The sequence below is a fragment of the Macaca mulatta genome, chromosome 19 (genome assembly GCF_049350105.2).
Source record: "Macaca mulatta isolate MMU2019108-1 chromosome 19, T2T-MMU8v2.0, whole genome shotgun sequence".
Lineage (NCBI taxonomy): Eukaryota > Metazoa > Chordata > Mammalia > Primates > Cercopithecidae > Macaca > Macaca mulatta.
The window spans coordinates 1,582,959-1,643,984 of record NC_133424.1 but is presented as its reverse complement, the minus strand read 5'-3'; the positions used below and the strand labels follow the sequence as shown (position 1 = coordinate 1,643,984).

The window sequence follows — 61,026 nt, the reverse complement described above, 5'->3', positions numbered from 1 at the left end:
GCCCGGCTAGTTTTTTGTATTTTTAGTGGAGACGGAGTTTCACCATGTTAGCCAGGATAGTCTCAATCTCCTGACATCGTGATCCACCCGCCTCGGCCTCCCAAAGTGCTGGGATTACAGGCTTGAGCCACCGCGCCCGGCCTAAAAACAGTTTCAAAATGTGGAATTAGGGCTGGGCGCGGTGGCTCAAGCCTGTAATCTCAGCACTTTGGGAGGCCGAGGCAGGCGGATCATGAGGTCGGGAGATCGAGACCATCCTGGCTAACACGGTGAAACCCCATCTCTACTAAAAATACAAAAAAATTAGCCGGGTGTGGTGGCAGGTTCCTGTAATCCCGGCTACTCGGGAGGCTGAGGCAGGAGAATTGCTTGAACCCAGGAGGCGGAGGTTGCAGTGAGCCGAGATCACTGCACTCCAGCCTGGGCGACAGAGCGAGATTCTGTCCAAAAAAAAAAAAAGTGGAATTAGTTGCCAACCCTCTTAAAAAGGGAGCATTCGTCTAAAAGTTGGGATTTCCGCCCGGGGTTTGTAGCTGTCCTGGGCCGTGTGTCCTGGAGCAGCAAGAGGCAGGGGCCGGATGCTGGATGCGGGGTGCGGTCCCTGGAGGCGGTGCGACCCCTGGCCCGCGGCTCCCGGCAGAGGGCACGGCCCGGGCAGGAGGCTGGCGCCAGAGCGTAGGCGCCGCAGCTCCGCTGGCCGCCAGGTGGCAGGCGCGAGCCACCGACCCGGGGCCCAGGCCACAGGCAGGGCAGCCCCGGGGACCCGCCTGGTTGGCAGGAGGGGCCGTTTGAGCCGGGAGCCAACGACCCCCAGAGAACCGTGTGCCGGGCAGGCCCGTGCGAAGGCCCTGGGGCAGGACCACGGAGCGGGGCCGGTTCGTGCAGGGCCTTGTGAGCGAGGCCTGGATTTCATTTTATCCTGGAAGGGAGGGAGGGAGTCCAATCCCAGGACCTGCTGTGCCTCCAGAGTTTCCTCCAACCTCATTTTATTTTCTGCATTTATTTTGCGATAGAGTCTTGCTCTGTGGCCCAGGCTGGAGTGCAGAGGCGCGATCTCGGCTCACTGCTACCTCCGCCTCCCGGGTTCAAGTGATTCTCCTGCCTCAGCCTCCCTAGCTGGGATTACAGGCGCCTGCCACCACGCCTGGCTAAGTTTTGTATTTTTTAGTAGAGATGGGGTTTCACCATGTTGGCCAGGCTGGTCTCAAACTCCTGGCCTCAGATGATCCGCCCGCCTCTGCCTGCCAAAGTGTGGGATTACAGGCGTGAACTACTGTGGCCGGCCTCCAACATTATTTAAAAATTGGCGGGGCGCGGTGGCTCATGCCTGCAATCCCAGCACTTTGGGAGGCCGAGGTGGGTGGATCACGAGATCAAGATCACCCTGGCTAACAAGGTGAAACCCGCTACTAAAAATACGAAAATTATCTGGGTGTGGCGGCACATGCCTGTAATCCCAGATACTTGGGAGGCTGAGGTAGGAGAATCATGCAATCATGGTTCACTGTAGGCTCAAATTCCTGGGCTCAAGCCATCCTCCCACCTCAGCTTCCCGAGTAGCTGGAACCATAGGCACCGCACTCAACTAATTTTGTGCTTTTGTTTTTCTGCAGAGACAGGGTCTTGCTTTGTTGCCCAGGCTGGTCTTAAACTCCCGGGCTCAAATGATCCTCCCACCTTGGCCTCCCAAAGGGTTGGGATTACAGGCATGAGCCACTGTGCCTGGCCCTGTTTTAATTTTTACTTTATTTATTTTTATTTTTTGTAGACAAGCGGGAGAGGTGGGTCTCACTCTGTTGCCCAAATTGGTCTTTTTTTTTTGAGATGGAGTTTTACTCTGTTGCCCAGGCTGGAGTTCAGTGGCTCGATCTCAGCTCACTTCAACCTCTGCCTCCCAGGTTCAAGTGATTTTCCTGCCTCAGCCTCCTGAGTAGCTGGCATTGCAGGCATTCACCACCACACCCAGCTAATTTTTGTATTTTTATTAAGGACGGGGTTTCACCATGTTGGCCAGGCTGGTCTCAAACGCCTGATCTCAGGTGATTCACCTGCTTCTGTCTCCCAAAGTGCTGGGATTACAGGCGGGAGCCACTGCGCCCGGCTTTCTTTTCATTTTTCACTTTTCTTTTTCTTTTCTTTTTTTGAAATGGAGTCTTGCTCTTGTTGCCCAGGCTGGAGTGCAATGGTGCGATCTCAGCTCACTGCAACCTCCACCTTCCGGTTTCCAGCGATTCTCCTGCCTCAGCCTCCCGAGTAGCTGGGACTACAGGCATGAGCCACCACGTCTGGCTAATTTTTTTGTATTTTTAGTAGAGACGGGGTTTCACTATGTTGGCCAGGCTGGTCTCAAACTCCTGACCTTGTGATCCGCCCGCCTCAGCCTCCCAAAGCGTTGGGATTACAGGCGTGAGCCACCGCACCTGGCTCATTTTTAGTTTTTCTTACAGTCTGGCCCTGTCGCCCAGGTTGGAGTGCAGCGGCACCATCATAGTTCACTGCAGCCTCAACCTCCAGGGCTCAAGCCATCCTCCCACCTCAGCCTCCCGAGTAGCTGGGACCACAGGTGCGCACCACGACGCCTGACTAATGTTTTAATTTTTTGTAGATAGGGGCCACGTTGCCCAGGCGTGTCTTGAACTTCTGGGATGGAGCCATCCTCCTTCCTCAACCTCCCAAGGGGCTGGGATTACAGGCATGAGCCACCGCCCGGCCTGGCCTGGAAGTTTTAAATTCCTGGGTTCCAGGACACCCAGCAGGCCGGGCAGGTGTGGGCTGCTGCCACAGGCAGGAGAGGGCACGGGCAGCAGGAGGCCGATGGACTGCAGTCTCCACCTTCTCACAGGCCTCCTGCTGCAGCCCAGCCCGGGCCAGGCCTTCCTCCCCTCCTCCCCTCCCTGGGGACGTGGCCAGGCCAGGCTGCAGTGTGAGGTCAGAGGTCACCCCGCCCCCAGCCTGGTTCCTGGAATGAGGACAGACCAATTGTGCTGGAGCAGAGGGACAGAAGCCACACTTCGGGGGCGTCTTCAGACCACCCGCTGGCCCCGGATCGGATCTCATTGGTGCCAGCTGGAGGTTGGGGGGTGGGTAGCCAGGGAGGGGAAACTGAGGTACAGAGGCAGGAACGTTCCCCTCGGGGTGTGAGGCCCTCATTCTCCATCCCCTGCACATTTGTGGAGCACTGCCAGTTTGCAGGCACTGATGAACCCAGCCAGACCCCAGTCGGTTCGGCTGCCCCGTGCCGGCCCCACAGACCCATCCAGCAGTTCCAGCCGGCAGCCCCATCATTACCTGTGCCAGTGGGACAGCAGCAGCTGGCTCCAGTAGCCCTCTGCTTTTGGAAGCCTCTCGGGCACCGCCTCTCCAGGCTGGGCTCTTAGCCAGCTCCAAAAATCTGCTATCAGTGGACGGTTTGAGTTTCACCTCCGGGAGCCTCCCGCCCTCCTAGCAAGCACCTAGCAGGCAGCCCAGGGAGGCGGCTGGGCTCTGAGAGGCTAGGGGGTGGCTGGGCCCTTCCTGGGCTGGGGAGGAGGTGGGGTGCTGAGTCCCTGGCTGGGGAGAAGGTGGGGGCCTGGGGAGGAGGTGGGGTGCTGAGTCCCTGGCTGGGGAGAAGGTGGGGGCCTGGGGAGGAGGTTGGGGGCTGAGTCCCTCCCTGGCTGGGGAGGGGTGGGGGCTGAGTCCCTCCCTTCCAGGCTGGGGAACTGAGAGGCGCACCCCCTCTGACTCCCGCCTCTGAGGCCCTCAGCTGCGGGTGAACAAGCAGAGCCTGACGATCCAGTTTGCGGGGGGCGGGGGAGCTTTTCCAGAGTTCTCCCCTCCTCTCCCTGGGGGCCGGGGGCTCCTCCAGGCAGCGAGTGGGCCTCCATCCCCAGGACCCAGGGTTTAGCAGACTCATTTCTGGCTGGAGTGGAAAACGCCATTTTCCCTTCTGGGGCCAGGGTCTAACGTGGGTTTCCGGGAACCAACCGGCTGGGACAGGTGCAGGGAGTTGTTGGTCCCTCGCCTCCAACACGGCCCTGGGGAGGGACGTGTCCCGGCCAGCCTCGGCCAGGATGGTGCACGGGGGGCCGGGCAGCTGAGTCTGGGCCTGTCCACCTCCGGCCACGCTGACCCACCTCCAGTCACGTTCCCTGGGCATGGGCAATGGGAGGGTGGACAGTGGGGTGGGCGGCCCAGGAAACCCTTTCCTGGGAAAATGTTGCAATACCACTTTCTTTGGGTTTGTGGCCAAAGAAGGAGAGGCCTTTTACTTTTTAATTTTTAATTAATTAGTTAATGTTTTTAGAGACGGAGTCTCGCTCTGTTGCCCAGGCTGGAGTGCAGTGGCACGATCTCGGCTCACTGCAACCTCCGCCTCCCGGGTTTAAGCAATTGTCCTGCCTCAGCCTCCTGAGTAGCTGGGATTACAGGCATCACCACCACACCCGGCTAATTTTTGTATTTTTAGTAGAGGTGGGGTTTCACCATACTGGCCAGGCTGGTCTCGATCTCCTGACCTTGTGATCTGCCAGGCTTGGTGTCCCAAAGTGCTGGGATTACAGGCATGAGCCACTGCGCCCGGCCTAATTAATGTTTTTAGAGATGGAGTCTTGCTCTGTCGCCCGGGCTGGAGTGCAGTGGGTCGATCTCAGCTCACTGCAAGCTCCGCCTCCCAGGTTCTAGCAATTCTCCTGCCTCACCCTCCCAAGAAGCTGGGACTACCGGTGCCCGCCACCACGCCTGGCCAATTTTTTGTATTTTGGTAGAGACGGGGTTTCACCATGTTGCCCAGACTGGTCTCGAACTCCTGAGCTCAGGCAATCCACCCACCTTGGCCTCCCAAAGTACTAGGATTACAGGCACGAGCCACTGCACCCGGCCTTTTATTATTATTATTATTATTATTTTTTTTTTTTTTGAGACTGAGTCTGGCTCTGTCGCCCAGGCTGGAGTGCAGTGGCCGGATCTCAGCTCACTGCAAGCTCCGCCTCCCGGGTTCCCGCCATTCTCCTGCCTCAGCCTCCGGAGTACCTGGGACCACAGGCGCCCGCCACCTCGCCCGGCTAGTTTTTTGTATTTTTTAGTAGAGACGCGGTTTCACCGTGTTAGCCAGGATGGTCTCGATCTCCTGACCTTGTGATCCGCCCGTCTCAGCCTCCCAAAGTGCTGGGATTACAGGCTTGAGCCACCGTGCCCGGCTTATTATTATTTTTAAGAGACGGGGTCCTGGTTGGTCGTGTGAGGCCAAGGTGGGTGGATCATTTGAGGTCAGGAGTTCGAGACCAGCGTGGCCAACATGGTGAAAACCTGTTGCTACTAAAAGCACAAATATTAGCCAGGCATGGTGGCGTGTGCTGGGTGCCTGTAATCCCAGTCACCTGGGAGGCTAAATTGGGAGAATCACTTGAACCCAGGAGGCAGAGGTTGCAGTGAGCCAAGACTGCGCCACTGCACTCCAACCTGGGTGACACAGAGACCCTGACTCAAAAAAAAAAAAAAAAAAAAAAGGGAGAGGCTGGACACCGTGGCTCACGCCTGTAATCCCAGCACTTTGGGAGGCCGAGGCAGGCAAATCATGAGGTCAGGAAATTGAGACCACCCTGGCCAACATGGTGAAACCCCATCTCTACTAAAAATACAAAAATTAGCCGGGTGTGGTGTCGTGTGCCTATACTCCCAGTTACTCGGGAGGCTGAGGCAGGAGAATGACATGAACCCAGGAGACGGAGGTTGGAGTGAGCTGAGATCGCACCACTGCACTCCAACCTGGGAGATAGAGCAAGACTCCGACAAAAAAAAAAAAAAAAAAAAAAAAACAGGGGCCGGGTGCAGTGGCTCACGCCTGTAATCCCAGCACTTTGGGAGGCCGAGGCGGGAGGATCACGAGGTCAGGAGATCGAGACCATCCTGACTAACACGGTGAAACCCCGTCTCTACTAAAAATACAAAAAATTAGCCGGGCGTGGTGGCGGGCGCCTGTAGTCCCAGCTACTCGGGAGGTCGAGGCAGGAGAATGGCGGGAACCCGGGAGGCGGAGCTTGCAGTGAGCCGAGATCGCGTCACTGCACTCCAGCCTGGGAGACGGCGAGACTCCGTCTCAGAAAAAGAGAGAGAGAGAGAGAGGGTCTTGCTGTTGCCCAGGCTGGAGTACAATGGCATGATCACTGTTCACAGCAGCCACAATGCCCAGGTTTTATTTTTTTTTAATTTCTTGTAGGAATGGGGTCTCCCTATGTTGCCCAGGCTGGTCTCAAACTCCTGGGCTCCGTCCATCCTCCCGCTCCAGCCTCTGAGTGCTGGGATTACGGGTGTGAACCTCCAGCCCCAGCTGAGTCCCTTACTATGTGCTCGGTTTGGGGGCTGCAGACTGGCTGTCCAGGGACCAAATCTGGCCCTTGGTCTTGTTTCCTAGGACCCGCATGGTGCTGCAAGGGAAAAGGTGAAAATGTGGCCGGCACTGGAAAAGTTCCCTCCCCCAGCCACCAGGACGCCCCTGAACCCAGGAGGCCTTAGCTCCAGGCGGCTTCACCAGTGGGCTGATTCCTGGGGTCGTCTAGGAGGTAAAGGAGGGCAAACCGCAGTGGGGATCTCGGGAACGGGGTGTCCCGCTAGACCCAAAGGCCTCCATCTGGGCTGCGCAGAGCGCGGAGGACGCAGAGCGCGGAGGACGCAGAGGGCGGAGGACGCAGAGGGCGGAGGACGCAGAGCGCGGAGGACGCAGAGCGCGGAGGACGGGGGAGTCCTGTGCCTCCCGCCCAAGGAGCCACACCCTCCTGTTACGGGCGGGGGGGACTGTGTGTCGGCTGCAGAGGATGGAAAGGAGTTTGTCAGAGCAAAGGGGGAGGGGGCTGTTCCTGGCGGTGGAACAGCTGTGTGAAGGCCCTGAGGCTGGATGGGGCCACCTGCCCTGGGGGCTCCGGTCAGATAACGCCAGGGGCACCCGCATGCAGAGCCCTGTTGGGGGGAAGAGGCCTCCAGGAGGTGAGGGGTCAGGCTCACAGGCAGGTGGCTGGGGGTGCGCACACTGGCCCTGCCACACCTGTCATCCCAAATCCCTAAAACGGGATTGGTGTTGGGTTCTCAGTGAGGCACAGAGGTGCCCAGAGCGGCCTCCAGAGCTCCCCTCAGCCCTGTGGACCTTGGGGCCGGACCGTTCTTTGGGGTGGGGCTGTCCTGGGCACTCAGGATGCTGAGCAGCGTCCCTGGACTCCACCCACTCCATGTGAGGAGCTCCCCCAAGTTGTGACAACCACAGATGTCCCCCGACATGGGCCAGGGTCCCCTGGGGGTGAAACCGCCCTGGTTAAGATCTCCTGGGTCAAGGGATTCCACAGACCCCCTAGACTCTGCGTCCCATGAGCCTCTGCCCTGCTGGGGTCCCAGGAGGCTGCACACACTGAAATCCACGCCCTGAGTGGGGAGGCAGAGAGGAGGTCAGTCCCAGGAACTGGGGTCCCTTAGTTTACACCGTCTGCCTCATCGGGAGTTGATCCTGGTGTCTGCTGTGGGCAGGAAGAGAACTGTTTTTTCCCCACCTTAAATAATTAAGGCAGAGTTTCCCAACCCCTATTCTGTGGACGCTGAGGTGCCAGATTGTTCTCTGGAGTGGGGCCATCCTGGGCACTGCAGGCCGCTGAGCAGTGTCCCCGGCCTCCACCCCCTCCATACCCGGAGCACCCCCACAGCTGTGACCACCACAGGTGGCCTCAGACATGGGCCAGGGTCCCCCTGGGGGCACAGACCCTGGCTGAGGACCCCTGCTCTTTTTTTTTTTTTTTTGGACAGTTTCCCTCTTGTCACCCAGGCTGGAGTGCAGTGGTGCGATCTTGGCTCACTGCAACCTCTGCCTCTCAGGGTCAGGCGATTCTCCTGCCTCAGCCTCCCGAGTAGCTGGGACTACAGGCGTGAGCCACGACGCCTGGCTAATGTTGTATTTTTAGTAGAGATGGGGTTTCTCCATGTTCGTCAGGCTGGTCTCAAACTTCCAACCTCGGGCAATTGGCCCGCCTCAGCCTCCCAAAGTGCTGGGATTATAGGCATGAGCCACCGCACCCAGCCTTTTTTATTTTCTTCTTCTTCTTTTTTAAGACAGAGTCTTGCTCTTGTTGCCTAGGCTGGAGTGCAATGGCACAATCTTGGCTCACTGCAACCTCCGCCTTCCGGGTTCAAGCAATTCTCCTGCCTCAGCCTCCCGAGTAGCTGGGATTACAGGCGGGCACCATCATACCTGGCTAATTTTTGTATTTTTAGTGGAGACGGGGTTTCTCCATGTTGGTCAGGCTGGTCTCAAACTCCCGACCTCAGGGAATCAGCCCACCTTGGCCTCCCAAAGTGCTGGGATAACGGGCCTGAGCCACCGCCCCCGGCCAGACCCCTGCTTTTGTATCTGTCTTCTGCCGCCCGGCACCAGACCTAGAGCGATGCCGGGCAGAGGGGGGTAGAGCACCCCCTTCCACTCACCCCTGGCTGTGGTGGGCAGGGGTGGAGGGTGGAACTGGAGGCTGGGGAGACGCCAAAAGAAAACAACACCACACGACACAGTGTTTTCTGTTAAAAGTCAGAAGTGTTTTGTCTTGTTTTAATATCTCATCAGCTTTACAGGGTTACAATCGTCTTAAATATTTCTGAAGTTTAAATACAATCTGCATAATAATGTTATTATAAAATGTAAACTTTCAGTGTTCTTTTAAATTTCAAAATCACACATTTTTTTTTTTTTTGGTCTTTTTGTCTTTTTTTTTTTTTTTTTTTTCCTTTTAATACCTGAATGTTCTGCAAAAACTGAAATTGTTACAGGCCACCCTGCTGCGGCCAGGGCGACACAGGCTGGGCCCAGCCAGAGGTAGAGAGTAGTTTTATGGGTTTGTTTTTTTTTTTTTTTAAAGTTTATTTATTTATTTATTTTTTCTCCTATTACCTGAGTTTCAGGCGTGGTCCCCACGCCATCTGACAAACCCCAGAGAAACTGAAATTTCACATATCATGAATGAATGAAAGGCTGAGTTTACGTTACGTTTGCCAAGAAAAAAAATACAAAAGCACAGTTAGGGAATAAAGGGACAAAGTGAGTTAAAAAATGATAAAAGGAAGGAAATTCGACTGTACAGATGCGTGACTCTTAACAATGACCTGGCTGCCCCCGGTGCCCCGTGCCCACCCTCCCGCCTGTCCCCCCAACATCTCAGAGCAGGGGGAGCCCCCCTTGGCCTTGAGTGCGGGGTGCCCACTCAGTACGCAGCTAGGCCCTACGGTCCCAAGTGAACTCGAACCCGTCTAGGGTCCTTGTGGCTGAGGGGGCTGCCCGGCCCCCTCCCGGTCTGCATAAGGGGGTTGCTGAGCTGCACCCCAGAAAGCCACCCCGACTTTAAACCCCCACCGACAGGCGGTGGCGGGAGATGGGCACGGCTGGGGTTGAACAGGGCTACCTGAGGCAGGGAGGACCCTCTGGAGCCCACGGCTTCCTGCCCAGTATCCAGAACCGGGTCCCCACAGACTCCCTGCAACGGCCTCCCATTTCCACGGCCAGCACGGCCACGGCCTTCAGTGCCTTCCTTCTCCTGGGCCGGGACCCAGCCTCGCGCCCGCTCCCCACCCGCCCCCCACTTGTCCCTACAATCATTGGAGTTAACAGCAGGCCCAAGTTCCCTGAGTTAGAATCCAGTTCCACCCACCGCTGGGAGGCCGGATTGCCCACACAGACACGACACACAGGATTCCCGACACACACACGCAGCCCGAGAGACGCGGCCCTGCGCAGCCCCTCCCCAGCCTCCGAGGCGGGCAGGTGCACGGGCCACCAGATGCAGCCGGCAGCCAGCCTCAGTGGCTGCTGCAGACCTTGGTGCACGGGAGGTGGGGGAGAGGCACCCCAGGGGCTCAGATTTTGGCATCAAAAGTCAGACCTGAGGTAGACAGAGATAGGCAGCAGGTGCTTCTCCCAGCGCGGGGCCCAGGCGTGGGACGGGGGTCCCGGGGAGGAGCCCTGGAGGCCGGGGGGCACAGAGTTCAGGTGGTCCTGCAAATGGGGCCCGATTGTGTCTGGAGGCGAAAAGACACCCCCTTCCCAGGGTGATTGTGCTGCTACGGTGCCGGCCCCAGGAAGGGGCAGGGAGAACCTAGATACCCACCACCCCCTCCTGGAAAGGGGGTGTGTGTCCACGGCCCTGAGATCCGAGAAGGAAGTGCGGACCCCTCCCCAAAGACACAGGGAAGTGACAACCCCCTCCCACAGCCCGATGGGAAAGTGAACCCAGACTCAGGGGCTCAGAAGCCCCCCAGCCCCCTCCCCCGGGGGTCTCCAAGGCAATGGCGGAAGGGTGGTTAGGAGCAGGGGGAGTTGGGGAGTCCCCTTCGTCACTGACCCCCCATGCCGGTGGCCTAACAGGGCTCCCAGGGCCCAATTAGAGACCCAGGCTTACCCTGGGAATAGCTGAGTTAATCCCCATCCCAAGATGATAGCCCCGCCCATCACCACCCAACACCACGCGGGTCCAGCAAGGTCCCCAGACCCTGCCGCGGATTTCAGACCCAGCCTTTCTGCTCCAGCAGCTCCAGTCAAAATAACCTCTCAGCTGCGGTGACCCCACTTTCTTCTAGCCTGGGGGAGGGGCACTGACCCACAGGTTGGTGGGGGCAGCCTCCCTTCTCGGCTTCGATTTAGGTGCCCACAACTCGGGGAGCTTGCGGACCCGGCACAAAAGGCGTCGGGAGAAGAGGAAGGGACAGAGCGAGGAGAATGTTGGGATGTGGGGGGGTGTTCAGGACACCGGGGCCCCGAAATCCTCACCCTGAGCGAGGTCCGGCTTCACCCCCACTCCCCAGTATTGATAGTCCCCAAAAGCAGCCCTTTCGGGCAAGAGAAGAATCTGGATGAGACAGTGAGAGCCACATTCATCCCTGAGACAGGAGCCTGGGGACTGCGACAAGAACCACCCCTGCCCCCCAGGCCCTTTTTCCAGCACTTGCTACTTTTTAGATAAGATTTCCAGGCCGGGCAGGCGCGGCGGCTCACGCCTGTAATCCCAGCACTTTTGGGAGGCCGAGGCAGGAGGATCACCCCGAGGTCAGGAGTTTGAGACCAGCCTGACCAACACGGTGAAACCCCGTCTCTACTAAAAATACAAAAATTAACCGGGCGTGCTGGCGAGTGCCTGTAGTAGTCCCAGCTACTTGGGAGGCCGAGGCTGGAGAATTGCTTGAACCTGGGAGGTGCAGGTTGCAGTGAGCCGAGATCGTGCCATTGCACTCACTCCAGCCTGGGCGACAACAGCAAAATTCCGTCTCAAAAAAAAAAAAAAAAAAAGATTTCCAGGCCCCTGACTCAAGAACCCAGCAGGCAAGCATGGCACAAGCAAAAGCAAAGTGGAATATCACAGTCAGCAGATCACTGTCACCGGGCCCCTGGCCCGAGACCCCAGCATGCACCCCCTGCCCCAGCCTGGCTCCCAGCACCTGAGTTCACTGGCTTCGTGGCTCTAGCCCCAGGGATCCGATGTGCTGGACTCACAGCTGCCCAACGCACCCCCAGAACCGGACAAAGGGACCCAAATTGGTCATGGGAAAAATAAAAAGGTGAAGTTTTTTTTTTTTTTGCTTTTTTTTTCTTGCTTTTTCAAGATCAGTTTCCCTGAAGGAACACAAATATATAGCTATATAGATATATAGATATCCTTTTCCTAAGGTTTGATCCCCCCAAGAATAAAATAGAATATTTACACAACAAAACCCCTGAAACCTCTTAAAAACCCTACGGAGAAAAAAAAAACAAACATTTCCCAAAGCAACAAGAAAAAAAAAAAAAATTCAGTGATCTTAGTTCAGGGGTCTCACTGGACACGAGAAGCTGGGAGTGGTGAGTGTGTGGTGAATAGAAACTAAAAGAGAACTAAAGCAGGCAAAAATGAAAACACACAGTGCAGGGATGTTTGAGGTAAATGGGATTGGCCCACGCTGCAGTGGGGCCGAACCAAACACCAGAGCCTTCGGTCCATCAGGGCTGCCGGAATGCCCTGAGAAATGTCTGCCTCTTTCTGTTTTTCTGATGGATTTCCTTTGCTGTTCTCACAATTCATCTCTCTGAATGTCCAAAACCTGAGAAATTCAAGTGTTCCTTGGTTTTCCCCTGTTTTATTAAATTTTCTTTATATATATACGTATATATATATATATTTTTTTTCTCTTCTTTTTGGCGTCAGCTGTGGCTCCTTTCTGGGTATCTTCCCTCCCCACCCGTATCTTCCGCCATCCTGGCCCCTGCATGGCCCACCTGGACCCCCTGCCCAGGCTGGCGGGCTCCGGGGTGGGTGGCGGGTGGGGAGTGATGCGGTTAAGGCAACGAGTTATTTGAGGTAGATGTGGAGGGTCCAGACAGCCCTGCTGGCCCGGCCTGGCCACCGCTGGTTCCGGTGTTTCCTCCCCGGCCGCCTGCGTTGCTGCTGCCGCTGCCACCACCACCTTTGTTGGAAGCAGAGGGTGGCGTGGGGGCCGGCGGCTGAGCAAACAGAACTCCTAAGACAAGAACAGAAGACATACGCCATGCAGAGTTTAAGAAGACGCGAGGCGGGCCACAAGGGAGACCCAACGGGGTACTCCAGGACATAAACTTCTCTCACTCTGTCCCCCAGGCTGGAGTGCAGTGGTGCCATCAGAGCTCACTGCAGCCTCAACCTCATGGGCTCAAGTGATCCTCCCAGCTCAGCCTCCCAAGTAGCTGAGACCACAGGGGCATGCTACCACATCTGGCTGATTTTTTATTTTGTTTTATTTATTTATTTTTTGAGATGGACTCTCACTGTGTCTCCCAGGCTGGAGTGCAGTGGCGCGATCTCGGCTCACTGCAAGCTCCACCTCCCGGGTTCACGCCATTCTCCTGCCTCAGCCTCCCGAGTAGCTGGGACTACAGGCGCCCGCCTCCGCGCCCGGCTAATTTTTTGTATTTTTAGTAGAGACGGGGTTTCACCGTGTTGGCCAGGATGGTCTCGATCTCCTGACCTCGTGATCCATCCACCTCGGCCTCCCAAAGTGCTGGGATTACGGGCGTGAGCCACCACGCCCGGCCTTGTTGTTGTTTTTGAGATAGTGTCTCGCTCTGTCGCCCAGACTGCACTGCAGTGTTGTGATCTCGGCTCACTGCAGCCTCCACCTCCTGGGTTCAAGCAGTTTTCCTGTCTCACCCTCCTGAGTAGCCGGGACTGACAACAGGCGCCCACCACCACACCGGCTAACTTTTGTATTTTTAGTACAGACGGAGTTTCACCATGTTGGCCAGGCTGGTCTCCAACTCCTGACCTCAGGTGATCCACCCACCTCGGCCTCCCACAGTGCTGGGATTACAGGCGTGAGCCACCGTGGCTGGCAATTTTTCATTTTTTGTAGAGATGGGCTCTCACTCAGTATGTTGCCCAGGCTGCTCTCAAGTTCCTGGCCTCAAGCAATTCTCCTACCTCTGACTCCCAAAGTGCTGGGATTCCCCACTGTGTCTGCTCACTTGTATATCACACACATGCATAATCCACACATACACATCAGCATGTACACAGCTCATGCAGGGAGAACCCTGATGCCCATGGTTTGTTGACATGGGGTTGCGGGACCCCTAGCACACAGATGGCCTTCTCCCCTGTAAGAATCAATATGAATGTACACGTTTTGCATCTAATTTCAGGAGGGCATGGACCCCTCAAACATCCATCTGTGGACCTGTGAGGACACCATTGACCTCAGCTCAGCCTCTGCTCTGACCACAGTCAGGGCTCCTGCAACCAGGCTGCTCTGTGTCAGCAGTGCCACCTGGTGGCCGCTATGAGCCATGGGCCTGACTCCACTTTAAGAAAAACTCTTCATTTACTTATGTTCTTTTGTCGAAATGGGGTCTCCTGTGTTGCCCAGGCTGGCCTCAAGCAAACCTCTGTCCTCAGCCTCCCAGTGTTGGGATTACAGGCCTGAGCCACTGCCCCTGGTCTGACTCCACCTTTTAAATTCTTCTTTTTTTCTTTCTCTGAGACAAAGTCCCGCTCCGTCGTGCAGGCTGGAGTGCACTGGCGTGATCTCGGCTCACTACAAACTTCGCCTCATGGGTTCAAGCAATTCTCCTGCCTCAGTCTCCCAAGCAGCTGGGATTATAGGTGCACACCAGCACACCTGGATAATTTTTGTATTTTTAGGGGAGATGGGGTTTCACCATGTTGGCCAGGCTAGTCTTGAACTCCTGACCTCGTGATCCACCCACCTCGGCCTCCCAAAGTTCTGGGATTACAGGCATGAGCTACTGTGCCCAGCAACTTTTAAATTCATTTTATTAAAAAAAAAAAAAAAAAAAAAAAAAAAAAAAAAATATATATATATATATATATATATATATGGTCCGGGCATGGTGATTCACGCCTGTAATTCCAGCACTTTGGGAGGCCGAGGCGGGCAGATCATCTGAGGTCAAGAGTCTGAGACCAGCCTGGCCAACATGGTGAAACCTCATCTCGGTGAAACCTCATCATTATTAAAAATACAAAAAAAAAAAAAAAATTAGCTGGGCATGGTGGCACACGCCTGTAGTCCTAGCTACTCAAGGAGGCTGAGGCAGAATAATCGCTTGAACCCAGGAGGCACAGGTTGCAGTGAGTCAAGATCGCACTACCGCACTCCAGCCTGGGTGACAGACGGAAGACTCCATCTCAAAAAAAAAAAAAAAAAGAGAGAGACAAGATCTCTCTTCCACCCATGCTGGAGCACAATGGCGTGATCTCAGCTCACTGCAACCTCCACTTCCTGGGCTCAAGTGATCCTCCCCCTCAGCCTCCAGAGTAGCTGGGATTATGGCTGCATGCCACCACGCCCGGCTAATTTTTGTATTTTTAGGAGAGATGGGGTCTCACTATGTTGCCCAGGCTGGTCTCAAACTCTTGGGCTCAAGTGATCCTCCTGTGTTAGCCTCCGAAAGTGCTGGGACTATAGATAGCCGTGAGCCACTGCACCCAGCCTAGATTAAATTTTTTTGTTACTTCATTTACCCTGATGTGATTATTAGGCATTGGATGCCAGTATCAAGACATCTCGGCCGGGCGCGGTGGCTCAAGCCTGTAATCCCAGCACTTTGGGAGGCCGAGACGGGCGGATCACGAGGTCAGGAGATCGAGACCATCCTGGCTAATGCGGTGAAACCCCGTATCTACTAAAAAAAATACAAAAAACTAGCCGGGCGAGGTGGCGGGCGCCTGTAGTCCCAGCTACTCAGGAGGCTGAGGCAGGAGAATGGCATGAATCCGAACGGCGGAGCTTGCAGTGAGCTGAGATCTGGCCACTGCACTCCAGCCTGGGCGACAGAGCGAGACTCCGTCTCAAAAAAAAAAAAAAAAGACATCTCATAAAACCCATGAATATATATACCTGCTATGTACTCACAAAAATTAAAAATTAAAAAAAATAATAAATTCATTAAATTTTTTTTCAAGAGACAGGGTCTCGGTCTGTGGCCCAGGCTGGAGTGCAGCGGCATCATCACAGCTCACTGCAGCCTCAACGTCTCTAACCCCTGGGCTTACATATTCTTTGCTCCTCAGCCTCCGAAAATGCTGGGATTGGCCGGGTGTGGTGGCTCGCGCCTGTAATCCCAGCACTTTGGGAGGCCAAGGCAGGAAGACTGCGTGAGCCCAGGAGTTCAAGACCAGTCTGAGCAACAAAGCGATTTAAAATGTAAAGAGCAACAACAAATTTAAAAATTAACCAGGTTTGCTGGTGCATGTCTGTGCAAGACTTCGTCTCATAAAAATAAATAAATAAACTAGGAATGTGATCCATCCGGCGTCACACTGAATATGTATCTGTGGATGACCCCCTCTGGGCTGAGCACGGCGCCAGGTGAACGACGGTATCCTCTCCATCAGCCTTGACTGTTTATCCCGCAAAGCCCCTGGTCGTGCCCTGCTTGCCCGCACAGCTGGTTCGAGCAGGTGGGACCAGGAGCAACCCAGGGCCCTGAGTTCACGGTGGGAGAGGAAAGGTCCAGGCAGCGCGTGGCCTCAGGGGTCCTACCTGTGTACATGATGCCATTGATCTCCACGGACATGCTGATGCTGTTGCTGCCGTTGGTGCCTGTCAGGTTCACAGCGGAGTCCTGGCGGCTCTCGGAGGCTGTGGGAAGAAGAACAAATGCATTTTTTTTTTCTTTTTTTTTCAGACGGAGTCTTGCTCTGTCGTCCAGGCTGGAGTGCAGTGGCATGATCTCGGCTCACTGCAACCTCTACCTCCAGGGTTCAAGTGATTCTCCTGCCTCAGCCTCCCGAGTAGCTGGGACTACAGGCACCCACCACCACACCCGACTAATTTTTTTTAGTATTTTTAGTAGAGATGGGGTTTCACTATGTTAGCCAGGATGGTCTCGATCTCCTGACCTCATGATCCATGCACCTCGGCCTCCCAAAGTGTAGGGATTACAGGCGTGAGCCACCATGCTCGGCCAAAACTGCCATTTCTGATCATAAAGACACCTGTGGCATGTTCTGTTTTCTGTCTGTCTTGCCAACTAGATTTTAGCTTCACAAGGTGTAGACAGTGTCTCTCACACTCATGCTATCACCAGTGCACACAGTAGGTGCTCAGTATTTATTTGTTCAATAAGTGTATTTGTCCATACTCTGCTTTTTTGTTGTTGTTGTTGTTGTTGTTGTTGTTGTTGTTTTGAGATGGAGTCTCACTCTGTTGCCCAGGTTGGAGTATAGTGGCCGGATCTCAGCTCACCGCAAGCTCCACCTCCCAGGTTTACGCCATTCTCCTGCCTCAGCCTCCCGAGTAGCTGGGACTACAGGCACCCACCACCTCGCATGGCTAGTTTTTTGTATTTTTTAGTAGAGACGGGGTTTCACCGTGTTAGCCAGGATGGTCTCAATCTCCTGACCTCATGATCCACCCGTCTCGGCCTCCCAAAGTGCTGGGATTACAGGCTTGAGCCACCGTGCCTGGCCTGCTTTGTTTTTTTAACCTTGTTTTTGAGACCAGGTCTTGCTCTGTCACCCAGGCTGGAGTGCAGTGGTGCAATCATGGCTCACTGCAGCCTCGACCTCCTGGGCTCAAGTGATCCTCCCACCTCAGCCTCCTGAGTAGCTGGGGCTACAGGAGCGTGCTACCACGCCCAGCTAATTTTTGTAGAGATGGTGTCTCACTGGGTTACTCAGGCTGATCTCAAATTTCTGGGCTCAAGCAGTCCTCCCATTTCAGCCTCCCAAAATGCTGTGATTATAGGCGTGAGCCACTGTGTCCAACCAGTTTTTTTTTTTTTTTTTTGAGACGGAGTTTTGCTCTTGTTTGCAGTGGCGTTATCTCGGCTCACTGCAACCTCCACCTCACGGTTCAAGTGATGCTCCTGCCTCAGCCTCCCAAGTAGCTGGGACTACAGGTGTGCGCTGCCATACCTGGCTAATTTTTTGTATTTTTAATAGAGACGGGGTTTCTCCATGTTGCCCAGGCTGCTGTTGAACTCCTGACCTCAGGTAATCCACCCGCCTCGGCCTCCCAAAGTGTTAAAATTACAGGAGTGAGCCACCGTGCCCAGTCCCCTCCAGGCTGGAATACAATGGTATGATATCTCGGCTCACTGCAACGTCCGCCGCCTGGGTTCAAGCGATTCTCCTGCCTGAGCCTCCTGAGTAGCTCAGATTACAGGCACCCACCACCACTCAGCTAACTTTTGTATTTTTAGTAGATATGGGGTTTCACCATGTTGGCCAGGCTGGTCTCAAACTCTTGACCTCAAGTGATCCACCCACCTTGGCCTCCCAAAGTGCTGGGACTACAGGTGCGAGCCACTGCACCCGGCCTCTTTTTTTTTTCTTACTGATTTGTTGGCACTCTTTACATATGTAGGCTCCCAGGCCCTCACTGTGTGACACAACCAGGAAGCATAGCGGGTCTGGACACCAGGGCAGTACCTTGGCTGTTGATCCGAATGCTCATGGGTAGCTGGGCCGCCATGGCCAGGAAGTTCTGCTGGAGTGCCCGCTGCATCAGCCGTTGCTGCTCATCAGCCACCAGGGCCATCTTCTTCTCAGGAGGCTCCGCAGACTCCAGCTTCTCCCGCAGCTGTTCCAGGGCGGCTGCCTGTGCGGCCACAGCTGCTTGGGCGGCTGCTGCTTGCACAGCTGCTGCCTGGGCTGCCACCACAGGGTGGCCTGCCAGGGAGACAGGCAGGCGGCCAGGGACCGTGATGGGGATGGTTGAGTCCTCCTCTAGGTAGGAAAGAAGGGGAATTTGTGGCCAGGAGGGGCTGGGCACTGCCTTACTCGAGGCAGGAACATGCACCTTCTTTTTTTTTTTTTCTTTGAGACAGATTCTTGCTCTGTTGCTTAGGCTGGAGAGCAGTGGAGTGATTTCAGCTCACTGCAACCTCCGCCTCCCAGGCTCAGGTGATTCTCCTGCCTCAGTCTCCCGAGTAGCTGGGATGACAGGCGCCCACCACACTCAGCTAATTTTTTTTTTTTTTTTTTGAGACGGAGTCTCACTCTGTCGCCGAGGCTGGAATGCAGTGACGTGACCTCGACTCAGTGCAACCTCTGCCACCTGGGTTCAAGTGATTCTCCTGTCTCAGCCTCCCAAGTAGCTGGGACTACAGGCAAACGCCACCACACCTGGCTAATTTCTGTATTTTTAGTAGAGACGGGGTTTCACCATATTGGTCAGGCTGGTCTCAAACTCCTGACCTCAAGCGATCTGCCTGCCTCAGCCTCTCAAAGTGCTGGGATTATAGGCTTGAACCATCGTGCCTGGCCTAAACAAATTTTTTTTTAGATTGGGTCTCACTACTGTTGCCCAGGCTGTAGTGCAGTGGTGTAATCTCAGTTCACTGCAGCCTCGACCTCCTGGGTTCAACCGATCTGACCACCTCAGCCTCCTGGGTAGCTGGGACCACAGGTGAACGCTGCCACGCCCAGCTAATTTTTTTTTTTTTTGAGATGGGTTCTCACTATGTTGCCCAGATGAGAAATGGGAACTCAGACAGGCAAACTCAGGCCACGCTGCTGCATGTGCTGTTGGTACCTCTGTGTTATGGAGGGTACAAAGGCTCAGTGGGAGGGAAAACTGATCAACTGATGATGCCTGCCTCAGTGTAGACTGGAAAAACAGTGATCAATTAGTAATATCTGCCTTGGCCACAGGACTGGAAACACAGATTGATTAGCAATGTCTGCCTGCCATCTGTGTGGGATTAGAAAAGCGGTGATGGATTGGTAATGTCTGCCATGGGCAGAATACTGTAGATTGGAAGCCCTTTTCCATGCCAACTATAGGGTTTTTCATCCTGGTTACCCAGAGAGGGGAAGAGGTATCCCCCAAGGTCAGCCAGCCAGGCTGAAGCTCAGTTGGGAACACGCCCCAGGCCCCATGCAGGCCCTTACCTTTCTTGATCTTAGGGGCGGGGGTGATGGAGCTGCCGTTGGTGCTTGCGGCCAGGCCCAGGGAGGACACGGGCAGCTTGGGTGAGGAGAGCATGCCGTGCGCCCCACCTGGCGAGTAGGCAAAGAGGGAGCCCCCAAAGCTTTGGCGCCGGCCCTCCCGTCGGTTGCTGTCTATGGCTGCCTGGAGCTCATTGGGGTTACTGAGGCCCCGCTTCTCACACTCGTAGGGGTACAGGTACTTCATGTATCTGTGGGTGGGACGAGGGAAGAGGATGGCACCCAGATCACCCCTGTGGCTCCCTTTGACCTTCAGTACAAAGTAAACCCCACTGTGGCACCACCATCCCTGGCTCCTCCCTTGGACTTGCTCAGCAGCCCCCAGAGCCACTGGGCCTTTGCCACGCTGTTCCCTCCATCTCAATGCTGTTCCTCGCAATGGCCCCTGATTGCATAACCCCAGAGCCTGTGTGGTCCTCGCACCCCTACCTGATGCTCTCAGGCCCTGGATGCATAGCGTGGCCCTGTACCCTTTGCGGCTGCCCACCACGCCCTCCCTCTTCTGCAGGGAGCCACTTGCACTGGCTGCTGAGTGCCCTGGCCCGACCTGGGCACAGCTGCCCGCCACTCACTGGGTCCGCAGGGTGAAGGCCGCACTGGTGATGGACGTGGGCAGGTTGAGGCCCTTGGTGATCTCGCGCCATAGCTTCTTGTTGATGACCTCCACGAGGCCGCCCTTCTCCGTCACCAGCACGTACAGCATGAACAGGTCAAGGACCTGTTTGGCCATGATGGGGATACGGTTCACAGGCGTCCCTGGGGGCAGGGGCGAGAGGGAGGTTGGGGGCCACCTGGGCACTGCAGGGAGCCGAGTGTCCCGGCCTCCACCCTCTCCATGCCAGGAGCATTCCCTGGCCCAGGCTGTGACAACCACAGATGTCTCCAGACGTTACCCAGGGTCCTCTGTGGGTGCAGGGTCATCCAGGTTGGGAACTGCTGCTCAAGAGGGCACCGAGGGGGCAGCTCTGCCTCAGTTTACCCACCAGTAACCTGGGCTTAGGGACAGCGCAGCCCTCGGGAGGAGGGTTACTGAGAGGAGGGACGTACGGGAGACGCCTGGATCTTTGTTATTCCTTCTCCACGCCACCCACCACGGCAGCTGCCAAAACAACTCTGCCTGGGTTTCCAGAGGCCTGTTCCCGCCACGCTGACAGGGACTCTGCAGCCTCAGGCCCGTTCCCGCCACGCTGACAGGGACTCTGCCTGGGTTTCCAGAAGCCTGTTCCCTCCACGCTGACAAGGACTCTGCAGCCTCAGGCCTGTTCCCTCCACGCTGACAGGGACTCTGCAGCCTCAGGCAGGCGAGGGGGAAAGCTTGGCATACCCGATTTGGAGTTTGGAGAATGGAGGGCTGTGGGCTGGCCTAGGGAGGGGAAGGGGATGGGCTAGCCCCGGCATGGGGGGGTGGGCTAGCCCAGGAGGAGAGGGTTGTGGGCTGTGCTATGCCAGGGTGGGAAAGAGGGACGATCAGCTCAGGCAGGGGAAGGGCGGTGGGTGGGCTGGCGCAGGAAGACGACGGGGCTGGGCTGACTCAGGATCCTACAACCTCATCTCCTGGAGCTGGCTGAAGACAGGGCCCCTCCCCACCCTTCCAGCCCCACCCGCTCCCTCCAGGGCTCTCCCAGGCTGCCCCTGCACCGGAGCCTCTGGCTTCAGATGTCAGCTCCACCTCTGCCCAGCCTCTCCCTGGCCTGACAGTAGGGCAGGCCCCCACTTAAACCTCTCGTCCGGTCAGTGAAATTCTGCGCTTAGGAGATCAATTGTGTACTGTCTGCGGCCCCCGCTCCATGTTCTGCCTACATGGGGTCCTGGCACCCAGTGGCATACAGTAGGCGCTCAGTGAAGACCAGTGAGGGCAAGTGGCCCAGGCCACAGCTGCTGCCCACTCACCATGGAGTGGGAGGGGATGCCCATCGCCCCGTTGGGGATGGGGACGTGGACATCGGTGGTTCTGTGATGTGACTGGCTGGAGAGCCGGTGAGGCCCTGAGTGAGCGGCCGGCCCTCTGCCTGGATGAGGCCTGCCACCCCTGGGACTCCCGGAAGAAGCTTCCGGAACCACCTCCCACCACCCTCGGCCACTTCCAGGCCCTTCCCAGGTTGCAAAACCCCCAGTGAATGGAGGAGATCCCGGGTTGGAAGAAGATGGGCCTCAGATCTGACCCCACCTGAAACCTGTTTTACAGCCTCAGAGAGAGGAGCCACGCCGGGTTTTAGCTGCACAATCAGCCCAGAAACCTTCCCAGAGCCTCCGTCCGGCCTCACTCGGGACATCAGTTCAGGCCTCAGAGTTTGCAAAGCAAAAGGAACGGCATCAGGCTGGGCGTGGGACTCACGCCTGTCATCCCAGCACTTCGGGAGGCCAAGGCGGGAGGATCACCTGAGGTCAGGAGTTCGAGACCAGCCTGGCCAATATGGAGAAACCCCGTCTTTACTAAAAATACAAAAATTAGCCCGGCGTGGTGGTGGGTGCCTGTAATCCCAGCTAATTGGGAGGGTGAGGCAGGAGAATCGCTTGAACCCGGGAGATGGAGGTTGCAGAGAGCTGAGGCCCCGCCATTGCACTCCAGCCTCGGCAACAAAAGCAAAACTCTGTCTCAAAAAAAAAAAGGATCGGCAGCAGAGGGTTAGAGGGTTGGTTCCCAGGGCCGCGCCCTGGCTTTGCAGTGGTGGGAGGAGGATGTTTACAGAAGCAGCTGGGAGCATCAGCAGGGCCCATCTGGGGCCCAGATAAGGAAGGGCGGGGAGGTTGTCAGGGAACAGCAGGTCAGGTGGTCCAGGGGCTGCTGCTGAGGGGCAGGGGGTGCGGTCAGGACCCCTCCCTCACTTCCAGCCCCCAGAGAATTCTGAGAAATTTAGTTGGAGGTTTTTACTTTGTGATACAGGAAAAAAATTGTTTCCCTCTGTCTGGAGTGAAGGAGAGGTAGATTGTGGAGTCTAGGGTGACAGGCAAGTTCACCTGACAGATTCTCAGCTCCAAGGGTCCCCATTACAGAGCAGGAAGCTCCAGGAGAAAGGCAAGGAAGAGGGAGGTTTGAGGCTGGGTTTTGAGGGATGCATAGGAGCTCGCTGGCTCCTGTCCTGTAGGAATTCCCAGCTTGGAGAGGGAAGTAAAGCTGGACACCAACCCTCACGGCCCCATGTGCCAGGCGCCTCCATCTCATCCACACTCATGAGCAGCCTACCATGCTTGCTTTTTGTTTGTTTGTTTGAGACAGGGGCTTACTCTGTCACCCAGGCTGAAGTGCAGTGATGCAATCATAGCTCAGGGCAGCCTCGACCTCCTGGGCTCAAGCAATCCCCACTCCTTGGCCTCCCAAGGTACTAGGATTACTGGCGTGAGCCACACCTCACCCAGCCTCACTGTGCTTTTTTTTTTTTGCTTTTTTTGTCTTTTTTAAAGACAGAGTCTTGCTCTGTCGCCCAGGCTGGAGTACAGTGGTGCAATCTCAGCTCACTGCCATCTCTGCCTCCTGGATTCAAGCAATTCTCCTGCCTCAACCTCCCAGGTAGCTGGGATTACAGGCGCGCACCACCATGCCCGGCCAATTTTTGTATTTTCAGTAGAGACGGGGTTTCACCATGTTGGCCAGGATGGTCTCCAACTCCGGACCTCAAGTGATCACCTGCCTCGGTCCCCCAAAATGCTGGGATTACAGGTGTGAGCCACGACACCCCGCCCTCACCGTGCTTTCTTTTTTTTTTTTTTTTTTGAGACGGAGTCTCGCTCTGTCTCCCATGCTGGAGTGCAGTGGCCAGATCTCAGCTCACTGCAAGCTCCGCCTCCCGGGTTCACGCCATTCTCCTGCCTCAGCTTCCCGAGTAGCTGGGACTACAGGTGCCGGCCACCTCGCCCGGCTAGTTTTTTGTATTTTTAGTAGAGACGGGGTTTCACCGTGTTAGCCAGGATGGTCTCGATCTCCTGACCTCGTGATCCGCCCGTCTCGGCCTCCCAAAGTGCTGGGATTACAGGCTTGAGCCACCATGCCCGGCCCACCGTGCTTTCTAAGTACGCCCATGACACCAGCAAGGTACCAGGCATGGGTAACAGCAAAACGGGTTGGCTTTGGACCCGGGAGCTTGGAGCCCCACAGCAGAGTGGTCAGGGCCGAGCAGGTGTGAACGGGATGATAAAGGGTCACGGGGAGGATCTGTCCAGCCTCATGGGGGGCAGTGGGCCCTGGTCAAGGCTGGGCTTGGAGGATAACACAGGAGAGGCCCCCGCCCAGGTCCCAGGTCTGGATCCTCTGTTCCCAGCACGGGAGGGGTTAACTCAGAGGCTGCTGGGCAGTGTGGGCCGGGGGACCCACAGCCCTCCTCCTTCTCCTTCCCTTCCGGGCGGGCGGCTGGCAGTGGCGGGTCTGGGGCCTGTGTTTATAGAAGCCAGGGGAGGGGTGGGCGGAGGCTGGGACACAGCGGGCGCCTACGACGGCCCCGGCATGGCCCCAAGTGCAGGGACAGAGCCCTCTGCCCCACCCCTTCCTGCCTCTGTGGGCCCCGAGACCTCCTCCCCCGTCTGAACAGTGGGGTCTGAACAGTGGGGATCGGAGCTAGCTCCCTGCCCTAGAGGAGTGTCCAGGGGATTGGAGCGGCTCCTACCTGGCGGCAGACGCTCCTAGCCGCTCGCTGGCCAACCAGGACTTAGAGGCGAGATGGAAACCCTGGCCACATTCTCTTTGCCCCGTGGTTGCTCTAAGCTGGGGTGAGGCCTGGGAATGGCCGCTGGGGACACTCTGGCTACCCTTGGTCATCTCTGAGTCTGTCTTGTGTCTGGACCTCAGTTTCCCTACCTGGACACCAGCCCAGACCTGCCCTCCCCAGGCCAGAAGACTTCAGGGGCACAGAACAGTGTACAAGCGGCCAAGGCCTGGTATACCGTTGGTGTCCAATACGTGCGCACAGTAAACAGCAGCCCTGCACTCAGCATGTCTGGGGTACCTGCTGGCCACTGAGTTTTGGGCAGGGACTGTTTGTGGCCCATTTTTACAGATGGGGAAACTGAGGCCCTCATGGGAGGAGGGGAGGGGGCCAGGACTCAAATGCCACGAGATCATTAGACTCTAAGCCACCTCGAGGTGGGCTGGGGGCTTTTGTCCTGCTGCACCTGCCCCCACCTGGCCAGCCTGGATCTGACCCCACTCCCCAAACACAGCGGCTGGCTCCACTCCCCCAGTACCCAGTAGCGGGGACCCCCCACTTCACTGCACCCTGGATGCCAAGGAGACGGCCTGGACTGTCTGTTCTGGGCTGGGGCCCTGAGACTGCCCCGCCCCCCACCAGGGGGCCTACCCCTTAGACTCACAGGCGTGCCTCCCGCATCAAACCCCGATGGCAGGATGTGCTTCCCCCCAAGACATCCCTGAAGTCCCTCCTGATTTAGGAGCCTTGGATGCCTCCAGCCACGGGGAACTCACTACCACCCCAACATACCTGGAGCCAACAGGGCCCCTCCTACAGCCCCGTTTCTGTGACCTCCCTCCGGGGGGTGAGAGCAGAGGGCTCACCTCGCTTCTGCATGAAGCTGAACAAGTCATCCAGGAATTCCTTCCTCTTGGGGTCCCCGTCGAGTTCATAGAGCTGTGAGGGTGGAGAGGGGATGGGTTAGTTGGTGCCAGAGCTCAGGTGTGGGAACCACATCCCCCCTGCGCTGGAGGCCAGGCCAGGAGGACAGGAGCAGGGGTTGCCACCCCTAGGACCCCCGAGCCGCTGCTAGAGCCAAAACAGAGCCGGAGGCCCCGCTGGGCAGGTGAAGAACCACAAGGGCTGCGAGACAGAAATGCCGGTGAACGAGCTTCCCAGAGGGGCTGCAAGGAGGCCCCAGAAAGTAGGCGGCCTGGGATGACAGACGGTGTCCTCTCCGGGTCCAGGGGCCCGGGAACCCCAGATCAAGGTGCATCCTGGCTTGTGGCCGCAGCACTCCAGTCTCTGCCTCCGTCTCCACGAGACCCTCTCCCCGTCTCTCTTTCCTCTTTTCAGGACACCAGCCTGCTGGCTTTAGGGCCACCTCATCTCAAATCGATCCTCGACTCCCTACAGCCACACGTTGCAGCTTAAAACAACAGAAATCTATTCTCCCGCGGTCCTAGAGCCCGGAAGTCCAAAACCAATTTCTCTGCAAGGTGGCGGCTCACGCCTGTAATCCCAGCATTTTGCAGGGCGGGTGAATGGCTTGAGTCCAGGAATTCAAAACCAGCCTGGGCAACACAGTGAGACCCCATCTCTACAATAAAATACAAAAAGTTACCCAGGTGGAGTGGCTCATGCCTACAGTCCCGGCTACTTAGGAGGCTGAGGTGGGAGGATTGCTTGAGCCTGGGCAGTGGAGGTTGCAGTGAGCCGAGACCGCACCACTGCACTCCAGCCTGGGTGACAGAACGAGACCCTGTCTCTAAAAACAAAACAAAACAAAAGGTGCATCTACAGGCCTGCATTCCCTGCGAAGCCTCCCAGGAAGAGACCTTCCTGCCTCTCACGGCTTCTGGGGGCTCCAGGCTCCTGGGCTTGTGGCCACGTCGCTCCGGCCGCTGCCTCTGTCTTCATGCAGGACGCGTCCTGATAAATGTGTCTGTTGGTGATTTCGTCAGTGTGAACATCAAAGACTGAGTCACACGCACCTCACGGGTGGGGCCTCCCACACACCCAGGCACAGGCACAGCCCAGCCAGCGCTCCTGGAATACGAATCTGTGGCTGTCCTGGGTCCCGCGGGCAACGGCAACACGACGGTGACTGTTTGTGCGTCTAATACAGCTGGACACAGAAAAAGTGCACAAGGAATATGGAATTCGAATCTTGTGGGACCACCGTTTTATCTGCGGTCTGAGGCTGACCTCACGTCAACACGTCATTGTACTTCTGTAAGGTCTCCCGTTTCCAAATGAGGTCCCGTCACAAATACTGGGGGTCCAGTGCTTGAACCTATCCTTTTTCCTTTCTTTCTTCTTTTTTTTTTTTTTTTTTTTTTTGAGCCGGAGTCTCTCTCTGTCCCCCAGGCTGGAGTGCAGTGGCGCCATCTCGGCTCACTGCAGCCTCCGCCTCCTGGGTTCACGCCATTCTCCTGCCTCAGCCTCCGGAGTAGCTGGGACCACAGGCGCCCGCCACCACGCCTGGCTAATTTTTTTGTATTTTTAGTAGAGGCGGAGTTTCACCATATTGGCCAGGATGGTCTCCTGACCTTGTGATCCAACCGCCTCGGCCTCCCAAAGTGCTGGAATTACAGGCGTGAGCCACCACGCCCGGCCTATTTCTTTCTTTTTTTTTAATTTTAATTTTTATTATTATTTTTTTGAGATGGAGTCTTGCTCTGTTGGCCAGGCTGGAGTGCAGTGGCAGAATCTCGGCCTCCCAGGCTCAAGCAATTCTCTCCCCTCAGCCTCCTGAGTAGCTGGGATTACAGGCATCTGCCACCGCACCCGGCTAATTTTTGTATTTTTTGGTAGAGACAGGGTTTCACCATTTGGCCAGGCTGGTCTCGAACTCCTGACCTCAAGGGATCTGCCTGCCTCAGCCTCCCAAAGTCTTTTTTGTATGTTAGTTTTTAGAGACAGGGTCTCACTCTGTTGCCCAGCTGCAGTACAGGGGCGCAATCATGGCTCACGGCAGCCTCGACCTCCTGGGCTCAAGGGATCCTCCCGCCTCAGCTGTCCAAGTGGCTGGGACCACAGGCACTCGCCATCACACAGGGCTAAGTTTTCACATTTTCTTTTGTAGAGATGGGGTCTTTCTATGTTGCCCAGGCTGGTCTCGAACTCCTGGGCTCCCTCGATCCTCACACGTCGCCTTCTCAAAGTGCTGGGGTCACAGACGGGAGCCACCGCCCTCCACCTTATCTTCTTTGGGGGACACAATTTAACCTACGACAGTGCCTGCCTGAGTTCACACAGCAAATCACTGCAAACAGTCACCAGCATGCCTCCCGGGGCTGCCCTGAGGGCTGGACAGGAGCGCGTGTGCTCTGAGAACCGGCTCTGCTTTGCAGATGAGGAAACTGAAGCACAGTGGTGCGTGTGGGACCAGAGCCTGGGGGGATGTCAGGGACTCGGCCCAGAGCCCCGTCCTGCTTCCCATCCGGGTCCTCCTGCCTCCCGCTGGCTTCCCCGCACCTGGATCCTGGGGTCTCGGCCTCCAGCTGTGAACCGAGCCTCGGACTGCCTCTGCCTGCCAGGGTGATGGCTGGGGAGGAAGGAGATCACCAAGCCCCAGAATGTCTTCCAGAGGGGAAAGGGGCTCTGTCTGGGGTACAAGGGGCCAGGAGGTCCCCCAGCCCCCCGCCCACAGGTTTGGGCGGGCAGGCAGGGGCGGGCAGGGTGGGGGAAAGCCGGCAGGGATAATTAGAAAGCGGAGTTCAGGCGGGGGCCAATTTGCCGAGGAGGAGCTGCGACAAATACCAGGCTGCAAATTAAGCTCCGGGGAATGTGGCTGGCTGGGCAGTGGGGGGCCTTGAAACCACCAATTAGGCCTCAGCTGGGATGATCCGTCATTAGGGCCCAGGAAGGAGGCCCACGCCCAGCCCCTGCTGCCGGGGACATCCCAGGTGCTGGGGAGGCCGGGCGGCCGAGGGCCCCGCCACCCTGCAGCCGTCCCGCGCCTCTCTGGGCCTCAGTTTCCCCATCTGTGTACTGGAGGCTCAGTGAGGGCTTCCGGGAGGGGGCTGGGGGGACAGCCAGGAGTCCTGACCTCTGCCCTGGGTGGTCGAGGCTGCCCGAGGTCCAGCTGCCTGGCCTTTGTCTCCGCCCCACCCTGGCCAGCGCCAGACTGGCCAGCCCGCATTCCTGCACTGATTTATGGTGGCCGACGACGAGGCCTTTCCCCTTCGGCTGCCCGAGGGGTGTGGGGCCCGCAGGTAGACCCGGCCAGCCAGGCCGGTGGGTCCCATGAGCACAGGCACGCACACACGGCCACACGCCTGGCCTCGTCCTCTGACCCCGGGCCGGCTCCCGCCCACTCCCTCCACGCTTTTCCTCCGAGACCCCGTCCATCGCCGAGTCCCGGATCTAGGGTTCTGTCTGGGGTTCTGTCTGTTTTGTTGCCAGAATCTGGGATCTGGACTTCACCGTTGGGGCTGTCCTGGGGTGAACGCCGCCCCCCACCCAAATTCACATCCACCGAGACCCTCAGAACAGGACGTTACTTGGAAAAAGGCCTTTGCAGATGTGATCAAATGGAGAAAAAGTCACAGTGAAGGCCGGTGGGTCCTACATCCAAGGGCTGGGTTCTTAGACATGGAGACGGTCGCACAGAGGCAGAGGCCGGCCACGGGGCCACACCTGGAGCCCCCAGGAGCTGGGAGACACGGAAGGCTCCTCCTGCAGCCCCTGGAGGGAGCACAGCCCTGCGAACGCCTCCGTTTTGGACTCTGGGCTCCAGGACGGAGGGAGAACAGGTCTCATTTGTTTGAGGTCCTTCGTTACGGCGGCCCCCCTAAGATGTGAAGGTAGAGGCCAGCACACCTTGGGCCCTTCCAGGGCAAGGGGAAGGTCGTCTCCTCTGAGATTCTGACCCGGTGTTGGGAGGGTCTACCCTGCTTGGACCCCCCCTTCCCCAGCACAACCCCTATAAGAAACCTCACCACACCTCCTGCCTCAGTTTCCCCTCCTCTCAAGGAGAGTGTGTGAGAAAACACAGCGGCTTTACCCTAAGCACCTGGAGCCCCAGCAACCCTCACATCCCGAGTGGGGAAACTGAGGCGCCCGGCAGCAATCAGCTGCCCCGTGTAGGACCAACCAGGGTTGGGGTTGGAGGGGGGGAGCCATTAACCCCCAGGCCAAATGGTGGGTGAACTGGGCCGATGGCGAGGCACGGTCAGACCCCTGTGGGGCCGGGGCACTGATGTGTGGCAGTAAAGGGAGGACCTGCGGGGGCCCCAGCTGCTGGCGGGGGAGGTGGCTCTAATGGCCGTTGCTGTGGGCAGCCAGTAACAAAGCCGGCAGTAAAGGCGGCCTGGGCTTTATGGGTCTCTGGCCCCCGGTTCCGCTCCCCTGCGGGGGACGTCCCGCCCTGGCCAGCTGGCCGAGGCCCCAGGGAAGGGAAAGCAGGGGACGGTGTCCAAGCTGCCCATGGTGGTGTCCAGGCCCCCCTTGTGGGCCAGATCCTGAGTTGAACTGCTGGGCCACAGCACACCCCATGGCAAACCCAGGCCTTGATTCTCACCTGGGTTCTGTGGCTGAAACCCTGCCCCTCTGAAACGTCGACCAGAGAGCTCTGAAATCAGCCGCCCACCATGCACCCACAGGAGGCCTAAACCCAGGCTGGAGATTGGGCGAAATCTCCGGAAACTCCCTCCCTGGAGGCCGAGGGCTGAGATAAGCGGTCTGCCCTCCCATCCCCGCCGCCTGGTCTCCCTGGGGCCCGCTCTGATCACGGGAGGTGCCCCTCCGCTGAGACCCCCACCGCCCTCCCATCTGCCCCGCCAGGCCGCCTTCGCCCGGCTGTTCCTCTCCTCTCCAAGGCCTTCTCAGCCCCTTCATCTGGGTGCCCTGTGGTCATTGCATTCCTGGAGGGGAGCCCCGTCCTCCCAGGACGGAAATCACCTCCGCAGACGCTCTGCTCCCACCCACCTTTACCGACCACCGGCCTCATGGGGTTTCTGGCTCGTGGCCCCCCATGGCCCCCCCAGCCCTCACATGGCCCCAGATGTGCAGATTTACGCATTTGTCTCTCGTGCATCTGCCCTGGAACATGTGGAATTCTTATCTTGTTGCTAGCATCCAAAATCGGGCACACAGCGGTTGCCTAATATACGAACGTTAAATGAACTTGCTTTCTCAGTGTGATCCCCGGGAAAATGCGGGGCTGCAGGGCAGGCCTGGGGTCCTTCCCCGGGGGGTCCCCACCGCTCTGTCCACATCCTGCTGTGGGGGATGGAAAGTGTGGACCCCTAATTACTAAGGCTGGGCCCATCGTCTCCCCTTCCCAGCACCACCTGCTTTGGAGAAGGGGAAACTGAGGCACAGAGTGCATGGAGCCAAGCCACCTCCAGGTCCCCCAACTGCCCCTCCTGCCAGACCTTTCCCCACTCAGCAGCTGGGTAGGGTGGGGTGGGGGCTGTTCACAGCCGTCTGAGCATGACCCTCCCCTGACCACAGCCTCCTAGAGCCCCTCAGCACCCTCCTGGCCCCTCCCTGCTCTCTCCTGCTCCCTCCATCCTGACCTTGGGCTGCTCTCGCTGTCACTCAGGCTGGAGTGCAGTGGTGAGACCCACCTCCCACCTTGGCCTCCTGAGCCACTGAGACCACAGGCAGGCACCACTATGCCTGGCTAATTTTTGCATTTCTATGGAGACAAGCTCTTGTTATATTGCTCAGGCTGGTCTCAAACTTCTGGCCTCAAGTGATCCTCCTGCCTCGGCCTCCCAAAGCGCCGGGATTACAGGCAGGAGCCACCAGACCCAGCCTTGGCGGCTTTCTGAGTAAAACACACACACCCGCACCTCTGTGGCACTGTTCCTTCTGCCTGGAATGCAGCTCCCAGGTCCCCGCACGGCTCCCGCCTTCCCGCCCAAACGTCGTCTTCTAACAGAGCCCCCTCCACCGCCCCCTCAGCCTCTGACCCCTTCATTCCTCTTTCGTTTCCTTCCCGGAACGTTGCACGGCCCGAGCCCGTTACGTGGATCTTGCAGGACATACTCCACGGCTCTGAGGATGGCCCCGGGTCCCTGACACTCCCCCGGGTCTGCACCGGGGGGTGTGGGAGGCCTGGCGGGGGGAGGTGCCGCCCCCACCTGCTGAGGTGGCCCCCTGGAGCGGGCACCTGTGACGAACGAGGGCACAGGGCTCAGGTGGTGGCGCCGGTGGGGGAGGGGAGGAAAAACTGAGATAACCACCACCCCCCAAGCCCTCCAAGGGCAAACAGGAAATTCTTGTTTGTGGCGAAACGTTGATTATTTTCTCCACCCCACCTCGCAGAGAAACGACAGCTTCGAGGGGGTCAGTGGAGTCTGCTGGCGGACCGGTGCGAGATAACTCCCAGGGCCACCTGGGAGTGGGGAGGGGGCTCCCCGGCCGCCCGGAACCTTCTGGAACCAGGGGGCTCAGCCCTGGCTCGGGACTCCCCTCCCCAGCCCACCAGCTCTGGGAGGTGGGAGGAAGGTCAGAAAAAGACCCCAGAGGTTTGCAGGAAATCCAAGGGAAGGGCTGGCCAGGACAGGAGGGGGCGGCCGGGGCCAGCACAGGCGGCCCCTCCCCCGGCAGGGCAGGACAAGGCAGCACCCAAGGTCACAGATGGGCAGCACCCAAGGTCATAGATGGGCAGCACCCAAGGTCACAGCGGGGCAGCGCCTAAGGTCATGTCGCCGGGGCTGTGGTTTCCCTGCTCCGTCCCCAGGAAGGCCCCACCTGGGCACTCCCACCAGGTCCCAGCAGCTGCGGAGGGCCCAGGGCGGCGTCCTTGGGCCCAGAGGCCCAGGCTGTAAAGAAACTGCCTGTCTGCAGGGCCCCCTGGGAGAACCTTTGCCCCTCAGGCCCCCTCCTGTCTCGCAGGAGGCTCCAAAGTCCACGGGGCCCCACCTGGGAATGAGGCCATGGTGGGAGCGGGGCGGGGGTGCAGGAGCTGGGAGGCACCTGGTCAGCTGCAGCCCTTCAGACGCTTTCTTTGGCCACAAAATTCAGGGAAATCCAACAAACAACCCCAGTCTCTAGCGTTCGGGGCCTGCCGAGCCCTGAGCCTCCAGGAGGGTTGGCCTGAGACTTGGCACAGAGAAGTGAGACGAAGATAAATTTTCTTTTCTTTTTTTTTTTGAGACAGGGTCTTGCTCTGTGGCCCAGGCTGGAGTGCACGATCACAGCTCACTGCAGCCTCAGCCTCTCAGACTCAAGTGATCCTCCCGCCCCAGCCTCTGGAGTAGTTGGGACTCCAGGCACACACCACCTTGCTCAGTTTTAACTTCTTTTGTAGAGATGGGGTCTTGCTATGTTGCCCAGGCTTGGCACAAACTCCTGAGCTCAAGTGATTCTCCCTCCTCGGCCTCCCAGAGTGCTGAAATTCTGGGCATGAACCACCATGCCCAGCCTGAGACACTTTATTTTTGTTTTGAGACCAAGTCTCTTTCTGTCATTCAGGCTGGAGGGCAGTGGTGTGACCTCGGCTCACTGCAACCTCCGCCTCCCTGGTTCAAAAGATTCTCCTGCCCCAGCCTCCCGAGTAGGTGGGATTACAGGCACGCACCACCACACCTGGCTCATTTTTTTGTGTGTTTTTCACAGAGATGGGGTTTCACCACGTTGGCCAGGCTGATCTCGAACTTCTGACCTCAGGCCATCCCCTCACCTCCGCCTCTCGAAGTGCTGGGATTATGGGTATAAGCCACCGCGCCCAGCCTGAGAAATGCTCTAAAAGACACGTTTTCACACCGTCCAATATGGCTTCTGGGAAAGTTTAGAAGTATGTTTTCCTCTAAGGCCAGATATAGGTCTGCGGACACTCAGAAGAGGCAGCAACAGATCATAGATCTGAGTCAGCAGCCGCCCCCTCCGGGCAATGGCCTGAGCCTCCCAGGCGCCCACACACCCAGCGGGGCGTTCCTAGGCTGCTGAGGGGTCAGAGGGAAACAGAATTCATCCAACGGCCGGGACCACTCAGACCAGCTGGGGAACTCTGAGATTTGGTTCTTTAATCTAGTCTACTTCATTTTTTTTTTTTTCTTTTTCTGAGACAGGGTCTAACTCTGTTGCCCAGGCTGGAAGGGCAGTGGTGCAATCAGAGCTCACTGCAGCCTCCTGGGTTCAAGTGATCCTCCCACCTCAGCCTCCCCTGTAGGTGGGACCACAGGCGCACGCCGCCACTCCTGGCTAATTTTTGTATTTTTTGTAGAGATGGGGTTTCACCATGGTGCTCATTCAGGCTGGTCTCGAACTCCTGACCTCAGGCGATCTGTCCACCTCAGCCTCCTAACCTGCTGGGATTACAGGTGTGAGCCACAGCACCCAGCCAATGCAGTCTGCTTTTAAAAGATCTTATAAAAGGTTGGGTGTGGTGGCTCACGCCTGTAATCCCAGCACGTTGGGAGGCCAAGGCAGAAGGATCACTTGAGCCCAAGAGTTTGAGACCAGCCTCGTCAACACGGTGATACCCCATCTCTTCTTCAAGAAAGAATCCTGAAATTAGCCGGGCGTGGTGGCGGGCACCTGTAGTCCCAGCTACTTGGGAGGCTGAGGCAGGAGAATGACGTGAACCCGGGAGGCGGAGCTTGCAGTGAGCCGAGATCGCGCCACTGCCCTCCAGCCTGGGCGACAGAGTGAGACTCCGTCTCAAAAAAAAAAAAAAAAAAGAAAGAAAGAAACAAAGAATCCTGGCCAGACACAGTGGCTCACGCCTGAAATCCCAGGACTTTGGGAGGCCAAGGCAGAAGGATCACCTGAGGTCAGGAGTTTGAGACCAGCCTGACCAACATGGAGAAACCCCCGTCTCTACTAAAAATACAAAATAGGCCAGACGTGGTGGCCCATGCCTGTAATCCCAGCTACTCAGGAGGCTGAGGCAGGAGAATTGCTTGAACCCAGGAGGCGGAGGTTGCAGTGAGCCGAGATCGCATGATTGCACTCCAGCCTGGGTAACAGAACAAAAATCTGTCTCAAAAAAGAAAAAAAAAAAGAAAAAAAGAAAAAGAATCTTAAAAAGACTTTATTGAGGTGAAATTTACATAATATAAAATTAGCCAGCCAGGGGTCGTGGCTCACGCCTGTAATCCCAGCACTTTGGGAGGCCGAGGCAGAAGGATCACCTGAGAGGTCAGGAGTTGGAGACCAGCCTGGCCAATGTGGTGAAACCCCATCTCTACGAAACACACAAAAATCAGGTGGGTGTGGTGGTGTGCACCTGTAATTCCAGATACCTGGGAGGCTGAGGCCGGAGAATCGCTTGAACCCAGGAGGCGGAGGTTGCAGTGAGCTGAGATTGTGAGTTTGTGCCACTGCACTGCAGCCCTCCAGCTGAAATGTAAACTAATTTAAGATTTACAATAAAGTGACTTTTAGTGTATCTACCGTGTTATGCAAACCACAATCTCTATCCCCATCAGCCGTCACTCCCCGTCCTCTCCCCAGCCCCGGCACGCACGCATCCCCTTCCTGTCTCTGTGGATGAGCCTGTTCTGGACATTTCATGGACACGGATCACACCGCGTGGCCTTCTGTGTCTGGCGCCTCTCACTGAGCGTGACGTCCTCACGGTGCACTTGTGCTGAGGCCTGGGTCAGAGCCTGGCTCCTGCTCACGGCTGCACCGTGTTCCATGGTGGACGGGCCGCACTGTATTTGTCCATTTATCCTTCAATGGACACCTGAGCTGTTTCTACCTTTTGGCTCTCGTGAACCAAGCTGGTCTGAACCTGCCTGTATAATCATCCCACCTGGTTTTGTTTCCTCTGGTTTTTTTTTTTTTTTTTTTTTTTTTTTTTTTTTGAGGCGGAGTCTCGCTCTGTCGCCCAGGCTGGAGTGCAGTGGCGCGATCTCGGCTCACTGCAAGCTCCGCCTCCCGGGTTCACGCCATTCTCCTGCCTCAGCCTCCCGAGTAGCTGGGACTACAGGTGCCCACCACCGCGCCCGGCTAGTTTTTTTGTATTTTTAGTGGAGACGGGGTTTCAGCGTGTTAGCCAGGATGGTCTCGATCTCCTGACCTCGTGATCCGCCCGTCTTGGCCTCCCAAAGTGCTGGGATTACAGGCTTGAGCCACCGCGCCCGGCCTCCTCTGGTTTTGAGACAAGAAATAAATCACTGGCCGGGCGCGGTGGCTCAAGCCTGTAATCCCAGCACTTTGGGAGGCCAAGACGGGCGGATCACGAGGTCAGGAGATCGAGACCATCCTGGCTAACACGGTGAAACCCCGTCTCTACTAAAAAATACAAAAAAAAAAAAAAAAAAACTAGCCGGGCGAGGTGGCGGGAGCCTGTAGTCCCAGCTACTCGGGAGGCTGAGGCAGGAGAATGGCGTGAACCCGGGAGGCGGAGCTTGCAGTGAGCCAAGATCCGGCCACTGCACTCCAGCCCCGGCGACAGAGCAAGACTCCGTCTCAAAAAAAAAAAAAAAAAAAAAAGAAATAAATCACTGCTCGGCCGGGCGCGGCGGCTCACGCCTGTCATCCCAGCACTTTGGGAGGCTGAGGCGGACGGATCACCTGAGGTCGGGAGTTCGAGACCAGCCTGGCCAACATGGAGAAACCCGTCTCTACTAAAAACACAAAATTAGCCGGGCGTGGTGGTGGACGCCTGTAATCCCAGCTACTCGGGAGGCTGAGGCAGGAGAATTGTTTGAACCTGGGAGGCGGAGGTTGTGGTGAGTTGAGATCGTGCCATTGCACTCCAGCCTGGGCGACAAAAGTGAAACTCTGTCTCGAAAAAAAAAAACAAAAAAGAACTCACTCACTGTGACTCCTACAACAACATTAAACTGAAAGAGCCGATTTTCATCCCCCCAATCCCCGAAAAGCTGCCAGGATGGAAAAATGAGATGGCCCCCTCCTTTCGGCAGCCCCCGAGGGTGGAGGGACCGAGGGGCTTGGAAGTCAAGATCAAGATCAAACCAGGTCTCTCCCTGCTCCACGGTCAACCATGGCTCCTGACTGCCCCCAGGAGAAGGCCCAACTCCCTGCCTGCTTGCCGAGCCCCACACGAGCCTGCACGTGGCTACGGCCATCTGTACACATGCTGGCTGCTCCCCCGAACGCTCCTTTCCCCGCGTGGGCCCCTCTCACTCCCGTAGCAGCTGACGGCCTGCGCTGACCCTCAGCACCTTCCCGGGGTCAGGCTGGGTACTCATCCATTTATTCTAGGGACAGCCTCTTTCCATCTTGCCTGCCTGCCTCCCACCCATGAAGGCAGAATCCGGGCCGGGCACGGTGCCTCACACCTGTCGTGCCAGCACTTTGGGAGGCCGAGGTGGGCAGATCACCTGAGGTCAGGAGTCCCAGCCTGGCCAACATGGAGAAACCGTCTCTACTAAAAATACAAACATTAGCTGGGCGTGGTGGCGGGCGCCTGTCATCCCAGCTACTCAGGAGGCTGAGGCAGCAGAATCGCTTGAACCTGAGAGGCGGAGGTTGCAGTGAGCTGAGATCGCGCCACTGCGCTCCAGCCTGGGCAACAGAGCAAGGCTCTGTCTCAAAAAAAAAAAAAAAAAAGACAGAATCAGGTCTGTGGGGAACAGTGGTGGGAATCCAGCAGGCGCCCACGGGAGGAAGGGGGAAGGCGGGGGGCGGTGGCTCCTGCCCATAATCCCAGCACTTTGGGAGGCTGAGGCGGGAGGATGACTTGAGGCCAGGAGTTGGAGGAAAGAAGGAAAAGAAAGAAGCCGTGAGGAACTCTCCTTCCTCCAATGCTGGCGTCCCCTTCCCGGCCCCTCTCTGAAGCCCCACTCCTGGCAGCTCCCACCCACCGACAGCACCCCCAGCCCCCCGCCCCCTTCCGGAGGCCTGATAATCCTGTTATCGCGCGCGGCGGAGGCCCGGGGCAGAGGCTGAGATGACTCAGCACCCGCGGCCACTACTGCCCAGGTGGCAGGGTCCCTGGGGGCCCCGGGGACTCCCCCTCCACAGAAGCACCCACGCTGCCGCTGGGAGGGGTGGGGAGGGCGGGACCCAGCACTGCCTCTCCACACCCCTGGGGTCCCGCTCTGCGTTTGGGGAAACTGAGGCAGGGAGGGGGTCCACAGCTGTCTGGTAACCAGGTTTGCAGAGCACCAGCAACCTGCAAAGCCTGTCACTTGTCCACAGCCTGGAGAGGCAGGAAGGAGGCGGCCAGAGTGCGCCCCCACAGCCACATCACTGCTGCAGACTCCAGGCCAGCCGGGCGCGGTGGCTCGTGCCCGTAACCCCATAATCCCAGCACTTTGGGAGGCCGAGGCAGGCGGATCACCTGAGGTCAGGAGTTTGAGACCAGCCTGGCCAACACGGTGAAACCCCGTCTCTACTAAAAATACAAAAATTAGCCGGGCGTGGTGACAGGCACCTGTAATCCCATCTACTCGGGAGGCTGAGGCAGGAGAATCGCTTGAACTCGGGAGGTGGAGGCTGCAGTGAGCAGAGGTTGCACCACTGCCCTCCAGCCAGGGCAACAGAGTGAGACTCCATCTCAAAAAAAAAAAAAAAAAAAAAGGTTCCAGGCCTCGTCCCTCATCCCCTTCCCACGGAGTCCAGAGGCCAGGAATGAACAGCTGGACGGATGAGGCAGGAATGAAGAAGGAATGAAGTTGGATCAGAGCCTCGGGCTGTAGGCGGGAGGAGGGCAGGGGGGCAGGAGGACCTGGAGGACCTGGAGTCTCGCGCCCCAGGCTGCCCGTTCTCCGGGCCTCAGTTTACCCGTGGTGGGGGTAGGGCTGATGCCATCAAGAAGCGAAAGCTGGTGCCGCGGTGCGGCCCTGGGAGGCCGGGGGATTTTGAGTCTCGGTGTTTTTCCCGTTCCGGAAACTCCCAGGACCGACAGAGACGGCAGAGCTGAGTGTGGACCACAGGGCGAGCCACACGGGGCTGTCGGCCCACAGGGTTTCTGCCAGGACAGTGCACTTTACAGCCGTTATTGAGCACCTCTTGTATGTCCCGGACTATCTTGTATGCCGAGGAGACGCAGTGTCCAAAAAGGGCCCGGACTTCCCAGTTCAGGGAGCAGGAGGAAGAGGTCAGCGGGGGCAGGTGGACTGCGAAGTAAGACACCAGGAGACAGGCAGCCCCGACTGACCGGTGGGCACTGCAGGGTTGGGGGAGGGCAGGGCCACCCACACACCCAGCAGGTGCTTACTTGCAGGGTGACCCTGTGCCCTCACACAGCAGGCACTTACTTAGCTAGTGTCTGCTGTGTGACTTCAGGCCCTTCCCTGCCCTCTCTGGGCTCAGCCTGGCCATGGGTTGCTCCCAGTGCACCTGACCAGCCGGGGGCTCCCCCGCCTGCCTAAGCCACGAGGCTTTCAATTCCCGTCAGCGCAGCCGGGCCTCGGCGGATGCAGATGCTGAGGGCCCTGCCGGGCGTGGGGAAATTGGGGAAGTGATTCTGGGCAGGGCCAAACATCTGCCGGCTCCACTCCCCCGGCCCTGGCGGGCCCCGAGTCCCCTCTCTGGAAATACACAGCACCCCACCCACGGGGCGATATTAATAACACACTCCAGAAATGACCACGGGGGCGGCAAAGGTGCTTCTCTGGATTTCCGGATCACGAGATTCCGGGGGAAGCTCGCTGACGCCAAACCCTCCTCGTTCTCGCGTGTCGGGCCCTTCGTGCGATCGCCGCCCTGCAACCTCGGTCTTCTCACCTGTGAAACGGTCCTGGGCCATCTGGCTGGGGGCTGAGACATGGATGGGGGAGTCCCTTGCTCAGGGAGGGGACCCTGACCGGCTGCCAGCCCGTGTCACAGTTGGGGAAACTGAGACCCACCAGTACGGGAGGGCAGCGGCAGGCCTGGCGCTGAGATGCGGCTGGGGAGGCATCAGCCGACAGGAGCTTCCAGAAAGTTGGTGCAGAGGAGGCAGGAGGCAGCCCCGTGGCGGCGAGAAATGACACGGAACTCCGGGGCCTGCAGTCCCCAGTGGAGCCCCCACCCGGGGCACTGGCCTTTAGCAATCCCTGTGTCTGACGGGAAACCCATTTCACAGATGCAGACACAGACGCAGATCTGGGCCGACGGCAGGCAGGGGGTGCCCCGGGCCACACTCAGACACACCCCACCCCACGGTGCCCAGCACTGGGGGGCACCCAGAAAGCATTTCAAAGGATCAGGAAGCCACAGATGCAGAATCTCAGTGTGGGCCGGGCACAGTGGCTGCCACCTGGGATCCCAGCACAGCAGGAGGCCGAGGCGGACAGATCGCTTGAGCCCAGGAGTTTGAGACCAGCCCAGGCAAGATGACAAAACCCTGTTTTCACAAAAACAGAAACAAAAATTAGCCAGGCATGGTGGCGCACACCTGTAATCCCAGCTACACGGGAGGCTGAGGCGGGAGGATCACGTGAGCCCAGCAGGTGGAGGCTGCAGTGAGCCGTGATGACTCCAGGCTGGGCAACAGAGCAAGACCCTGTCACAAACAAACACACAAACAGAATCTTAGTTTTGAAGCCTGTGGGATTAAAAAAAGAAAAAATTAGCCAGGGGTGGTGGCTCACGCCTATAATCCCTGCACTTTGGGAGGCCGAGGCGGGCGGATCACTTGAGGTCAGGAGTTTGAGACCAGCCTGGCCAACATGGTGAAACCCCATCTCTACTAAAAACACAAAAATTAGCCGGGCATGTAATTAGCGCCTGTAATCTCAGCTACTCAGGAGGCTGAGGCAGGAGAATTGTTTGAACCCAGGAGGCAGAGGTGGCAGGGAGCCGAGATCAGGCCACTGCACTCCAGGCTGGGCAACGAAGGAAGACTCCATCTAAAAATGAATGAATAAATAAATAAATAAAAAGAAAAAAGTATGCCAGGTGCGGTGGCTCATGCCTGTAATCCCAGCACTTTGGGAGGCTGAGGCGGGCGGATCACGAGGTCAGCAGTTCAAGACCAGCCTGGCCAACATGGTGAAACCCCGTCTCTACTAAAGATTCAAAAAATTAGCCGGGCGTGGTGGTGGGCGCCTGTAATCCCAGCTACTTGGGAGGCTGAGGCAGGAGACTCACATGAACCCGGAAGGTGGAGGTTGCAGTGAGCCGAGATCGTGCCACTGTATTCCAGCCTGGGCGACAGAGCGAGACTCTGTCTCATAAGTAAATAAATAAATGAATAAAAAGGAAAAAGTAAAAGTGAAAAAACAAAAACAAAAAAAAGAAATACCCAGGCCAGGCGAGGTGGCTCACGCCTGTAATCCCAGCACTTTGGGAGGCCGAGGCGGGCGGATCACGAGGTCAAGAGATCGAGACCATCCTGCCTAACACGGTGAAACCCCGTCTCTACTAAAAATACAAAAAATTAGCCGGGCGAGGTGGCGGCGCCTGTAGTCCCAGCTACTCGGGAGGCTGAGGCAGGAGAATGGCGTGAACCCAGGAGGCAGACATCGCGCTGAGATCGCGCCACTGCACTCCAGCCTGGGTGACAGAGCGAGACTCCAACTTCAAAAAAATAAGAATAAAAATAAAAATGAAACACCCAGGGTTCTCTTCCCCCAGGCAGTGCTGAACCTGCCACGCTGGGGTGTTCCACACAGGGCCCCCGCCCCGCAGACCGGCCGGCCCACCCACAATACGCCCTCATGCTCCCACCTGGACGCCGGGGCCCTGCCTCTGTGGGCCTCATTTTTCCCTGCTGAGAAATGGGCTTGGAGTAACCACAGGGTCCAAGTACTTTGTCCAGGGCTGGGCACTCGGCAATTAACTCTGTCCTGGGGTTCCCCACAGACTGGACCTGGACAGTCCCAGAAAGCCCCGGAAGGGTCATCCTCAGCAGGAGTGCCCATTCGGAAAGAGGCACCTGGTGGGAGGCTGCGGTCCCATCACTCCCAGCCCGGGTTCTCTGAACAGAAACGCAGCCAGGCACCAGCAGCAGGAGCCGGGCAGTCCAAGGGGCCAGAACACGCCTGCCCCGGCCACGTCGACGCCGTCCCCACAGTGAGACATGGGCCCGCCTGTAGTCCGAGCCCAAAGACAGCTGCAGGAAGGAAGGGGCCGCGTCCCACCTCTCACCCGGGAGTCGAGAGGAAGGGCCCTCCCTGGTGGGCTCAGGGCCCGGGGTCCCTCGGGCACATCCGGCAGGAGCTTCTGCCAGACCCCAGGCCAAGGGCAGGACAGGAACTGCCCCTACCGTGGGCAGCAGCCTCAGAGGAGTCACTCAAGGCTGTGCCTGCTCCAGGGACACCTCACCCCCCAGGGAGCAGATGGAGGTGGGCTGGGGCCGCCCGGGACAGGCAGCAGGGCCCACGCCGTACACCATCCCCTCCTTACAGGAGTCAGAGGAGAAACCTGGGGAACCGTAATGGCCAAGGATGGAAACGAAGTCACAGGAGCTGTACTCCTTCCGATGCCATCCCTGTCTTATGGGCGGGGAATCTGAGGCCCAGAGGACAAGGTCACAGGCGGATCTGTGCACATTGGCGTGGCTGGGCTCTCTCCCACCAGGTGGCATTAAAGCAATGAATAACCACAGAGCTGATCTGCCTAGTTCCTCCCCAAGAACCAGGTCCAAGTGCCCCCAAGAGCTGGGCACATGGCCAACTGGGGGGGCCGGTGGTCGGGCAGGGCGCCAGCTGGGGCAGAGACGCCCAGCCGCTCCCGGAGAAATGGCACAGCAAGACCGTGTCTCCAAGAAATAAAATGAAGTTAGCCGGGTGTGGTGGTGAGTGTCTGTGGTCCCAGCTACTCGGGAGGCTGAAGCGGGAAGATCACTGGAGCCCGGGAGGTCGAGGCTGCCGTGAGCTATGACTGCACCGCTGCACTCCGGCCTGGGCGACAGCACGAGACCCTGTCTCAAAATCCATCCCCGAAAACCAGACTATGAAGGAGGTCCAGCCAGGCTGGCAGTGGGGCCCTCCCAGGGCTGGGGTCAGGGGTCCTGGGTGGGGGACATTCACTTGCCCGGAAGACCCACTTTTGTAGCCGTGAGCGTGGTGCCCCTGAGATGGATAAAGGTTTGGGGGCACCGGAGCAACGGGGCTGAGGCCGGGGCTGCCACGCGAGAGACACGCACCGTGGCCACGAGGGAACCCCCCCACCGATGCTCCTACCCAGACAGGCTTCCGTGAGCCACACAGCCAGCCACTCCTACGCAGACACACACACCCCGGACGCGCCCCTGCCGCCAGACACACGGGGAGCAGACACGCCCGGGAGATAACGGCGAGACAGGCCCGCCCTCCACCACGCTGCCCGCCGTCGGGACTCCAGCGTCAGGGGCAGGAGCTTCTGCTCCGTGCACGGCTGTGTCCCCCGTACACAGGCGAGCTGGCATAAAGCAGGTGCCCCGTAAGTGCCCATGAGAGGGTCGGGCTCAGACATGTGCGCCCAGGGAGGCAGAGCCTGGTGTTTCTGCCCTAACCTCGCTCAGGGCATGGTGCCACGTCAGCAGAGTCGTCCTCTCTCCACAAGTCTGACATCAGCGTATCAGTGGGACTCCAGGGGAGGGCCCTTCCCTCCTCTCCCAGCTTCTGGGGGCTCCAGGTGTCCTTGGCTTGTGGCCACATCGTTCCAGCCTCTGCCTCTGTCTCCACCCAGCTATATCCTCATGTGTCCATGTCTAAATTTCTCTTTTCTTTTCTTTATTCTTTTTTTTTTTTTGAGACAGAGTCTCACTCTGTCACCCAGGCTAGAGTGCAGTGGCGCGATCTCAGCTCACGGCAGCCTCCGCCTCCCGGGTTCAAACAATTCTCCTGCCTCAGCCTCCCGAGTAGCTGGGACTACAGGCACCTGCCACCAGGCCCAGCTAATTTTTGTATTTTAGACAAGGTTTCACCGTGTTGGCCAGGCTGGTCTGAAACTTCTGACTGCAGGTGATCCGCCCGCCTCGGCCTCCCAAAGTGCTGGGATTACAGGCATGAGCCACTGCGCTCGTCCTTTTTTTTTTTTTTTTCTTTTTTTGACACAGGGTCCTGCCCTGTCGCCCAGGTTGGAGTGCCGTGGTGCCACTGTAGCTCACTGCAGCCTGGACCTCCTGGGCTCAAGCAATTCTCCTGCCTTAGCCTTCTGGGTAGCTGGGACCACAGTAGCAAACCACCACAGGTAGCTAATTTTATTATCTTTTTACAGATGGGGTCTCACTATGTTGCCCAGGCTAGTCTCAAACTTCTAGGCTCAAGTGATCCTCCCACCTCAGCCTCCTGAGTAGCTGGGACCACAGGCGTGCACCACCACACCCAGCTAATCTGTGTAGAGACGGGGTCTCGCTCTGCTGCTGAGGCTGGTCTCAAGCTCCTGGACTCAAGCAATCTTCCCGCCTCGGCCTTCCAAAGCGCGGGGATCACAGGCGTGACCTCCCCCTTAGAGGACAACCGACCGGCATGGGATTTGGGGCCACCCTACGCCACGGGACCTCACTGAAGCTAACAACATCTGCAGAGACCCTATTTCCAAATGCAGTTCCAGTCTGAGGTTCCGGGTGGACCTGAGTTTTGGGGGACGCCATCTGATCCAGGACGGGGCTCCTCCTGGAAGGCGGGTTCTTATCTGCTCTCACGTTCTCTGTGTCCGAGGGCGGCAGAGGAGGCTGCTGGGCATGGAATCTGGGCCTGTGTCCAGCGTGGCTTCTGGGCATGGGGCCTGAGTCCCCCAGGCAGCTCACTTCCTGAGCCTGGCCAGAACCAGGGCCTGCGGGCCAGCGGCCTCCACCCGCTCCCTGCCCACCTGCCTGGGCCCACGGACCCCCAGCCCAGCCCTGACCAAGGGGCAAGGCCACATCCCGGTGCCGGGGCCTTCAATGGCCAGATTAGTCGCCGTTTAACCCTGTGACCCCCAATTGTCCTCTGGCCGTGTGCAGTCGGCAGAGCGGAGAAGAGGCGGTCCGCACCCGCCCCCCGTGCGCCACCCACCGGGTCGGCACCGCAGCGGCTCCTGGCCGCCAGCGGAGAGGACCCTGAGTCAAGCGTCCCTCATGGGTGAAGCCCCTGGTGTGCCACGCCCTGGTCAGGACTGACAGAGAATTTGGGGCATCAAAGGGACCTGGACTTCAGCCCTTTGTGTCCAGCAGGGAAACTGAGGCAAGAGTGGACAGGGCTCTGCCGGCAGCTCCTCTGGGTCAGAGAGGGTGGGGGTGCACCCCCAGGGGCCCTGTCCATAGCTCGGCGGTCACCAGGGCTCCGTCAGCTAGGCTGGCTCCAGAGCCCACGGCGGGCAGGGCGGGCGCTGATCTGTGCCCTGCGGCCGATGCGCGCCGCTGACCAAGACAGCACTGCTCTCTAGCAGCCCCGGGGGCTAATGGTTAACAGGCCCCACCGTGACCTCATGCTTCAGGGGCCAGCACGAGGCCCCCAGATGCTCAGGCACACGGGAAGGTCGTCCGTCACAGGCACACCTGTGCACACGCGGGGAGCCCAGGCAGGCACACTTTTGGACACACACTTTCCAGCCTCGGCGTGCACACACACATACGCTTGCAGCCACCCCTGACACACACACACACACACACAGCCACATCCACACAAAACACAGGAGACCAGTCCAACACAGCAGCTCACGCCTGTTATCCCAGCACTTTCAGAGACCAAGGTGGGAGGATCACTTGAGCCCAGGAGTTTGAGACCAGGCTGGGCGACATGATGGCGAGATCCCATCTTTATTGTTAAAAAAATGCCTACACAAGGCCGGGCGCGGTGGCTCAAGCCTGTAATCCCAGCACTTTGGGAGGCTGAGACGGGCGGATCACGAGGTCAGGAGATCGAGACCATCCTGGCTAATACAGTGAAACCCCGTCTCTACTAAAAAATACAAAAAAATAGCCGGGCGAGGTGGCGGGCGCCTGTAGTCCCAGCTACTCGGGAGGCTGAGGCAGGAGAATGGCGTAAACCCGGGAGGTGGAGCTTGCAGTGAGCTGAGATCCGGCCACTGCACTCCAGCCTGGGTGACAGAGCGAGACTCTGTCTCAAAAAAAAAAAAAAAAAAAAAAGCCTACACAAGAGACCATCACCCCAACGTAGACGTTCACACAGGACATCAGGGCAGACGCGCGCCAGGGCAGACGCGCGCCCGGAGAGACTCACCAACAGGTCCACGCAAAACAGGGACGTGGGAAGTTTGCCACGTCCCTCGGCACACAGAGAACTAAACAAACACCGTGGTGCTGGCTGGGGACATGCAGGCGGACGTGTGAGGTGCCGCTGGCTGGGTGCACACAGCCCCACACATGAGTCCCACGGAATCCAGCAGGCGCCCGGTGGGCAGTGGCCATGGAGGGTCCGGAGATGCCGTCTCTGGGGCAAGACCCCTCCCAGGCAGGGTGCCACAAGACCAGACCCACGAGCTGCCTGGCCACAGCCCCAGCGTGCACACTCGCACGCACGCCACGGCGGCTCACCACGCCCATTCCCCGCCCAGGCACCACGCGGGGACACTCTCTGCCTGCGGGCACCGCTCCCTCGGGCCGCCGCGTGTGTTATTAGAAAGCATGGGGCGTGGCCGGCGCTTGGCAGCAGCCACCAGGGTGGGACGCCGGCGGTGGGCGTGGGGCCAGGCCACGGCGGCGGTGACCCCGCGGCGGTGACCCGGTGGCCAGGCGGTGGCGCAGGGGCCAGATAAGGCTCTTCCGGCTGAGTCAGCGAGGCTCCTGGCATGGGCATGGGCTGGGGCATGGTGCCAGGGGCTGGCGGGCAGGCACCCTCCCCTCGCCCTCCAGGGCCCGGCTGGCACAGCGCCAGCAGCCACAGCGGCTTTGATGAGGCAGGCGCTGCCCCGGCGGGAGGACCAGATGCCGGGGGGCTTCCCGACGGCCCTCCACCCAGCTCACGTGCAGCCAGGCCTCCCAGAGGCCCAGGAAGGCACCAGGGCTGGCAGCCGAGGGCCTGGCTCGGGGCCCTCTCGACAAACACACTCTGTCTCAAACACAGCCGCCGGCTCTGTGCGCTCGGAACCTGCTGCCTGACCTCTGGGCAAAGGCCTCGGCTGCACCATCTGCCTAGAGCACCCGCCTGCGCTGGGAAAATTCTACCTTCTCCTTCTTATGTCCCAGAAGCGCAGCTGCAGCATCGGCCTCTTCTACTCCTGCCTGGACCAAGGGTGCCTCCGTTCTGTCCTCCCAGCCTCCTCCTCCCAGCTCCGAACCCTACCAAGGCTCCCCGCTGAGCCCAGCTCTGGGCGCCCTGATGCTCTGTCCACCGCTCCTGCTACACCGAGCTTGACTGCCCCGCGGCCCAGGATGGCTTTAAACGCAGCCCAATGCAAATGTGTAAATTTCTTAACACGCTACGAGATTTTTTTTGCAATTATGTTTTGGCTCATCAGGTATCATTAGCATTAGTGTATTTTACGTGAGGCCCAAGACAATTCTTCTTCTTCTGATGTAGCCCAGGGAAGCCAAAAAATTGGCCACCTTGGCCCTACACATTATGCTCCAGTCACAGCGATCCAACAGGCAGGATCGCTGTCTCACTAACGAACTCTTACACATCCTGCAAAGCCCCAGCCCCAATGCCTCTTCCTCTGGGCAGCCTCTCCCTCAATCTCCTCTAGCCCAGCCCGGACCCCTCGAGGGATTTGGGGCTTTCCCAGTGGCCCCTCCGAGCCTCAGTCTGCAATGGAGGTGGTGAGGCCAGGGCAGATCCCAATGCTACCTTCACATCCAGCTCTGGCTCCCACCAGCCTGGGGGTCTCTGGAGCAGGACGATGAAAATGTGTGCCCGCTTCTCACAGAGCGCTGGCAATTCCAGCTCCCCACCTCCTCCCCACACTGCTCCAAGCACCTCCCACGCCCCAGAGATGTTCATTACGGTATTGTTTACAACAGGGAAATGACCGAGGGAAGTGTGTGGAAATGACCGAGGGAAGTGTGTGGAAATGACCGCGGGAAGCGTGTGGATATGTCGGCGTCCAGGGCCACGAGGGGAACATCCACACAGCTAAAAAGAACCAGGCATCTCAGAACGTCCCAATTACAACGCGAACGCACCGCGATAAACAGCTCCTCGAAGCCAGCGGTGGGAGGACCCTCTCAGCCTCCGCTGCAGATCACGTTAGATACCTCCCAGGTCACATTCCCGGGTGCACGTGGGCAGAGAAAGGCCTGGAGAACGCACGGCTCATGCCCTAGAGGTCAAGGGGGACTCGGGGCTCACTGTAAACGTTCCATTTTCTTCCTCTCTGCAAAAAGAGTGTCAAGTGTCACTTCTGGAACCAAAAGCGTATCGAGAGGCCGGGTGCGGTGGCTCACGCCTGTCATCCCAGCACTCTGGGAGGCCGAGGCAGGCAGATCACAAAGTCAGGAGTTCGAGACCACCCTGGCCAACATGGTGAAACCCCCATCTCTACTAAAAACACAAAAATTAGCCGGGCCTGGTGGCGGGCGCCTGTAATCCCAGTTACGCAGGAGGCTGAGGGAGGAGAATCGCTTGAACCCAGGAGGCAGAGGTTGTGGTGAGCTGAGATTGCGCCACTGCACTCCAGCCTCAGTGACAGAGCAAGACTCCATCTAAAAATAAATAAATAAATAAATAAATAAATAAACAAACAAACCAGGCGTGGTGGCGGGCGCCTGTAGTCCCAGCTACTCGAGAGGCTGAGGCAGGAGAATGGCGTGAACCCGGGAGGCGGAGCCTGCAGTGAGCTGAGATCCGGCCACTGCACTCCAGCCTGGGCCACAGAGAGAGACTCTGTCTCAAAAAAAAAAAAAAAAAAGAGATGGCCAGGCGCAGTGGCTCAAGCCTGTAATCCCAGCACTTTGGGAGGCCAAGACGGGCAGATCACGAGGTCAAGAGATCAAGACCATCCTGGCTAACACGGTGAAACCCCGTCTCTACTAAAAAAATACAAAAAAAAAAAACTAACCGGGCGAGGTGGCGGGCGCCTGTAGCCCCAGCTACTCGGGAGGCTGAGGCAGGAGAATGGCGTGAACCCGGGAGGCGGAGCTTGCAGTGAGCTGAGATTGTGCCACTGCACTCCAGCCTGGGCGACAGAGCAAGACTCCGTCTCAAATAAACAAATTAAAAAAATAAATAAATAAATAAAATCCCACGATGGTGGGGTGCGGTGGCTCACACCTGTAATCCCAGCACTTTGGGAGGCCAAGGTAGGCAGAATTGCCTGAGCCCAGGAGTTCTAGACCAGCCTGGGCAGCATAGTGAGACCCCATCTCTACAAAAGTTAGCTGAGTGGGGTGGCACCCGTCTGTGCTCGCAGCTACTCAGGAGGCTGAGGGAGGAGGATCGCTTGACCCCAGGAGATCGAGGCTGCAGGGAGTTAGGACGGCACCACTACACTCCAGCCTATGCAGCACAGTAAGACCCTGCCTCAAAAATTATAATCATAATCCAACAAAATCCTACCGTGGCCACTTTCTAGAACCCAGGCCTGCTGTGTGGGTGACGGGAGGCCACCAGGAGCCTACGTCAGACATCAAGAGGCTGAGATCCTAATCGCTGCCTGACACGTGCTGGCCTCCAAAACTGCACGTCCCCAGGCAGTGAGGTTCCAGGTGTCCAGGGAAAGAACTCGTGGCCCTGAGCCTGCTGCGCCCGGCCCCCCCTGCAGCCTGGCCACCCACCAGACCTGCAGCCGACAGCAGAATTTCACAGCTGTCGAGGATTTGCAGGCGGAAGTTAGCCCCGAGGCCTGCCAGGATCTGGGAGGAAGAGGCAGAGACAGTGCCAAGCGGCCGGCCGGCGGGCCAGGGCTGCCACGTGCCAGGAAGGGGGTGGGGCAGGCGCCAGAGTCAACAGGGGCCCCAGCGGGGGTGCGGGGGTAACACTGACTGGGCTGGTTGGGCCCAGGCCACTGTTGACACTGGGAACGCAGGTGCCTGGCCAGCTGGGCGGGCGGCAGCATCAGCGGCTGGACCTGCCACGAACGGCCCAGGGTAAGATCCCAGGCCCGGCCGGGCGCGGTGGCTCAGGCCTGAAATCCCAGCACTTTGGGAGGCTGAGTTAGGCAGATCACTTGAGCCCAGGAGTTTGAGACCAACCTGGGCAACATAGCGAGAGCCCTTCTCTAGGGGAAAAAAAAAATGACAGGACTGCAGGGCGGGGGCCTCCCCCAAGACCCACTGCCCACAACCCTCCCTCGGCCCCATCTTCTCGGAGTTCCAATCCCGTCTCCTGCAAGACCCGGAGGCAGCACCCGGCCGCTACACATAAGACCCAGCCCAGAGGCGGCACCAGGTCCCTACACACAAGGCCCAGCCCGGAGGCAGCACCAGGTCCCTACACACAACACCCAGCCCGGAGGCGGCACCAGGTCCCTACACACAAGGCCCAGCCCGGAGGCGGCACCAGGTCCCTACACACAAGGCCCAGCCCAGAGGCGGCACCAGGTCCCTACACACAAGGCCCAGCCCGGAGGCGGCACCAGGTCCCTACACACAAGGCCCAGCCCGGAGGCGGCACCAGGTCCCTACACACAAGGCCCAGCCCGGAGGCGGCACCCGGTCCCTACACACAAGCCAAGCTTTAGTCTACCTCTCAGGGCCTCTGTGCAGTCCGTTCCCAGTACACCCAGGGGGCAGGTGCGGGGGACCAGGGGGCCGGGCACGAGGCACGAGCTCCATGAATACCTGAGGCCGCTGGTGACACAGTGACTGCCTCCCTGCTCTGGCCTCAGTTTCCCCATCTTGGCTTCCCGCTGCAGAAAAACCCTGCGTGGCACCTTGGACCCCGACCTGGGTGTCGCTCAGACAAGCTGGACAGCGGCCTCTGCCTCCCGCCTTTGTTCTGGACACGCTACAGACTGTGGGGTCAGGGCGCCTGGCCCCTCGTCCCTGCCTGATCCGGGCCGGTCACCCCAAAACTCACCCGTCGGCTTTGGGCCTCGGAGGCCGCGGCTGTCCGGGCGGCGCACGTGTCCAGGGTCAGGTCCCCCTCTGACCCCCGAAGGACCGACTGAATGGGGGGCCTTGACCCTCCCTCTGGGCTTGGCTATAACCTTGCGGGGATGGAGGTCTCCGTCCAGCTCCTGCCGCCCCCTCAGCCCAGGGCTTGCTGCGGGCTGAGTCCCGGGCAGACGGCAAATATTGGGTGAATAAACAAATGAAATTAAAGAGAATCCACTCTCAACACGCTCATCTGTACCATCTTAAACCCAGAAAAGATCACAAGACCCCTTCTCCCAGCGCTGAGCCTCTGTTTTCTCACTGGCAAAATGGGACTCGCGGCGGCGTGGCCCGTGGAGTATCCCCTTCTGCAGGAGAGGGAAACCGAGTCACGGAGCAGGGTGGAATTGGCGAGACGCGCCCCTCCCCGAGTCCCCGTCGCAGCCCTGGCCGTTCTCCCACACCATGTCCAGCTTTCAGCTCTTTACTCTTTGTGAGTTTCCAGGCAGTCCAAACTTAAGTCTCCTGAGGGTTGCTGGGGTTAGAATCGCCCCTTAAGCTACCAGGCACCCCTGGAGTCAGGAGCCCCGGGAGGCCCCACTGGGAATCTGTGCCTCGGCCCCTCCTAGGAGGCTTCTGGGAGCGGATTCTGGAAGCCCAGGAAGCCCAGGGTTGAAGGGGCTGCCCCAAGGCAGGCATGTCCCAGCGTGTCCATCACCCACCTCCCTGCGGGAGCCCAGACCAGCCTCCAGCCCCGGGCGAGGAGGTGGTTCCCCGCAGCCGCACCCAGAGGTCAGGGCAGAGCCCAGCTGGCCGAGGGCTGGAATGTGAGCCTGGCCACCATCTGGTTTCCATCTGCCCAGCCCAGCACGGTCCAACTTCAAAGCATCCCCCGCTCGGCCACTTCCTCTGGCCTGGCCGCCTGCAGGGAAAGGCTGGAGCGGTCCCTACTTCCTCCTTCAGCCTGGGGTCCCTGAGACCCCCCTGCCGGCCCCGGCCTTAACCATCCACTCGGAGCCTCACAGACGCTTTCTCCTGCGTCTCCTGCAGTCGCACCTGAGTCACCCCCAGGTCCCCTCGGCTGCCGGCTGCAGCCTGCAACCCCCCCATGGCTCTCCACAGATGCCAGGGGACCGAGGAGGCCTTGTCACCGCGTCACCAAGGCCCCGGTCTCTCTGCCCGCATCGCCCACATGCCTGGTTCCTCCAGCCCACGCCCAGCTCGGGCTGGCGCCAGCCTCCCTCCCAGACCCGCCTTCCCTCTCTGCCCCATCACCTCCGATACGGGGGCTGTGAAGCCCCCCAGCTTTCTCCTTCGCGGCGGGCACTCCTCACAAACCCCACATCAGAGCAATAACAATGGTCGAGCCCACAGCCAGGAGGGAAGCACAGGAAGCAGAGCTACCGCAGGAATCCCCAGCTCTCAACTCGACGCCCGGCTCAGCACACACCCCGCGCAACGGGGGTCCTTCGAAGGGCCCCAGTGGGCCCGGGAGCAGGTGCTCGGCCGCCACACGGGACGCATCCACTCACCTGCTTAAACTGCTCCTCATACGTCCAGTCCCCGTGGTCAGGCGGCTGCAGCTGCGGAGCTACGTGGGCCCCTCCGGTGTGGGCAGGGCCAGGCCCCGGCCGCTCCTGGCCCCCCAGCGCTCTGGGAACGCCATCGCCTCGGAAGGCCTGGGGTGGCTGGGCCTTTCGGGGGAACAGCGCCGTGGTGCCCAAGTTGGCAGGGCCTGGGGGCCCCAGCCCCTCCTCGTCCTCCTCCTCCTCCTCATCCTCGTAATCCTCCTCCTCCTCCTCATCCTCCCCGAGGTCTTCCTCCATCTCCTCCTCCTCCCATTTGGGCTTCCTGGGGTGAGCAGAGGGCAGGAGTCAGGGGAGAAGGTGCTGGCTCGTACCAGCCTAGGGAGAGACCCGCACCCCACCCAGCCTCAGTTTCCCTCTCTGGAAATAGGAAGAGCCGGCCGCCGCCAGCTCAGGCTGCAGAGCGTGCCCGTGAGCACAGCCTGCGTGGGGCAGCCGTGACGTCCATTTTGTTCCCAATTAGCCCAGAACAGCACACGCCGTCCCTACAGCGTGAATTTTGGGGCCTTGAAAAGCATCACGCAGGAGGCACGGTGGCGCATGCCTATAATCCCTGCAGCACTCTGGGAGGCCAAGGCGGGAGGATCCCTTGAGCCCAGGAAGTGGAGGCTGCAGTGAGCTATGATGGCACCACTGCACTCCAGCCTGGGCCACAGAGCAAGACCCCGTCTCTTGAAAAAAAAAAAATGGGAATCATTGTGGCAGGTTGGTTCCTGCACCATGCATGCCATCTCAGCTCCACCTCCCATTCCCTCCACAGGGAGAATTCTCCCACCGCTATATGAAATCCACCCCACCCTGGCCACTGCCCCTCCACGGCACCCTCCTAGATTTTCTTGCAGCTCTTTGTACAACCTGACATCACCTGCTTCTTTGCTAGGTTTTGTTCGGTTGGTTTTTTTCTTTTGAGACAGAGCCTCACTCTGTTACCCAGACTGGAGTGCAGTGGTGCGATCTCTGCTCACTGCAACCTCTGCCTCCCAGGTTCAAGCGATTCTCCTGCCTCAGCCTCCTGAGTAGCTGGGACTACCGGCGTGAACCACCGTGCCCGGCCAGTTTTGTTTGTGTTTTGAGACAGGGTCTTCTCTGTTGCCCAGGCTGGAGTACAGTGGTATGATCACAGCTCACTGCCGTCTTGACCTCCTGAGCTCAAGCAATCCTCCCGCCTCGGCCTCTCAAGTAGCTGGGACCACAGATACGCGCCACCACACCCGACTAATTTTTGTACTTTTTGTAGAAATGGGGTCTCACTATGTTGCCCAGGTTGGTCTTGAACTCCTGGGCTCGAGTGATCCTCCCACCTGGGCCTCCCAAAGTGCTGGGATTGCAGGCGTGGGCCACCGCGCCCGCCATCTTTACTTGCTCAGGTCCTCCCAGGAAGATGCGGGTTCCTGGAGGTCAGGGTCCCACAGCGAGTGAGCCCTCAACCAGCCCTGGGGGGACCCACACGCTATGCAGGTCCGGCTGGCTGCAGATTTTATCTGCCCCTCACGCTGGATCTGCCGCCACTGAATCTGCCATCGTCGTTGCTGGCTACATTGCTTTAAGTTAACTAAGATGAAACAAAGGCGGCCAGGCGCGGTGGGTCACGCCTATAATCCCAGCACTTTGGGAGGCCGAGGCGGGCGGATCATGAGGTCAGGAGGTTGAGACCATCCTGGCTAACACGGTGAAACCCCGTCTCTACTAAAAACACACAAAAAAATAGCCAGGCGTGGTGGCGGGCGCCTGTGGTCCTAGCTGCTTGGGAGACTGAGGCACGAGAATGGCGTGAACCCGGGAGGCGGAGCTTGCAGTGAGCCAAGATTGCGCCACTGCACTCCAGCCTGGGTGACAGAGCGAGACTCCGTCTCAAAAAAAAGATGAAACAAAGTTAAAAACCCAGACCTCAGTTGCCCTGACAACATTTCCAGTGTTTAGCGGCCACTCCTGTGCTAGAGATTAGAAATGGAGAACATTTTTATCATCATCCTGAAAGGCTGACTGCCCGGCACACAGTACAGGGTGGATAAACACTTGCTCAGGGGAACAGGGTCCACAGGACACTCACTTACTCCCTTTATTAAAAAAACGTAAGTTGGAGACCAGACTGGCCTACATGGCAAAATCCCGTCTCTACTAAAAATACAAAAATTGGCCGACTATGGTGGTATGCGCCTGTGATCCAAGCTACTTGGGAGGCTGAAGCAGGAGAATCACTTGAACCCAGGAGGCAGAGGTTGCAGCGAGCAGAGATTACGCCGTTGCATTCCAGCCTGGGTGAAAAGAGCAACTCTCTCTAAAAAAAAAAAAAAAACCACCACATTCTCAGCTCACTGCAATCTTCGCCTCCTGGGTTCAAGCGATTCTCCTGCCTCAGCCTCCTGAGGAGCTGGGATTACAGGCGCCTGCCACCACGCCCAGCTAATTTTTGTATTTTTAGTAGAGATGAGGTTTCGCCATGTTGGCCAGGCTGGTCTTCAGCTCCTGACCTCAGGTGATCCACCCGCCTCAGCCTCCCAAAGTGTTGGGATTACGGGCATGAGTCACAGCACCCAGCTAAAAAAACCTTTTTTTTTGAGACAGGGTCTGTCTCTGTCGCCCAGGCTGGAGTGCACTGGAGCAATCACAACTCACTGCAGCCTCAACCTCCTGTTCTCAAGGGATCCTCCTGCCTCAACCTCCCCAGTAGCTGGGACCACAGGTGCACCACCATGCCTGGCTAATTTTTTGCAGAGATGGGGTCTTGTTATGTTGCCCAGGCTGGTCTCCAAGCCCTGGGCCCAAGTGATCCTCCCACCTCGGCCTCTCAAACTGCTGGAATTACAGGCAGGAGACCCCGCGGCAGGACCCTTACTCACATTCTGCAGATGAGCAAAGCGATGGCTCAGAGCCAGTAACAGCCCCCGGAAGGCCCTACCCCAGACCCCAACTCACATGTCCTCGTCGGAGGCCACGTCCTCAAAGTGCTCCTCTTCCGGCCCTTCTCTGCCTCTGCCGGGTGAGCCCGGTGTCCCCTCCCGGGCCGCGTCCTCCTCCTCCGAGCCTGGGGGCCCATCCTCAGAGCCCCCGGGGCTGGCCGGGTGTCCCAGGCCCGCAGCTGCAGCCCGCATGGCGGCCAGCGCAGCCATCTGAGCCCGCTGCATCCGAGCACTCTCGGGCTCTCTGTCCTCATCGGCAGCGGCCCGGGCCCGGCCGGGGGGTGCAGCGGAGGGATCGGGGGGCAGCTGCTGCCGGGCCTCCAGCTCCTGGCGCGCCCGCTGCTGCCTCTGCAAGAGCGTCTCCATCACGGCCTGCAGCTTCATGGCCCTGCGGCCCGGGCCACCACCACCACCACCACGGGCGCTAGGGGTGGGCGGCGGGGGCGGCCCCTGCGGGGAGGGGGCCCGGCCGCACTGCAGCGTGGGGGCCGCGGGGGAGCCGGGGCAGTGCAGGGTGGCAGGGGGCGGGGGCGGGGGCCGCCGGGCTCAGGCTGAAGGCTGACAGGGCATGCCTCTTCCTCACGCTGGGCTCCAGGGGACAGAGGCTGGTGTCTGGCTCATTCACGCATCTGCAGAAACCTGAGGGGGGAAAAAAGGGACGGTCAGAGCAGACCTGAGCTCCTCAGGCCCCCTCCTTCCCCATGAAGGCCCTGGGGATCAGCTCTCATGTCCATCTCATGCAGGATGCAGACCTGGAGGCCTTCCTGGAGGCAGAGGCGCAGGCTCTTCGCATACACCCTACTGTGGGCCTGGGTAGCAAGGTCCCTCCGCTCTGGGCCACAGAGAAACACACTGTGGCCAGACTGTCTGCCCCAGGAGATCTTGGATTATTGCTTCACAAGCAGGGTGGGGGAATGGGCGTTCCTGGCCTGTGATTGGCCAGCGGGCTCTGGGCCCCAGTCAGGTGGGTTCTAAGTTCCAGCTGCTGCCTGAATCCCTGTTGGAGCAGCCCAGCCCGGACTCCAGGTATCCAGGTATCCTCCCATCTCAGGCCAACAGAGATGGTGGCTGGCTGAGATTGACTGCTTGTTGTATACGGGCCCTGGGCTAACTCTCCCCGCATCACACAACTCAACAGCAACGCCCAAGCCCCAGCCTCTCTGGGCCTCAGTTTCCCCACCTGCAAAATGGCGTGGATTAACAGTGCTCCCCCCATGGCACTCAAGGAGGGATGAATCGCGTTCAGGAGGTTAAGGTGGGCACCAATAGGTGTCAGGGAAGGGGGCACCAGGGTGGTCCCATTTCACAGTTGAGGACAACTGAGGCTCAGGGACCCTCTGCTTGGACACATGGGGCTGGGGTTTGAACCTCACAGTCTCCGCAGGGCAACAGGGGTCTGGAGTTTCCCAGTCCTCTGGGACTCCGAGTGGGCTGGATGTCTGGGACGGCAACACACTCACTCCAGCCTAAAGTCCCGTCCACCCAGGGCCAGTCCTAATGGCCTGGGCGAGGAACAGAGACTTCCCGGGGGCTGGGTCCCAACCCAGCCACCCCAGCCACCCCCCAGCCCAGGCCACACCTCCACCCGCCCAGGCCGCCAATAAAACAGGCCGGGCAGAACCCAACAGGCCTGGAGTGACACCCCCGAGGGAAGGCACATCATGGGGACAGCGGAGGGGGCAAAGCTCCACCCTCCGGAGAGGCAGCTGGGCCCAGGAGGCTGCCCCCAACCCTTACCCTGGCAAAGGAGCCCCCAAGACTCATAAACAGCTCCTGGGTAGACAAGGTCTGGAGAGGCGAGGAGGCAGGGACTCCTGGGACTCAGATGCCTCCTGTGACCTGACCCCACCCAGGTCAGTGTTACACAGCAGACCCCCTCAAGCCTTCCCAGGCACGGGAGGGGAGAGCCGTGCAGCCCCCTCTGCCCCAGATACCCTTTACCCAGACCCCTGAGTCTTTCGGCCCCATGGGTGAAAGGCAGTGGGGGGCAGGTGGGTGGCCCCTGGGAGAAAGCAGGGAGGGCACGTTCCGAAATAAGCCTCTGTTCCATCTGTTGTGGGGACAGAGGTCCCAAGTCACAAAGACCTCAGGGCCATAGTGCTGAGGAGTGACCAGGAGAGCTTGGTGGTCCAGAGGCCACCAGGGCGGCACCCAGCCCCCCACCCCCTGGCCTGTGGTCACCCCCCCCCACCCAACCCAAGAAAGTGCTGAGGGGGCATTTCTGACTCAGGGTCTGGTCCGGTCTGTCGCCCTTCCCCCACCTGTGACAACTTCAAGACAAGCCCCCCCCCCACGGAAGAGCTCCAAGCAAAGCCCCCCCTCTTTGGGGGCACAGAAGGAAGAGGCCAAAGGAAGCCACTCCCCCCACCAGCCCGCTCCGAGCCCTGCTGGGTTTAATGACCCTTCCGGGTCGCCCGATGGGGGAGGGGAGCAGGACAGACCTCCACGTTGGGGCCGGTGGAGGGGGCAGGTGGGGATCCCAGATCCCCCCCTAGGCCAGGGCTGGGTGCCCCCCCATCGCCGCCATTAACCCTAAACTGGCAACGCCCACCCCCTTCAGACCCCTCCCCCCAAGAGCCCTTTGTCCTCGACCCCCACCCCCATTTTATGACAGCCCCAAGGGAGAGGCTGGGACAGGGCACTGGGTGGTCGTTGGACCTGGCAGGGGTGGGGGGCGGAGGGATCTTGGGCCACACCCTCCTCCCCCCAGGCCTCCGGAGAGAGGTCACCCGCTCGGCCCGGGCCTTGCAAAACATGGTTATTTAAAGAGTTGTGCAAGGCCCTGGGCCCGCGGGTGGCGAAAGGGGCCCCTCACTCCACGAAGGGAAGAGGAGGGGGAGGGGCGGGGCAGAAAGCTGGGGAGGGGGCTAAGAAACTCCTGGGTTGGGGGGGCCTGGAGGAAGTGAGAAAAAAACTCATGAAGGAGAAGAAACAAGAACACAGAAACCCTGGTCCGGATTTCAAAGGCTTCTTGGAAAGCGGCCGATTTGCATGGGGGGGGAACCCCTCCAGCCCGAGCGCCTAAAAACGGAAGATAATTGAACCTGCCGCCTGGGGTCGGCGCCGAACGTTGGAGTTGACAAACGCGCGCTCCCAGCGCTTCCTGCGCCGGCTTTTGTGTCTGGGGGGCCCTGAAACGGGTCGGGGGGCTCTTCCTGGGTATCCCCGCCGGTGAACCGGGCGCCCGGGCCCAACCCACCCCGGCGCGCGGGGGCCGCGGTGTCTCCCCCGGGGGCCCCTCTCTGCGCTAGGGCGGACACTTTATAAATAAACCAGCCCGGCTGGGGAGGCTCGCCGGGAACTACCCTCCCTCCTCTCTGGGCTGCCGAATAAACCCCTGATTTCGGGGAGAAAAAGTAAAACTGAAATAAAATATCTGGGTGCAGCCCCCCGCGCGCGCGCAGAGACCATTTCCTTCCGCTGGGGAAGGGGGGGCGCGCACTCGCGACCCCCGATCGCCCCTGAGCGATTGATCCAATGGGGAGTGAAGTCTCCAAGCGGGGCGCAAAGAAAACTCCCCGAACCCCGAACCGCCAGGGCCGCCTCCCCAGCCCGGGACCCCCACCAACATCTCCGCCCAACTTTGGGGACCCCCTTTTTTGGCTTCCAGGACGCACTGCGCCCACCCCGGCACCGGAACCCGCGCTGGGAACGGCCAGCGCGCCCCCCAGCCTTACCGCGCAGGGCGGCTCGTGGGGGGGCGCGCGCCCCGCGCCTGGGGTCGGCCTGCCCGGGCCCGCCTGGCCTCCAAGCCGCCGGTGCGCGCCCCTGGCTCCCGGCCCCCGACCCACGGGGCTGTGCCGCGCGCCGACTCACCGAGCCGCCAGCCGCGTCCGCGTCTACACCCCTCCGCCCGATTGGTAAGAGGCGCCCCGCGCGCGGCCGGCCCCCGCCCCGCCCCTCCCCCACCCCCAGACAAATCACCAGGGGACGAGTCGCTCTCGGATGCAAATACCTGGCCGGTGATTCAGCGCCGCGGCCCGGGCGCGGGAGGGGCTCGCCAGGGCTCCCACTTTTCCCCGGACGCCCCCTCGCCCCCCGCGCGCGGTCGGACAACGCGCAACCAGCCCGGGGGCGCTGGGGAGCCGGGCAGAGTGGACGGAAATTTTCAGGTCGCGGCCCCTTTAAAGGATAATAAATAATAAACGGGAAGGGGAACAGCGCCGCGGGAGGCCCCGCCCCCGGCCTAGGGACGGTGGGCAAAGTGCACGACGCGGCCCCAAGCGCAGAGGGCGCGGGGGGCACGGGCTGGGGCGAGAGCGCCCCGGGGTAGGAAGAGGGGACTGACGGGCTCCTCCTGGGCTGGCTGGGGGCGCATCCGAGCCGGATCCGGGACCAAGACTCTTCCCTTCGTACGGAGCACCTAGGCTGGGCCTCCTGGGCTCGGAGTTTCACCTTCACCCCTTGGATAGAGCTACCCTGCCAGAGTGACTTCTCTCTCCGGAGCCGCCGTTTCCAAGTCTGTGAAATGGGCTTGAAAGACCCGGTGCAGAGCTGGGCGGGCGGCGTCGGAGGGAGGGAGCCAGGGCCCCGCCGGCCTCCCTCTGGGGAGGGACGGGCTGTAGGCGGGGACTCGGCGTGGGCGTGGGGAGGTGCGCGCCGGGACCCGGAGCCCCTTCGTGAAACCAGGACGACCCTACCTGGCCCGGCTGTCACCAGCATCGGGAGCTTGGCTGCCCCCGGTGAAGGTGGTGATGACTTCCACGGTCTGAGCGTTCGCTTGCCCAACCACGTGCCCCGCGCCGCCCTCCAGGGAGGTCCCTGCACGTCCCCAGCCCTCACGCCTCTCTGTAGTGGGCAACCTTCTTGTCCCCACTGCGCAGAGCAGGAAACTGAGGCACCGAGCGGGGTGCAAGGAAGCCGGTCGGGAGGGGGACGCGTGCTCTGCAGAGAGCTGTGTGCGCGGGAAGCGACCCCAGGGGGCTAAGCTTAGAGGCCCAGGCTCCAGCCCGGACGTGAGCCCTGGGGGAGACTGGAGGGCGGGCAGGGGCTACCCGGGGGGGCCCTAACTTGTGGAGGGTCTTTGGCGGGCTCGGGTCCCCGGTCCTGACTGTTGGGGGCGGGGTTGTAGGCATCTCCTCCCCTTCCCCTAAACTAGCACACCGCGTTGCCACTTTTCTCTCGGTCCTTCCCCCTAGTTGCACCTCCTCCCTCGACAAAACTGCAACCGGGGCGGCGCGGAGGCTCACGCCTGTAATCCTAACACTTCGGGATGCGGAGGTGGGCGGATCATCAGAGGTCAGGAGTTCGAGACTAGCCTGGCCAACAAGGTGAAACCCCATCTGTACTAAAAATACAGAAATCAGCCCGGCGTGGTGGCGGGTGCCTGTAGTCCCAGCTACTTGGGAAGCTGAGGCAGGAGAATCGCTTGAACCCGGGAGGTGGAAGTTGAAGTGAGCCGAGATCGCGCCACTGCACTCCAGCCTGGGCAACTGAGCAAGACTCCGTCTCAAAAAAAAAAAAAAAAAACTGCAGGTAGGAGAGCTGCCCCCGACTCCAAGGCCTGAATCCAGACTTCCAGCCCCAGGGCCGCGTGTAGCCTAATGGCAGCAGGTGTCTGAGAGTCTTCCACCATAAGGCTATTAAACACCCAAACCCAGCTGTCACCCCTATCTCCGATGGAGAGGCCCGAGACACCTGCCCCAGGTGGGGGTGCTTTGAAGAGACCTCCCTGCAGCGGGATAAAGGGGTGGGGGAGTAACCCCTTCTAGGGCCAGGACCCAGCTCAGGTCTGAAGGTGCAGAATGTCACTCCCACCTAAGATGGAGCACCTGGAAGCCAGTGGACCTGAAAGGCACCTGGAGGGCAGGTGCATGAGCCTGTCTGTGCCTCAGTTTATCCCTCTGTAAAATGGACCAGTGTTAATTCAACCTTTCACCATCCTGTTCTGGATTAGGCTGCCCTTTGTTCAAAGGGAAGGGCACGGGGTGGAGGCATAATTACCCCCGGGGCAGGAAGGGTAGAGCCCCTACCCGTTTCCCAGGAGGAAGCTGTGATCCGGGTAGCTGGCCGCAGCTTCCCCGAAAGGGGCCGCGCACAGGGCAGCGAGGGGATACAGGATGGCAGCTGCCTGCAGTGAGGGGCTCCTATTTTTAGCCCAGAGAGGGAGCCGGGAATGTCTACACAGACTAGCTGGCTCCACCATATTCCAGATGCCCCCATGCCCTGTGGGGGTAGGCAGCAGGGTGGATTTAGATCAGTGCAGACCCCTCCCAGTCTCTTTCTCAAGCTGTGCCTTGGGCACAGAAGTCCCAGCTTTACGTATTTCCTCACCAGACCATCTACCGGAGGCACAGCAGTCCAGCTCTGAAGGTTTCCTAGCCAGAGCATCTCCTGGGGGGTCCTGGGGCTTTGGGAACCTCCCCCACACAAAAACAGCCTGATCCTCCCCTAACTCCTGCTGGTCACTGTACTGGTTCTCTACTCTGTGCTCAGGTGGGGGACATCCTCCTAAAAACCCCCAGATCCCGCCCTCACAGCTCTGCAGATTAAAAAGCCCAAACTAGGGCCGGGCGCAGTGGCTCATGCCTGTAATCCCAGCACTTTGGGAGGCCGAGGCAGGTGGATCATTTGAGGTCAGGAGTTCGAGACCAGCCTGGCCAACATGTTGAAACCCTGTCTCTATTAAAAATACAAAGAAGTTAGCCTGATGTGGTGGCAGGCGTCTATAATCCCCAGCTACTTGGGAGGCTGAGGCAGGAGAATCCCTTGAACCTGGGAGGCGGAGGTTGCAATGAGCCAAGATCACGCCACTGCACTCCAGCCTGGGAGAAAGGAGGAGACTCTGTGTCAAAAAAAAAA

General features: G+C 58.9%; 3 protein-coding genes and 1 long non-coding RNA gene across 7 annotated transcripts; 3 read left to right on the top strand and 1 right to left on the bottom strand.

The window, feature by feature from the left end:
• Positions 1-2,446: 2,446 nt before the first annotated feature.
• Positions 2,447-41,773, top strand: LOC144336944 (uncharacterized). 2 transcript variants are annotated; one of them, XM_077978831.1, is made up of 3 exons: positions 2,447-2,601; positions 14,830-14,894; positions 40,307-41,773. In XM_077978831.1, exons 2-3 carry the CDS (start codon positions 14,835-14,837, stop codon positions 41,435-41,437), a joined length of 1,191 nt encoding a protein of 396 aa, XP_077834957.1. In that variant the 5' UTR covers positions 2,447-2,601; positions 14,830-14,834; the 3' UTR covers positions 41,438-41,773. The 2 variants fall into 2 exon arrangements, with proteins under 2 accessions (XP_077834957.1, XP_077834956.1); XM_077978830.1 differs by lacking the exon at positions 2,447-2,601 and having other exon boundaries at positions 14,654-14,894.
• On the top strand, positions 2,979-8,532 carry LOC144336948 (uncharacterized). Its single transcript, XM_077978910.1, has 3 exons — positions 2,979-3,080; positions 6,389-6,536; positions 6,618-8,532. Exons 2-3 carry the CDS (start codon positions 6,422-6,424, stop codon positions 6,851-6,853), a joined length of 351 nt encoding a protein of 116 aa, XP_077835036.1. The 5' UTR covers positions 2,979-3,080; positions 6,389-6,421; the 3' UTR covers positions 6,854-8,532.
• ARID3A (AT-rich interaction domain 3A) lies at positions 11,529-58,365 on the bottom strand. 3 transcript variants are annotated; one of them, XM_028839837.2, is made up of 9 exons: positions 58,181-58,365; positions 54,242-54,864; positions 51,272-51,590; positions 24,919-24,991; positions 19,988-20,171; positions 19,359-19,606; positions 17,895-18,191; positions 16,003-16,101; positions 11,529-12,483 (listed from the first exon to the last, which is right to left on the bottom strand). In XM_028839837.2, exons 2-9 carry the CDS (start codon positions 54,607-54,609, stop codon positions 12,302-12,304), a joined length of 1,770 nt encoding a protein of 589 aa, XP_028695670.1. In that variant the 5' UTR covers positions 54,610-54,864; positions 58,181-58,365; the 3' UTR covers positions 11,529-12,301. The 3 variants fall into 3 exon arrangements, with proteins under 3 accessions (XP_028695670.1, XP_028695671.1, XP_077834920.1); XM_028839838.2 differs by lacking the exon at positions 58,181-58,365 and adding an exon at positions 58,042-58,170; XM_077978794.1 differs by lacking the exon at positions 58,181-58,365 and adding an exon at positions 57,903-58,042.
• On the top strand, positions 32,125-34,829 carry LOC144336958 (uncharacterized). The gene is made up of 2 exons (XR_013409425.1): positions 32,125-32,618; positions 34,204-34,829. It is a non-coding gene; the product is annotated as an uncharacterized LOC144336958 (long non-coding RNA).
• Positions 58,366-61,026: the final 2,661 nt, after the last annotated feature.

What these genes read in the sequence shown, in the direction of transcription:
- LOC144336948 (XM_077978910.1), top strand. Translation starts at nt 6,422, where the DNA reads ATGTGGCCGGCACTGGAAAAGTTCCCTCCCCCAGCCACCAGGACGCCC. An exon ending in TTCCTGGGGTCGTCTAGGAG is followed by an intron (nt 6,537 to 6,617) that starts GTAAAGGAGGGC and finishes TGGGCTGCGCAG; the next exon opens with AGCGCGGAGGACGCAGAGCG.
- LOC144336944 (XM_077978830.1), top strand. Translation starts at nt 14,787, where the DNA reads ATGGCTGCATGCCACCACGCCCGGCTAATTTTTGTATTTTTAGGAGAG. An exon ending in TGGGCTCAAGTGATCCTCCT is followed by an intron (nt 14,895 to 40,306) that starts GTGTTAGCCTCC and finishes CGGCGCCTGTAG; the next exon opens with TCCCAGCTACTCGGGAGGCT.
- ARID3A (XM_028839837.2), bottom strand. Translation starts at nt 54,609, where the DNA reads ATGAAGCTGCAGGCCGTGATGGAGACGCTCTTGCAGAGGCAGCAGCGG. An exon ending in CAGCTTCATGCAGAAGCGAG is followed by an intron (nt 20,172 to 24,918) that starts GTGAGCCCTCTG and finishes CCCTGCCCCCAG; the next exon opens with GGACGCCTGTGAACCGTATC. An exon ending in CATTCGGATCAACAGCCAAG is followed by an intron (nt 16,102 to 17,894) that starts GTACTGCCCTGG and finishes TTCTTCCCACAG; the next exon opens with CCTCCGAGAGCCGCCAGGAC.